Source organism: Nothobranchius furzeri, chromosome 8 (assembly GCF_043380555.1).
Source record: "Nothobranchius furzeri strain GRZ-AD chromosome 8, NfurGRZ-RIMD1, whole genome shotgun sequence".
Classification (NCBI taxonomy): Eukaryota; Metazoa; Chordata; class Actinopteri; order Cyprinodontiformes; family Nothobranchiidae; genus Nothobranchius; species Nothobranchius furzeri.
Window position 1 is genome coordinate 65,107,213 of NC_091748.1, and position 71,462 is coordinate 65,178,674.

General features: G+C 41.0%; 3 protein-coding genes across 5 annotated transcripts; 2 read left to right on the forward strand and 1 right to left on the reverse strand.

The window, feature by feature from the left end:
- The first annotated feature begins 3,802 nt into the window (after positions 1–3,802).
- LOC139071566 (N-acetyllactosaminide beta-1,3-N-acetylglucosaminyltransferase 3-like) lies at positions 3,803–9,919 on the forward strand. The gene is made up of 2 exons (XM_070554213.1): positions 3,803–3,942; positions 7,978–9,919. Exons 1-2 carry the CDS (start codon positions 3,935–3,937, stop codon positions 9,122–9,124), a joined length of 1,155 nt encoding a protein of 384 aa, XP_070410314.1. The 5' UTR covers positions 3,803–3,934; the 3' UTR covers positions 9,125–9,919.
- Positions 9,920–23,175: 13,256 nt separating this feature from the next.
- jak3 (Janus kinase 3 (a protein tyrosine kinase, leukocyte)) lies at positions 23,176–53,843 on the reverse strand. Its single transcript, XM_015970819.3, has 25 exons — positions 53,721–53,843; positions 49,929–50,132; positions 49,735–49,852; positions 46,626–46,743; positions 43,694–43,839; positions 43,280–43,583; positions 41,241–41,330; positions 41,087–41,152; positions 40,837–40,994; positions 40,645–40,756; positions 39,831–40,011; positions 35,433–35,557; positions 35,111–35,242; positions 34,939–35,026; positions 33,294–33,418; positions 33,078–33,216; positions 32,746–32,897; positions 25,990–26,140; positions 25,785–25,912; positions 25,409–25,598; positions 25,157–25,281; positions 24,787–24,959; positions 24,273–24,390; positions 24,089–24,202; positions 23,176–23,973 (listed from the first exon to the last, which is right to left on the reverse strand). The coding sequence occupies exons 2-25, from the start codon at positions 50,122–50,124 to the stop codon at positions 23,854–23,856; spliced, it is 3,369 nt and encodes a 1,122-aa protein (XP_015826305.3). The 5' UTR covers positions 50,125–50,132; positions 53,721–53,843; the 3' UTR covers positions 23,176–23,853.
- Positions 53,844–56,148: 2,305 nt separating this feature from the next.
- Positions 56,149–68,104, forward strand: slc5a5 (solute carrier family 5 member 5). Of its 3 annotated transcripts, XM_015970821.3 has the most exons (16): positions 56,149–56,254; positions 57,093–57,493; positions 57,727–57,792; positions 57,919–57,970; positions 58,952–59,019; positions 59,376–59,530; positions 59,866–60,006; positions 60,462–60,591; positions 60,887–60,975; positions 61,398–61,510; positions 61,954–62,024; positions 63,142–63,228; positions 63,388–63,590; positions 64,429–64,526; positions 64,601–64,686; positions 66,786–66,998. In XM_015970821.3, exons 2-16 carry the CDS (start codon positions 57,128–57,130, stop codon positions 66,849–66,851), a joined length of 1,791 nt encoding a protein of 596 aa, XP_015826307.3. In that variant the 5' UTR covers positions 56,149–56,254; positions 57,093–57,127; the 3' UTR covers positions 66,852–66,998. The 3 variants fall into 3 exon arrangements, with proteins under 3 accessions (XP_015826307.3, XP_015826306.3, XP_054608203.2); XM_015970820.3 differs by lacking the exon at positions 64,601–64,686 and having other exon boundaries at positions 66,786–68,104; XM_054752228.2 differs by lacking the exon at positions 64,601–64,686 and having other exon boundaries at positions 59,415–59,530; positions 66,786–68,104.
- The last annotated feature ends 3,358 nt before the right edge of the window (positions 68,105–71,462 follow it).

The window sequence follows — 71,462 nt, forward strand, 5'->3', positions numbered from 1 at the left end:
TCTATGTAGCTGGTTTTGCCAGATCCTTTGTGCTGAAAACAATTGCTTATTTCTGCACACAGCCTTCGACAGTACCTGTGTGTTTCAGGTACAATCTTCCCTCAAGCCGTGAAATGTTCAACTTAAAAACACTTAAGATAAAAAGGCTAACTTTTCTGTTATTAGATCTATGTTTTAGAACATATTGACTGAGGAATAAGCCATTGCTGAAGCTAAAATGATGCAAATACTTTTCGACCAAAGAATTAATAGTTGGTAATGTTTGCTGCATAACTCGCCTTGTTTCAGTGCTCGTTAGGTAGCTTGGTAACACAAACTAGGTTCTACTAATGTAGGATTATCTCCAACATTCTGTTTTTTTTCCTGTAATACATTTCTAGTAGGATTTATTAATTACATTTTGTGTCTAAAAGGCAAAGGCTTGTAAGGAATTTGATGATTGTGTTTCAGGAATTTATATAATTTACTTCTTTACGTGGCTTTAGACTAACTGGCAGCTTCGAGTCTACGTTTCTAAAAAGAAAATGTAATATTTAAGTAATCTACAAACATTTCATTCAAACAGAGAAGCAGATAGACCTTTTTTTATTTATTTATTTTTTTTTGCAGCTGCAGTTAGAAGCATCACCCAGAGCTCTATAGTGAAAAATTGAGCAAAGGTTGGTAAGATTATAAAGACTAAGCAGCTGTTGTAAATTTTTATGATGTCAAGTGTGGGCAAATTTCCAAGCAGGTGAAAGGTGTGCACGTAGGATCAATGCATAAATGCAACTCAGTAATTTTAAAGAGACAGTAACACCTATGAAATCCTTATCAACAGGAAGTGTTATAAAGTCAGTGCTAAGAGACTTGACCCACCCTGATGCAGGAGAGACTTAATGTTCTAAAACAGTAAGACCTCTTAGCAGATGCACAACGATCAATGGCACACAGATGCCTGTGACTGAAGGAAATGGCTGATTGTGCCATCATGTGGTTGAATGTAAAATGTGTGAATTTAAACATGTTTAATAGTTTCATATCTGGGCTGTTACAGCTGAATTTACAAAGTGTTAACCGCTGCACCACAAAATGTTCACACATCTGAGTTTAGAAGAAAAAAAAATGTTGCATTCGTCTTGCTGCTGTGAACTTCAAAATGATCACAGATTTATGGGACCGGGGGTGATATGAACCTCCGCACCAAAGTGTCACCCAAACTTTTTCTCAGGACTTTTTAAGACTCCACACAAATATTTTATGTTTTTGCGGAGGGGGTCAAAAGTTTTAGTGAAAGTGTTCAATTTGTTTCTATGATGAAAACATTTGTGATGTCATGATACTTTCAAGGTTTTTAAGTAAAAATAATGTGTATGCTGTGTTTAGGATGAATGGTTTTCAAATCAAACAATGTTCTGTGTGTGCCAGATAAAATATATTTGAAACATCACACACAGAGACGTGCCTTATGTTCTTTTATCTTTCCTAAGAAATTTTTTTTGAAGCCTTCTACAAAAACAGTCAAAAAATAAAGTGGAACAGATCAAACATTTGTGTGTTTGTTCTTTATTTTGCCTTGAAATGACTCGTCATGATTTGGTGCTATATAAATAAACTCAACTGAGTTGAGATTTGTTCCTCAGAACAACTTGAACTGCACAGGGTCAAAAAGAACATATGCAGCAAGAAAGAAAATACTTGTGCTTAAATAAAAGTTTTTACAACATCTTAAATTATCTTAAAGTCCATATGAGGCTACAGTTTTTTTTATTTTATGCAGCTCTTATTTTGGGGGGAGCAGCTCAGCAGGTAGAGTGAGATGAGTTGTGCAGCAATCAGAAGGCTGTGGAGTTGATCCCAACAGAGAAGGCTGCTGTTGGCTGTTGTGTCCTTGGGCAAGACACTTAACCCACCTTGTCTGCTAGTGGTGGTCGGAAGGACTGGTGACACCTGTGCCCGGCAGCCTCGCCTCTGTTAGTGTGCCACAGGGCAGCTATGGCTACTTTGTAAATCATCACCACCGTGTGTGCATGGGTGGATCACTGATTGTGTTGTAAAGTGCCTTGGGGGGTTCTAGGACTCTAGATTGCACTGTTTCAAATACAGGCCATTTACCATTCATCCAGTTATACAGTTAGTTAACCATTTACAATAATGAAAGTTAGCTCAGTCTCAATTAGAAAAGTTGTAAATTTGAATGTTTACACACTGCCACACAGCAGCTTGCTCTGCAAATATAGGTTAAATTAGATTAAAGCAGATTTTTAAATAAATGTATTTTCATGAACATATTGTGAACCAAATGAAATTCAAAGGAGACATTGAGACATTTTAATGGATCTACCCCCATCTGGTGGCAATTAATTTGAAGTGGCACACATTAGTCTAAAACAAGCTAAGCTGAAGAAACATCCAGAGTTCTTTGTCCTGAGGCATGCACTTAGAATTCTTAGTTTACACCACTGCCTCCTGGATAACTCCATATCTGTGAGTGTTGCTATCAGCTCATCATTCTAGGATGTAGGACCGCCCCCACCGGCAACATGTGTTGAACAAATAAACGTGCACCCATTGATCTGATCCACACTATGAAAACTCAGTCTTCCACATTGATATTAGCACTGCTTTGCTTTGTTTGTCTTTAGCTTGGCGGTTTCCTTTCCAGCTGTGTCATACTATCATGGATGTTACCCGGCTTTGGAAAGGGATTAAAAACATATGTCCCCTCCAACATCCGATCTGGGTAATCTTGGGTTCAGTATATACAACCCTCAACTGTGGTGCTAGTTCTTTCTGTTTTGAACGTTCTTAGCAAACAAAAATACATTTTGAGATGAGCCAATTGAGAACAATAGACAACAATGTAAAATGCTTGTTTGTCTAGGGCTACATCCCAGAATGCATTGAGTTACTATTGTTTTTTAGCTACTGTAAAGTACGCTGTTGAGACATATTGAGACATTGCAATCAACACAGATTGTGTAAATGCACTATAAACAGATGAAACTCTAAACATTTTAACCCTCTCAGACTCAAAATAAGTTTTGATAAAAGGACGAACAACTAAGTCCTTCAGGGATATTTCTGAGTTAAAAAATGCTCATGAAATACGTATGTGGAGTGACCAGGTAGGTAGGTTTTAACTGTTGCAGATCTGCAACGCCTGCCTCCAGAGGGTTAATATCATCCACATTTTTGTTTATTTTAACCTATAATATTGAATCTTTTCACAATTTTTTTATTTTCTGATATTTTGAATTTGAGGTTTTCATAAGCTGTATGCCATAATAGTCACATATATTACAAATAAAACTCAAAATAGCTTACTTTGCATGTAATGAGTTTATCTCTTATTTTAGTTTTACATTTAAGTTGAACTGGGGTGTTGAAATAAGCTTTTCCACAATATTCCAATGTTATGAGTTTAGGTAGACCTACTCAAAATTCCCTAAGGATATTATTTCTGACTCTGTCCTCTCAGCTGCTGCACATTTTACTAATTTCTTCATACATATGTTTAGTCTTATTTTGACCTTCATGGGCTGATCCACTCAAATTTACTTCCAGAGCCAGATTACTCTAGCAAATGATGTTTGATTTCCCAACGAGTTTTAATGTTTAGGCAAACTGTTGCTACGACTCCCCAGATGGATCGAGGTTTTTATCTTCTCTGTCTTCTTAGGCAGCTTTGGCGTCTGAATCTGAGTATAACGCATAATAACTATAACGTGTCAGAACCATCGACATATACATATGTATGCTACTAAAAGTGTAGTTTGAGCATCACTCCAAACGTGTGTTGACAGCGCGCATGCTCCGTGTGGGCGTGTTGACATAAACTGAACTCAGGGCTAGCATGGGGGAACGCACCCTTTCCCAACCGTAACGACGGCTTCCGCGTACACGACCACTGGTCTCTTCATCAGCCGTATCGTGTCATAAAACAACCACCAAAATGTTGAGGTAAGTGTTGTTTATTTTTTAACTTATTGTTGCCGATTTAATTTTATGCTCACTAAATTAAAATTGTCGTCGAGCGTCTTTTTTATAGTTAAAAGCGGAATAATAGGCTCACAATTTCCGCGTGTATATAAATCTACGTTGAATCCTCACAATTTCCACCTTTGTTAAATTCTTTGTCATGTTCGTTTCGTCTCATTGACTAATGTATGAATTGTATGCTTTTTCATTTCTAATTTTGGAGATAAAGATGGACTTTTATTGTACCCCGGTGGAAAATTCAGAACAAATAAATACAAATGCACAAACATGCATTCATGATGGTAAAATCCCTCCCAAACATTTGATCACCTCACACGTTTAGGCTTACTTTTTTTATAATGATTATCTGTAATAATTGAAAATGTAGCTAATATATATATATATATATTAGTTGGAACAAGTATCACTTCCATTTAAATGGGGTGTGAAACCAGAAAAGCAAGTTATTGTGTGAAACAAGATCCCACTGTCTATCTTCTGTCTATCTTCATCCCCAAATCAATTTAATTTACTTTGCAAAACAATTGTGTAACCTGTCTAACCACAACTAAGCTTTAGATATGAGCCAGGTTGTTTAGGCTTCTTGTTGACTTAATGATTTAATATGTTTTAAGTGTATTTGTAGATGGTAAAAAAAACATAGGTTAACCATTTAATTCTGAAACAAAAATAACAAATTGGGAGCAACTTGGAAAAGCTAAACATTAGTTGAACAAAGAAATTTAGACTGAAAACTGTATACTGGAAGCCATTTTTCAGTGAAATCGAGATTTATTATAATTTAAAGGTGTAGTTCACGAGTGCAGTGTGTAAGGGTAACATTAGATTTCTACAGTGGAATAGTCCCAAAACAGTCTGTCTAGAATATTGTTGGAAGGGAAGTTATACTGAAACAGATTTCATTCTCAGTCGGCTGGAGGGGTTGTCAGTTTTTCTTTTCTAAATAAAGGAAGATGGGACGTAGTAACTATTTACGATTTGTGCTTGCCGTGTCTACTGCAAGCTAACGCTGTAGAGCAGACATTTGTAATTTAACTACGGCCGGCAAAAAGCTCCAGAGTTCTCTAATCAACCAAAGCCAATCACAAGAGCGAACCAAAAGTTATTTCAGAGGCATGTTACCATAATAAGTGTAGTAAGTGCCGGGTTTCCCCCAGAAAACTTGCTAGGCCTGGCAGACCATGAGAGCGGAGGGGTGCATGGATCGTTCCGCTACCGTCCATTGAACATGACAGCAGAAGGGTGCGTGGCTTGTTTTGCTACCATGTGTTTGCCACTGTGGGGGAGGGTGGTGATGGGGTGGACGCTTGGCCTGGTGGGGGACCAAGCAAGGCCTGGTGGCCCACCAGGCTTATAAAGCACTGGGGCAAACCCTGAAGTGCTCCCTACCATAAAACACCAAAGAGTGCTAGCACAAGATATGAGAATGTATGGATCGACTTATCAACTTACTGTTTATGATTTGTCTTTGCTTGTTATCTAGACTCTTCTGGTGCTGAAACGAAACTGGCAACAGCCATGAATAAAGGAGTGAGAAAGTCATTGCAGAAGCCAAATTTTACCACAAGATGTCATCATACTCTAGTCTTACGCACTTCACCTTTATTTAAATTTTTTATTTTTATTTTAATCCGTCACTCTGAGTTTTTCATGCAGGCTACACATGAAAATTATCTTCTGTTGGTTTAGCGCCCAGCAGAGAACGTTTCGACTATTAGAAGCTATCCTTTAGCGTTAGCAGCTCCACCACATGGCAGAACTCATTGAGGCCCTGTCCACACGTAGCCGGGTTTTTTTTTAAACGAATATCCGCCCCTCCAAAAACTTGCATCCACACCACCTCGTTTAAAAAAAAACTCTGTCCACACGTACCCGGATAAATACGTTGTTAAGGACATGCCAGACCTGTAGGCGGCAGTACTTCCCCCGTTCTTAACCTCGTCCTTCGTCTGTGGTCTTCCGCAAGGAGCAGTAATTCCGCTTGCAAAAACAAACAAGCAAAATCGCTTGGACAATTGATAAAGCGAGCACAGCTCTGAGGGCATCCATGCTGTCGGCTAGTGTAAACACAGGTCGCACACGTGATGTCAGCGTTTTTTTGTCGCGGAAAGTGACGTTGCGGACCTTAAAACTCCGGTTTTGTCTGTCCACACGCAGACACCCAAATCGGAGAAAACGCAGATCTTCCCTTTGGCCGGAGTTTTTAAAAAGATCCGTTTTCGTGTGGATGACAGGCCAAAACGTATAAAAATATCTACGTTTTGGCAGATCCCGGGCTACGTGTGGACAGGGCCTCAGACTTGCTTTATTTGTGGAGATAAGACATCCACATTGCAAAGCAAACTGAATTGGTGGCAGAGTTGCGCCGCTGTTATCCAATCTGAGGTGAGATGTTGAGAGACTAATCTGGGAATAAGAGTCCAGATCCTGTTTTCCTCTTATGTGACTCATTTCTAGTTCCTGAAACGGATGCATCTGAGGTGTCGTAATTTAGACAGGAAAAAAAAAGTTAAAGCTCCAGTGACATTAAAAAGAGCATTCGAGCAAAACAGAACATTTTTAAAAGGATTCTTATGAAATGTTACGAGACAAGTTTTGGAGCAACAAATGTTTATCAAACCCAATGGCTCAAAAAAAAATGGCCCGACTACATTCTGAACTGAAACAATGCTTTGGTATGGAAAACGCATTCTTTTGTAACCTTAGACTTGACAAGTTAAACTACTGAGCTAAATGTTGGTTTCCTGTTTTAGTATTCAGATGGTTGCCGTAAATGAAATGATTAAAAGTGTTGCAGCTTCTCTGAAGCACGAAGTCAGACCTGTGATATGTGGTCAGGTCAGGTTTGGTACTCAGAAATATACAAGGAAGTGTTGTGTGGAAGTTTTCACACACACAAAAAATCAGAGTTTTAAGTTTTACCAGAATAATTTGAGTAACATTATAATTTCATCTTGTAAAGATCAATAGTTTTACCTTTTAGCTAGAATGGTGGGATCGATTGTACAAAAGCCAACAAGCTTCAGAGGTTAGGAAGAAAAAATGTCACAACTAACATCAACTAAACAGTCAGGTAAATCCAAAGAGAACCTAAATATGATGAAAAACCACAGTAGGATAAAGACCTGACAGGACAGAGACCATTGAAATGTTTTAGGAAAGTACTTCACGTGGGGGAAAGCCCCAAGCAGTCAAAAGATTAGTGTGCTGAGCTCAGAGCAGGAAACAAAAGCTATGGAGATTAACCGACTCCGACAGCTAGACTCACTTTGTTAAACTATATCTACTGCACATAAGATGAATTAATGCTCTGCTTGTACAGTTTTGAGTCTTTTGTACAATTACAGCTTAGAATAGGTCGTGTAATTGAAATTGAAATGCGTTGAAGCAGAAGCTTGTCCATCCCAAGTTGCTAGATATAAACTGGAAATAGAGTTGGTTGTAGAAGAAAACTTTTGGTTTACACATTCACATATTTACATGTTATCCTATCAAATAGAAATATTTGCAAATATTCAGGGCTGTCTAAACTGTAGTTTTAACCCCCAGAGACCCACGGTTGCAATATTACAACATCAGATTTAAGTCTACAAAAATAAACCTTCCCCATTTTTTTTTCTTTTTAAAACCACATTTACATTGCTAATAGGTCCTATTGGTCAGTTCTGCAACACTATTGGCTGTTAAAATGTGTAAATGGGCCCGTTTATCTGGCCTCCCAGAACAACATGGTGATAAGTTAAAAAAAATATTTTGCAATTGTTTTCTAAATTTGGGTCTCTGGGGGTTAAAGGTGCAGTATGTAAGAATTTTACAGTGGGGAAATCCCAAAAGAGTCTGTTTCAGTCATTTTGGAAGGAAGGTTATATCCATTCATCTGCTGCAGCCCTACTTTGGTCTTCCTTCTCCAAGCCCCATAAACCCCTGCATGTCTTCCTTATATATCATTGAGAGACGTGTATGCAACCAAGTAAAATCTGTATTTTGTGATTGCAGGGATATAAAGAAAAAAAGAATTTTGAAACAACTATTCCTCATTCTGGGAGCGGTCCTGATGATTGTTTTCATCAGCAAGTACAACATTGAGCCCAGCATCTCCAGAAGTCCTCATCGGCGTGGTCAAAACTACACTAAAGTGAAAACACACATCGGAATCGCTCCTAATGTTTTGCCGATGCCAAAGTGTGAGCAGAACATGTCTGTTACCAACATGACAGACTTCAAGTCTCTTCCCAGTGTTATAAAAACCTTTCTCTATTATCGTCACTGCCGCCACTTTCCCATGTTGCTGGATGCCCCTGACAAATGCGGAGGAGCGAACGGATCCGGAGAGGTTTTCCTTTTGCTGGTTATCAAAAGCTCACCGAAGAATTACGACCGCCGAGAAGTGCTGCGCAAAACCTGGGCCAAAGAAAGGCTGTACAAAGGAGCGTGGATCCGCAGGCTCTTCATCGTGGGAACTTCGGGGGTTGATCAAGAGAAAGCAAAGCTGAACACACTCCTTCAGATGGAGCAAGATGAGTTCGGTGACATTCTTCAGTGGGATTTCATCGACTCATTTCACAACCTCACCTTGAAGCAGACGCTCTTCCTGCAGTGGGTGCAAACAAGATGTTCAGCTGTTCCTTTTCTGTTTAACGGGGACGATGATGTGTTTGCTAACACAGACAACATAATCGATTACCTCCAAAGCCTCGAGGACAATGATGGGAGCAAACACCTCTTCACTGGATACTTGTTCATCGAGGAAAAGGTTGTCAGGTGGACGGGAAGCAAGTATTTCATTCCAGTTCAGATACAGGAGACAAACACGTACCCTCCATACTGTGGAGGCGGGGGCTATTTGTTATCTGGATTCACGGCATCAGTGATACACCAGATGTCTCAGAACATTACCATCCACCCGATCGATGATGCCTACATGGGCATGTGTCTGGCCAAAGCAGGACTTGAACCTACATCTCACAGTGGGGTGAAGACGCTAGGTCTGAACGTGCCTTCCAAACAACAGAACGATCTGGAGCCCTGCTTTTTGAGACAGCTTCTCCTTGTGCACAGATTCCTTCCACCTGAAATGTATGTAATGTGGAAACAAGTGAATGACCCGCATTTGAAATGCAGTCCATCCACAAAACTCAGGTAGAAACAACAATCTGTCATGTTTATTTAACTAAAAAACAAAGCTTATGAGCCAACAGTTGGGGCGGACTGTTTTGTTACTGGAGATATTTTTTGAAGATGGGTTTTGTGCAATACTGCCCTTTTATTTAAAAATGATGAGAGATTGCGAGCCCTGATCAAGATCCTAACTAAGGACAACTGCAATGAGCACTCTGCCCTTGTGGACTGGGTGGTTGCTAAACCAGTTAAGCCGGATAGTTCGCTGGGGCCAGTTGAAACACCAGTTAATCTGGTGTCAGGGTTTTAAGTTTTCCAAAGCTTTGAATTCCTCACCAGAACAAGAATAAAAGCTGTAATTTCCTATTTTTGCATAATGATTGTAACTAAACATACCCCATTACTCTTGTGCTGCTCTGCCTTGAAAAACACACGATATCACATCAAAACAAAGGGCAATTTATTTGTTTTATTTATTTAAATACAATTATACTGAATGTGGAGTAATGACTACAGCTTAGCAGAGCTAGATAGGTAGTGAAGTGGTTTGTCAGCTTGTGGTTGGAGCTTTGCTGATGGACCAGCTGAACCTTAGCTGAAGAGATTAGTTTCTGCCAGAAAATGTTTTATAATCCCATGAATGTTTGTGTCTGGTCTGAAGCCAGATAAAGTGAACAGGCTGGTTTGCGTGTTGCAAGATATGTGACACAAGCTTGAAGTGATTTTTTGATGATTTGGGTTGTACTGTTCTTAACCATTCCTGCATACATTTGAAGGTGTTGTGGTGAAAGGATATTAAAACATACACTTAAATCTCAAATTGTTTGTTTTACTTAAATGATAAACAAAAACAACTTGACTATATGATATATCATTTTGAAATACTTTGACTTACAGAATTGACTAAGTTTCTTTGGAAATAGTGAGAAGTTGCTAAGCTTCAAATACAAAACCACCCGAATGTCCAAATCCTCTAAAATACAAAACTTTATTCTTTAGTGTTTTTTCTGAGTACAGAAAAATGAAAGAATGCTGCTGAGCTACAGTGGTTACACCTACATGGCTTTCTCAAGTCCTTAACTGGATGTAAAGATTGTCTTTTATTAATAGGGTGTGTGTGTTAATTCAATATATTGACCTCAAATAATTTTGAAATGGATAATTCAGTGTTCTATTACAGTAAATACACTGGTCTCTTTGACCTATTTTGGCATTATAGGAGCTATTTATGCACCACAATTCAGGAAAATCAGCAGTGAAATTATTGCAAAAGTAAATCAGGACTTCTACTGGATTTCCTTTTAGTAAATATAAGGTAACCGTAGTTGTGTTTGTCACAGGCCCCTTTGTTTTTGGTTGTTTGACAGAGGCCCGTTTGTGAGAAGACCACACCCTACTTATAGATGCAACACAATTCAGGTGACGGGGGAGTGGGTATTTTCCCTTAATGAATGTGCACAATTTGTACCGTGAATGTTTCTAAGAAATGTTATTTGAAGATGATCACTTTACAAACTTGGCCCTCGGTTTCCATTTTAGCTAAACAATTAAGCAATTCTAAAAACCGAGACAACAGATAATGTCAACAATGCAGTTTGACATTAGTATCTGGATTAAAACATTTGAGGAGTACACACGAGACAGCCACTCCCTTTGCAAGCTAGTATCAGAGCTTTTCTTTCAACCATTTCCACTTTGATATAACAGGCTTGACTTGTTAAGCACGTTATCAGAGGGGAAATGCATGGTGTCACCTCAAGCAGCTAAGTCAGTGACAACTGTAAATCAGGGCATGTGCCCCTGTGTGTTTTGTACACTTAGTTTCTGGTGCAACAGAATTAATTTAAAGTGTGTTTGAAGCTTAATGATATTTAGTGTTTACATATATCGTTGTTTTTTTCTTTCTGTATAGATAGATGTACTTTATTAATCCAGGCAGGAAAATTGCAGTGTAGCAGCAGCATTACACACAGTACTGTTAAAAACCAATAGCATTATAAAAGAAATATAAAACATGAAAAACACAGTGACTAACTGTGACTGTATATCATCTACCAGGTTTAGTTGTTGCTATTGTACAATGTGATGGTATATGGTAGGAAAGACTTCCTGTATCTTTCCCTTCGACAGTGGAGCTGTAGCAGCCTGTGTGAGAAGGTGCTCCTCTGTCTGTCTACTGTGTGATGGAGGGGGTGCTGGTCATTGTCCATGATGGATAAAAGTTTATTCAGCATCCTCCTCAGCATGGCCTCCAAGGAGTCCAGTCTGAAACCAAGTACAGAGCCAGCCTTCTTAATGATCTTATTAAGTATGTTAGTGTCGCTGGCTCTGATGCTACTGCCCCAACACACGACGGCAAAGAAGATGGTGCTGGCAACAACAGACTTGTAAAAGATCTCCAACATCTTGCTGCACACATTGTTTCAGTGTGCTGGTTGCATTTCTCATAAATTAGTCAGATGCGTCTTACATTTCTTCCTGAGTTTATATTGTTCATTTTTACATCCTTTCCTATATGAGAAAAAAAATATTTTATGTAGTGCCTCTCAAGATAACAATCATGTGGTGCTTCACATAAAAAATACATTTAAGTATAAAAAAGGATTTCAAAAAATGATTAAAATTGTTTAAAATGAGAAATATCAAAATTGTGATAAATAAATAATGTAAGAAAAGAGGGAGAAAATGAATAGTAGAGGGAAGTCAGTGATTCGCGGGAAAGGCGGAATAAGAACAGAATAAGGAGAGAATGGTGGTGAAGGTCACACCAAAGTCAGCCTGAACAGGTGAGTTTTCATCTGCTTTTTAAAGGAGACCACTGAGTCCGCTGATCTCAGGGTGAGCGAGTTCCAGAGTCTGGGGGCCACAGCAGCAAATTGTAATGTCCACAAATGGTTAGTTTTCACCTACAGATTGACCTATAGGTCATCGGTCATCTACAGACCCAATTCCATCGTATGAGGTGGACTTTATATTCTATCTGCCAACAAGCCGCAAGATCCTGCATTGCTTGTTGACATCTCCGAATCATAACATTAACATCATGTTCCTTCCAAGGTCCCTCACCGAGCACCCTTTTATCTAAGACTCCTTGCTTCACAGAAGAAAGAAGATTTAAAATTAAATATGAACTTCTAAAACTTACAAGCTAGATAATCATTAAATAAGCTTTTGTTTATTGCTACTTATGATAATTATAGTATAATGAAACGTTTTCATTAATCTGTGCTTAATAATTGAAGTTGAAATGAATATTATGATTATGGTTACATTGATTGTTTCAGCATGTTTATTTGACACGGTCATAACCATTTGCACTCACTCAAGGACAAAGTAAGGTAAAGTTAAACCAATCACACATAAATAGTCCTTTACCCAGATCAGAGCGTCCGGTATCAAGGAAGGTGTGTTGAGATTCTTGGTAATATTCCTCAAACTTGTCAACCTCTGGTTGGCTACACAAATCATAACATGAGAACATTAAAACCAGATCACGCTGGTTTTTCCTCAGTTCTTGAGAAAAGCTTCAGACCAGCCATCTGAAGCAAGACCTCTTTAACCCATCAAAGTTTTGACACGTTGTTGAAATCTTTTTGCACCTGCGAAGCTGATACCGCAACAGTTCCTGCAGAACAAGCTGATATTGTTTAGACTCCTTAAGAGTCCCAGACACACGGTTCCATCCGTCTGTTGTGACCTGGAGACAACTCTAAGACCGGTTTAGCGGGGCCGCAGTTTCTTCTACGGACGTCGGTGCCTAGAAGTCCGAGGACTTCAATATTCCGGATCTATCACGAGGGTCTTCGAGTGGGTATGTTGACACGACAGATAGTGTCTGATGTGCCACCTTTGGTCTTTAGCCTGGTGCGCTGCACAACCAGTAGGCTTTGGTCACTGGACCTCAGGGACCTGCTGGGGGTGTAGGGACTGAGAAGATCACCAATTTACGGTGGTGCTTGTCCATGTACGGCCCTATAGACCAGAACCAGGATCTTGAAATGAACCCTGAAGTTGACAGGCAGCCAGTGAAGCTGGAGGAGAAGCGGGGTGATGTGGGTGTGTTTGGAGGACTTGGTCGGAAGCCAAGCAAGGCATTCTGAACCACCTGTAGACAGTTCAGGGAGGTTCTGCTCAGACACGTGACAAGTGAGTCGAAGTAGTCTTAAGTGTGAGGAGATGAAGGAGTGGATAACTGTCTCAAGTTCAGAGTGAGACAGAATGGGACTCAGCAACGTTCCTGAGATGGAAGAAGGAAGAGCGAACAAGAGAACTGACATGAGAATCCAGGGTGAGAGCTGGGTCAAAGGTCACACCAAGATTCCTGACCGACGGTTTGGTGTGAGAAGCAAGATGACCGTGAGAGTCTCTGACTTTGGGAAGCAGCTTGTCTCGGGCACAGATGAGGATCTCAGTCTTATCTTCATTCAGCTGTAGAAAGTTCCCAGCCATCCAGGTTTTGATTGAGTCTAAGCAGATGTGTAACAGCTGCATCTTAGACATCTCATGGGGCTTAAAAAAGATGTACAGTTGGATGTCATCTACATAAAGATGGTAGGAGACTCCTTTAAAGAAGATCAGGATGTGCTGAAGAGGAAGCAGACAGAGGAGGAAAAGCAGAGGCCCCAGCACAGAATCTTGTGGGACACCATTGGTGACGGATGTGGTGGAGGACTGTAACTTGGAGACTTGGAAACTATCATAAATGTTATGTTCATCAATAGCAGCTATGAGTTGTTTAGCCACAACCTTTTCCAAGATCTTGGAGATGAAGTGAAGTTTCGAGATGGGTCTGAAGCTGCTATTGAGAGGGGTCAAGACTCAGCTTTTTAAGAAGCGGGTGGATTACAGCGTTCTTAAAGTAAGCAGGGACCTGACCAGAAACCAGAGAAGCAATAATTATAGAGAACATGCTGGGATCGATGGACTGAAAAGCACTTTTAAACAAAGATGAGATTAGATGAGATGAGATAATGAGATGATAAGATATCGAGGGGGCATGCAGAGGTCTTCATAGAGTTAACTAGTTTGGTTAACTCAGGCAAAGAAACTAGAGCAAAGCTATCTAGGATGATGGGCCGGGTTGGAGTCGGGAGAGGCAGAGATAAGGCTGAAGGAGAGATGCTAGATCTAACCTTATTGACTTTGTCCGCAAAGAAAGAGAAAGTTTTCAGTCTGCAACAGAGTGGATGGAGGCTGTAGGAGAGGCAGGAGAGCTGCTGCTGATGGTGTTAAACAGCACCTTGGGGTTCCCTTTGCTCTGGGACACCAGGTTGGAGAAATAGGCAACCCTTGCATCTCTGACTGCAGAGTTAAAGGATGTCAGAAGATCCTTAAGATGAAGCAGATGGACGTGGGGATGGGTTTTCTTCCACAAGCGCTCAGCTTTTTCTGCATTGGCACTTTAGGCTGCGAATGTTGTAGTTAAATCAGGGAGTTGGGTTCACTGCAGGAACTGATCTGGTTCTGACAGGACAGTTGTTGTCCAGAATGCAGAGGCAGTGCTCGTGAAACTGAGAACTTAAGGAATCTGGGTCATTATCAGGGAGAGAGAGAGCTGGTAAATAATTTAATTCCAGTTGTATTTGCATAATTTAATGGAAAGCTTTGAAGATTGTAATAGCTCTTTCTGTTGCAGACAGACAATAAAACCTGAAATTATTTTATTTTGATGATTAACACTTGATGATACATGAGCATGTAACTTTGTGATCAACTAAGTTTTAATTTTTTGCTAATATTGATTGTTGGCCCATTTCAATAACCAGTTTCAGGTATTAGATCTACAGATCAAGTTCACAAAAACACATGTTTGGAGACGAGTACAGTTCTGAAACTAGTGTGTTTAACAAAAACATAATTGTTATTTTAAAGCAGATCCTACAAAAAGAGTAATATTTTTAAAGGTGTGGACCACTCATTTAATCGCATGATTTAAAGACGCATTTATTTCTTCTAACTTTTTGCCGGTGAGCGTTCTCTTTATGCTGTGTCTGTTTTTAAAAGCTGTTTTAGATTTTCTGTTATCTTTGTGCTTTTATTCTTATATCTGCATGCGCTCTATGTGTATGAAGGTGAACTTCAATCATGTGGTTTTCATGTTTGCCACTTTTACTCTGCAGTTTGGTAAGCTGACATGCTGTTTTATAAATGTGCTATACTCCACATAAAGAGAAGCCAGTTGAAGTGGCTCTGATTAGGATATCTCCTGGACGCCTCCCTGGTGAAGTTTTCCGGGCACATCTAACCAGGAGGAGACCTAAAGGAAGACCCAGGACAAGCTGGAGGGACTATGTTTCTCGGTTGGCCAGGGGACGCCGTGAGATTCTCCCGGAGGAGCTGACCCAAGTGGCTGGGGAGAGGGACGTACTGTAATGAACTCAAGCTGGCGGACCCGTAAAAACACCCAACACAGAATGACACGTTTTAGAATGTTTATTAAAGAGGGAAAAGGGGCGACGACTGGAGAGGCAGAGGCTAGGTCGGAAGACAGGCGGTCGTTACCAGAAGATCCGAGAGGTTGAATATCCGACAGAGGAATCTGGAGACGTGGTCGAGCACTGAGCAGGGTCTTGGCCAGGAGGTCAGAGGGGCAGTAACTCCAATAGGGGAAATCCAAAGACGTGGTCGGGAGCAAAGCGGTAATCACAAGAGGGCACGAGGAGCAGGCAGGTCAGAGGACGAGGCAAGGTTCGGATCCGTGGAGTCAAGGTGGGTGAAAGGCTGGAGAATTTACTAACAGAAACGTGTTCAATAATCTGGCACCGGTTGGAGAGCAGGCTGGGAGTTATATAGCAGGAGGAGCAGGTGTGTGTGATGAGCTGATGAGGAGCTAATAAGAGACAGGTGGTAGGATGATGTGGATGGTGAGTTGACTGTGGTTGCTGGGGAAACAGCTTGGCTGGAGCTTGATGAGGTGCGGGCTGTGGCTGCTGTGGCAACAGGTCTTAGGCAGGAACAGGATCATGACACGTACGGGCCTCTCTGCTTAGGATACTGCCCCTGCGACCCGACATCGGATAAGCAGATGAAAATGAATGAATGAATGAATGAATGGATAATGATTAAGAAAATGTTGTTCAGTTATCCACCCCTCTAACCATAATGTTAGAATAGCAGACTTGTATGTGTTTTGATATTATGTTTTTATCTGTTAGTTTTATGTTAAATTGATATTCAAGGGTTTTGTTTAATGTTAACATTTAACTCTTCATGTCCTTTACATCATTTCATTTGTATTTCAAACTTTCAGTAGGTTTTTGTGTGAAGAAATTGGAGAATGTGTGCTCCAGGATCACCAGAGGTCAAATGAGAGATTTTTTTATTTACAAGAGAATTTAAGATGTTTTAAACTAGCCACCTCTTAACCTCCCCACTCCCTAGCGCATTTTTTTGTGCAAGCAGGTGTGTTTTTGTAAATAACTTTGGCAGTGAAAATGCAATTAGTGTGATTTTTCCGGAGGGTGTGTATTTTATGGGGCATTGCTGAAAAAAAATTAGTTTTTTCCCTTACCTTTAACATAATGCTTATGTAATTTAATAACACCTTTTGCTGTCAGCATTTTCTTGTGCCATTGACTTTCATGTAAACTATATTTTTCCAGTAAGCCTAAATATTAGCATAGAATGATTTAATTTTTCTATTTTTGGGGAGTTTTCCAACAGGAAGAGACTAAAATTATAGTTTTTACTGCTTTCCATCATATGAATCCATTTATGGACAGAATTTCTAGGTGCAGCCGTGGTGTGGAGTGTGTCGAGTTTGGTGGCAGGAGAATCTCGTCTCTGCTTTTTGCGGATGATGTGGTCCTCCTAGCTTCATCCAGCTCTGACCTTCAGCTCTTGCTGGGTAGGTTCGCGGCCGAGTGTGAAGCGGCTGGGATGAGGATCAGCACCTCCAAATCTGAGAGCATGGTTCTCGACCGGAAAAGGGTGGCTGGCCAACTCTGGGTCGGGAGAGAGGTCCTGCCTCAAGTGGAGGAGTTTAAGTATCTCGGGGTCTTGTTCACGAGTGAGGGTAGGAGGGATCGAGAGATCGACAGGTGGATTGGTTAAGCATCTGCAGTGATGCGGACGCTGAGCCGATCTGTCGTGGTGAAGAGGGAGCTGAGCCAGAAAGCCAGGCTCTCGATTTACTGGTCGATCTACGTCCCAATCCTCACCTATGGTCATGAGCTTTGGGTAATGACCGAAAGAATGAGATTGCGGATACAAGCGGCCGAAATGAGTTTCCTCCGTAGGGTGGCCGGGCTCAGCCTTAGAGATAGGGTGAGGAGCTCGGACATTCGGGAGGGACTCGGAGTAGAACCGCTGCTCCTCTGGATCGAAAGGAGTCAGTTGAGGTGGTTTGGGCATCTGGTCAGGATGCCTCCTGGACGCCTCCCTGGGGAGATGTTTCGGGCATGTCCTGTCGGCAGGAGGCCCCCGGGTCGACCCAGGACACGTTGGAGAGGTTACATCTCCAATCTGGTCCGGGAATGCCTTGGGGTCCTGCCGGAGGAGCTGGTGGAGGTGCTCAGGGAGAGGACGGTCTGGAACTCCCTAGTTGGGATGCTGCCCCCACGACCCAGACGCTGATAAGTGGAGGAAGACGACGACGACTGCTTTCCATCAGATGGGTGCATTTTGTCCATGTACAGTGGAGCAATCAATGAACCCCTCACTGAGACTGTAGGATTTGGGGGTGAGTTTGTACTCTGACTGCACAGTGAAAAACATATTTCGAACTAAAATGGTTTGTGTGTGTTTTAGAGATGTCACACAATAATGTGCATGTGTGTTTTCAGAGGGCAAGTGTGTGTATCCAGTCCATCTCAAGATTTTACTTCTTGCCTAAACTAAAAAATCTACTGAAAATCTGTAAACAGCAGCCTGATAATTGTTTTGTGTGTGTGTGTGTGTGTGTGTGTGTGTGTGTGTGTGTGTGTGTGTGTGTGTGTGTGTGTGTGTGTGTGTGTGTGTGTGTGTGTGTGTGTGTGTGTGTGTGTGTGTGCACGCGTCAGAGCATGTAGGGATCAAATCGCTTTACAGGAGTTCACACGAAAGGCCATTGCTTATATTTTCGAGGTGGGAGCCGAGTTGGGGCATCATATTGAGGACCCTCCATTGACTTCCATTCATTTTTGTGACTCCACTATGCCTAAGCCATACCCTAACCCTAACTTTAACTAAACATTAATTCACACTATACCTCTAGCTGGTATAGTAAGCTTCTGGTAAGCTTCTAAATAAATGTCCTCACTTAGAAAAATGTCCTCACATTGTTGGTAAAATGGTCAAAATGGTCCTCAGTATGTACACACACACACACACACACACACACACACACACACACACACACACACACACACACACACACACACACACACACACACACACACACACACTTGTTCTTTATTGTTACGTAATAAACTGTTCAACTGGCTTTTTGTGTGATTTTTTTTAGGTGAAAAAGGAAAAAGGTGTGCATTTTTCAGAAAATCGGCCAAAACATCAACAACAAAAAGAGTAAACATAAATGATCTTATACACATTTGTGACCCTCCGGCTCTCACAATTCAACCCTAAAATAAGTCCTCTGGACAAATCACACAGAAAAGGATTACGTTTTTTCAGTTTCTGCTGTCCAGGTTTTAACAATAAACCTGGGATCTAAGGGGTTAAATTTAAAAGTATACACATATTTTATTATGTTTTGTGAGCACTTAAGCCAAGGATGAAAATCGTGAAAAAAGCTGGAATTCATGAATTATTATATAATTTGTTACGACCAAGGGTCATAAGTTGTTTTATTCAGGGAGATGCTGCTTTGTGTGTTCATGATGTTTCTTAGTGCAGGTGCCCACATCTGATTGGTGAACCAGTGGCCTGGGGAGTGTCCTGATTGGATAATTGATGGGAGCAGACCTTTAAGAGGGATGTCAACACCACCTGCAGCTGATCCTCATTCTCTGCTCATCCCAACCTGCCACCACCCACTTAGTGTGTCCTGTGTAGAGTGCTGTGTAAAGACCTGATGGTAAACTTCAGGAAAGTAGGGGTGAACCTGCCATTTTATTTGTCCATTCAGTTTTTGCCTGTGTTTGTAATCAGGGAGGTAAGTTTTGCTGTATTTCTTTTTATTTAATTTATAGGTAAGATGATTATTTAAGTTGGGGGTATTTTTGTTTGTTGTTTTGGCCTTTGGTTCACCCTGAGTTGTATTTATCCTCCCTCGCCTTCAGTTAATACTATAAAACTTGTAAATAAAGTCTTTGTAGATAAGTCTAACTGTGGTGTGGTACTTGAGATCTGTGGCAAATGGGAATCCACCTTCATGTTATGGCCTGGCCCCTCCTAGACGGGTTGTAACAAATTGTAATATGACTTTAATCTGTAGTGCACGTTTTTGTACATAAGACAATAGGTGACTGTTTGTCTTCTTTTCTGACACTACAAAAAAGAAGAAAAGAGTAAACACTAATAATTTTATGCACATTTGTGACCCTCCAAGGCTCTCACAATTCAGCCCCAAAATATGTTCTTTGAATATTTCACACACAAAAAATATTCTATGTTTTCATCTTTTTACATTTTTTTACAGTCTAAGTTTGAACAAATAGCTGGGTTTTAAAGGGGTTAAATCTCAGAAATGCACACATCTATTATGTTTTGTGAGGACTGAAGCCAAGGATGAAATTCATGCAAAAAATGTTGGGATTTATGATATATAATTTTAATACAGCTTTATTCTGTAGTGCACATTTTTGTGCAAAAGATAACGGGTGTTGCAAAAGTTAAAGGGTGTGGCGAGGGTTAATAAAACCTTTTAACACCCCTGGGCTAATGTTGAATTATTTTTGTCCTTGCAATGAATATGTCGATGAAGGCACCTGAGACGGAGTGTAGACCCCTGTCCAAGTCTGGAGTTTGGCTGCTTCCTATTCAGACAACCTGATGGTTACCATCAGTGGCTGGATGCTTCATCTGCTGAGCTAGGATGAGATTTAAACCAACAGAGACCAGGTCTATGGTCCTTGTGGACAGTGTGATTCCAACACTCACTGAGAAACCAGTCACTATAGCCTATAAGCAAGGTTTTTGACTTCAATCCTAGAGACGGCATCAGTCTGACAAGAAGCTTGAAGCCTGGTTGCCCACAGTAGACAAGGCAGGCCTTCCTGGCATGTTTAAGGTGTGGTTGTACCAACACAGCATTCGTTCCCACATTATCTGGCCACTGTGTATGAAGTGACTATGTCAACGGCAGAGACTTTGGAGCGAAAGATCAGAATTTTTCTCCAAAGATGGTACACCTTGCCACAAAGTTTTACCCGTGGCAAGAGTAACAAACTCCAGCTTCATTTCAGCAACTTGTAGGAGGAAGTAAAAATTCTCTTACAAGAGATCCACTTGCCTATCAAGAATCCAGTTATTCCAGAATCACATTAGCAGGTGCACTGATGAGGACTGGCAGAAAGTTCGGCGTTTAGGAGGGGCTGGAGCTGGCAGACTCTTGACTGTCACACAGGGCTTTGTTGGGCATGGTGGACATCGACCTCTGTGTGACCTGGCCCAGGGAAGGTACAGGTGTCACCTTGTCTTGGAAGAGGTGTGGGCAGATGATGAGGAAGTGGATCAGGAGGATGGCAAGCATGCGGCAGCAGGGAGTATCAATAAGGTGAGAAGGAGCTCTGGAGAAGAAGCTGGCTTGAATTACATCTGGAAGGCAGTCAAGGATGCTACCTTTAGTGGCATGAGCAGGTGCTAAAACAGACTACATCCATTGCAGTAGGCAACATTAAACACACCTGCAGCGAGAAGGATATTGAATGAACAAAATAGCATGGAGGCATACACAGGAAAATGTGGGTAGAGGGAGTTTTACATATAGCATGTGGCCTGAGGTATGTAAGGGAGTGGTGTGTGAATGCATACAAACTTACTCAACCTAGACATTACCCTGTACACATGTAAAGCAGAGGAAAGGCAGGACGGCAGACGAAAAAGAAGGAGCACCAATGTTATTTTACAGAAGTGGTATATCTTTTGTTCCATTTGTTTCTTTTTTCTTGTGGTTAACCAACGGATGTTTTAAACATCTGTTTTAGTTCCCATTTTTCTGTGCATGTGACAATTGGCTTCTGTTCTCTTATTTGTTGGAATAACTGAGATACTTTTTCCAGAGTGAACAGACCAGAGACCTATACACACATAAACTCGATTAAGGCTCTACATTTGCATTGATTTGCATAAAAAGGTTTGACTTGAACAGAGAAAAAAAAATCAGACACTTAAAACCTATTTGAATAGATTGTTGGATTTTTTTTTTTTTTTTTTTTGCATTTCTTTCTTTGTGTATTTTTTTCCACTCACAATGTTTTGTTTGGATTTGGTCTCAACACTTACTTTGCTATCTTGTATGATTTAAAAATAGCTTTCAAAATACTAAAGAGATGTGTGTTAGCTTTTGGTGGTTTGAACAGGAAACCGGCGCCCTTCTCTTCTAGATCACATGCGTGGGCACATGTGATCTGTGTAGCATCCTGTCAATACCAAAGAACCCAGAAACCCGCATCGGCTCTGATGCTGTAACGTTTTCTTGTTAGAAAGGAAAGTTGCAGCTGTAACATTTATTTTCTTGTATAGATTTCAAAACATTCACAACAGACAAAAGAATGTTGTAACCTAACAGCGGAGGTGCCAGAGCTCTGGGCACGTGAAATCCTCCGGCATTCAACCTTCTGTTCTGGGAATTTTTTAAAACTAAGTTGCACCATATTCTAGGAATTCATCTAGGAGATTAGAGTCTTGTTAACTTCAGCAAACTAAGTGATAACAGGAATCTTCACAACAGTTATTTATAATCTCGTGGCACTTATGTAAGTTTCAACATGAAATGAATTGTGACTTTTAACTGTATGCGAATTTGCTTGTTGTTTGTCACAGATACGTTTTTGGTTACTTTTTTTTCACCCTCAAAACTTTAGACTTTCTGTCTTCAATCACAACTCAAGCCTGAATCTCTCTGGGCTGTGGTCACTGGCAGATATTGGACACAATAAATAAATAAAATTTACAAGTTATTTTTATGCAGCTAGTCATGTGGAATTTGTCATGATTGAACAAAATAATGAAAGTTGTGCCACTGTCAGGATAATTTTCATGGTGTCACAATTTGCCCAAATTTTTTTTGCATTTTGGTCTCTAGCCCTTTGAAATTTCTCACGCTTTACTCACAAACTGAAGTGAGAAGGGTTCAAAGTACCCGACTTCTGCACAACTCTGTGACTCTTTCAAGAAAAAACTTGTGCTGCCAATTTTTCAAACGTTCGTAGCATTTCAAACAATCTCATTTTCTTTTTTGGGAAACTTACTCAGCAATGCTCTTGCAGTTTGGGCCCAGACGCGCTTATATCAGCATGAGCAAGTCTGCTGCAGCAGAGAGTGGCATATGGAGGTATATTCCCTGATATTTGGACATCTGATAGGCTAACAACGATGCAACTATACACTAACTACATTTGCTCTATGACATGGATGATTTGTCTGCACAAAAAACACAAGCCTGGAGGATCTTCTGCCGTGTGTTTGAGTTGCTATTGCTAACTGTTAGCTTCTGCTAGCCAAGATGTTCTCTGCTATTTCATGGATGCTAAAACAACAGCCTTGACTGTCATGAGTCAAGATGGGTGAGTCCAAGTGACAGCTTGATGTAGATCTGTTAGATTTTTCAAATCATGGTTGTTCACCATATATTTTCTATCAGACGCTAATGAAGGAGCTAGGTGTTGGAGACTATTTTCATGTTCAGCCTGCATGAAAAACTCAGAGTAACTTATTATCATAAATTTTTTTTTAGATGTTTTTCAGTGTTTCACACCGTTAAGTAACTTGGAAGGAAGAATTTCATATTTTCACAGAAGTGGTTTTTTTAATTAAAATTTTCATTAAAAAGCTTTGATTCCAGGTTTTATATGGGCTCTAAGTTTTTAACACAGCTAAGATAATCAAAAACAGGACTAGCAGCTGTTTTATGATGTCTGTAGCTTCACAGTTAAAGTGTTTATGTCCAAAAATGGGAATTTTTAGGGCTCATGATTATAAGAAAAAAGTCTGCAAACGTTTATTTAGCAAGTCAGAACAAACAGAAAAAAATAAACAACTGTCAAACATTTAACAGAAAAATACTAAGCACCTCTTCATATTTGCAGAGGCAGAAAAAATGATTCAAAGCAAATTTTACAAACCACATAATAGTTATTACCTAAAAGAGTTATTCAGTCAATTATTTTAATGAAAACATGAGAAAGCATTGCACAAAAAATAAAAAACAAAATATTTTACTTGCAATTTCAGAAACATAACCAAACTGATAATATTTTATTTACAGAACTATCATAGTATATCCTTAAAATAAAGGTGTGATGTTGAAGTCAGCAATTTCATCCTTTCAAAAAACAGACACATTGCATATTTTACCTGTACTTGTTTCAGTCAACTTTTGATTCTCCAGCAGTCAGCATGCTACTAAAACCTTTTGAAGCAACAATTTTAACACTAGTTTTGTATTTGCAATGGAACGCTAAACAAGTTTTCATTAAACCTCAGACAAAGTTTATAATTCACAAAACAGCTCAAGTTTTATTAGATCCAGGATCTGCTTGTCAATGTGGCTGTTTCAGTTCAGGACTGAGATGGAGAGATAAAGCTAAATATAATCCTGGTAATCAAAAGAGGCATCTATACACTACATAGTTCTGGTAATGGGGCTGGTTTTCAGCCTTTTGGGTTCTCTCTTTCTTCCTGCATGATGTTTTCTATCTGATCTGTCAGGTTGGGAAAATCTGGACGCTCAGCAGAATGGTACTCCCAGCATTTCCTCATCAGGCTGTATACCTGGGGTCATCACAGGAATAACATGCATGTAAAAGCAGATTATGGAATAAAGACAAGGAAAAAAATACATTTTTTATACTTTACTAAAATTCTAGTAATGTTAGAGTGAATGTACCTTGAGTGGGCAGGTAGGAGGAGCCGGCAGCCTCCAGTTCTCATACAGGATGTTGTGCAGAAACATGGGAATGGACAAGCCGTCCATGTTGTGTTCAAACTTCTGCAGGTACAACTAAACAAAACAACCATGCTCAGTATTTTACAACACAACTTAAGCATCCTGCTTTAATTCATGTCCTTACTTTCTTTGGACTATAGTTCTTATCACAGAAGGAGAAGAGCTCATGGAGAAGGATCCCAAAACTCCAAACGTCTGATTTGTGGGAAAATTTGTATTCACTGAGGGATTCTGGAGCCAGCCTGCAATACAATAAAGATGAATGTTTTTATGGAGAGATAACAATGAGGTCTTCCTTAAAAACAACATCTACAGCATGACAGTGACCGCTATTTTTCACGCTCTGACTTTCTGCATGTTTATTTGGTCAGGCCTTACTGGCTTGTTTAAGGTGTGGTTATTCATGTTTATTTGGTTTTCTGTCTTTTTGGCCAGACAGTGCATTTGCTCTCAGAACTTTTAATAAGCAGTGATTTCCAATCTTTCTAGGAAAGTCCTTTCTGTTCTCATTGAACCCGATTTGACAGTTTTCCAGGAATCAGTCTTGTTGCAGGCAACTTAAGAGCTGTAAAGACAAGTCCAGTGGTTCAAATACTTGAAAGTGTACATTCCTTGTTTGTACGTTGAATAGAACATACCAGTAGAGAGGGTTCCCTTTAAGGTTTGCGATGCAGTAGTACTCCATGTTCATTGTAAGCAGCTTGGTCAGGCCAAAATCAGCTATTTTTACCAGCGACTCGTTGGCAACAAGAATATTTCTGGCTGCAAGGTCTCGATGGACGTAACACAGACTCTGAAGGTACTCCATCCCCTGAGGAAATTAAAAGAGAAAAATAACATTATTGTTTTTACCTTGCACAGTTAAAACAAATCTGAGTTGGTCAAAAGAATGTAGCAACTGAGACTTATACTATCTTAAAAACATTTGTCTGCTTTTTGATTTCTTTGAAGAAAGGCATGGTATTTTATGAGAGGAAGTATTTATTTGAAGCCTGTGGTGATCGTCACCTTGCAGATCTGAGAAGCAAAGAGCAGCATCCGCCTGGTGCTGATGTTTTGCCTGTTGCTCTCCATGTAGGCAATGAGGCTACCGTAGGGCAAGTACTCCATCACTAAGCTCATGCTGGGGTGGCCTGCAAACAAGCAAACTTTTACCATTTCGTACCACTAGTAAAATAGTTCCAGTTAATATTTCTGTGCAAAAACATTGAACTGTTTTAATGAAAAGGGTGATTTGGGAATAAAGTGTGTGTGCTTTACCCATGCTGTAGCAGACCCCTCTGTAGGTGACAATGTAGTCAGAATGTAAAACACTAAGGGTTTCGATCTCTCTGAGGAATTTTTCCAGACTCGACTGCTGGTTGGGCTGCAGCTTCTTCACGGCCACAAGCTCACCGGTGTTGTCACCCAGCGGATCATAGCGACACAGTTCAACTCTGCCAAAGTTTCCCTGAAATGAGGTTTGAATGAAAGATGTTATCATGCACCTGCTGCAGAAAGAACCCAATCAGAGGAACGTTTGAATAACTGACTATTCAAGGCGACAGAGATGACACCCTAAACAAGAGTATACAGTAATACTGTACATGAATGTCTCTAAAATATGTCATTTCATTATCTGTAGATCCACACTTACTTTTCCCAGTGGGAAGATGTAACGTAAATACCTCTCATCAAACACAGTGTGGTCATCCTGAGCGAGACGGAAAACTTTGCCCACATGATTCTGTGTGACCGACTCTGTAGCGTGCAGTATCTCATAATCTAATGAAACAGTGAAAAGTGATTTAGCATCAATAATTGTGATATAGTAACTCTATTCACCAGGCTCACATTGTTACCTGATGTGACAAGGCTGTTGAGCTGACGGATGATGCTGCGACAGGAGGGTCTGAAAGCTAGATCGTAGCTCATACACTGACCAATCAGATCGGCCAGCTCTGTCCACTGGGAGGGAGGCAGCTGTTGCTTGTTCTCATAAAACTTCTCCTTCTACAAAAGATGTATCAGTACCACCAACAAGCTGAATAGAGATCTAATTCCATTTATGGTTCTTTTTTAAAACACAGGAAAGGTTTCTCTTTACCTTGCTAACGTTTCGTTTGCCGACTGCAAAACATCCTCAGAGCTGACGCTGATGGTGGCGTCATTTCCTACTCCGTTTATCCGGGGGCAGCAGAGGACGTTGTCACCCTCTGCTGCCCGCTCTCCCCTCTCTGATGATGCAGTCTCATGCGCGATCCAGTTTGTAGACCCCATCGTCCCTGTTCATGGTCCCACATCCACGTCTCCTTATCTCGATTGCTTCTTTTATCCATCTTTTGTATTTCTGTTGTTCGGTGTTTATGATCCTTGTGTCCCAGTCCATTATATGGTTTTCTCTTGTGCAGTGATCTGTTACGGCTGACTTCTTTATTGTGCTTTCTGCTTCTTGTTTTGCTGCTCTTGTGTGTTTTCAACTTGTTTCTCTCTCGCACTCCTTTCTATGTTCTATTGTTCGTGTGTTGAGTTGGCGTTCGGTTTCTCCTATGTATGTTTTACTGCAGAGTTTGCATGGGATTTCGTAAACGACTCCACATTTATGTCCAGCTGATATTTTGTCTTTTGGGTGTACTAGTCTGTTTCTAACTGTTGTGTATGGTTTTGTTGGTGTGTTTATGTTGTGTTTTTTCATTGTTGCTCTTATTTTTGTTATGCCTTTGATGTTTGGTAGGGTTATCACTGGGTTTGGTTCTTGTCTTTCTGGGTTTCTGGTTGTTTGTTTACATTGTTGTTTTTTTTTGGTTGTTGTTTGTTGTTTTCCTTAGTTTATTGCCCATGTCGAGTATCCGCAGGTCTTTAAAGCGTGTTGTATGTGTGTCATGTGAGATGAGAATGTTGTTATCTTCTTTTTTAGTTCTTTTGCCAAAAGGGTTAGAAGATAGAAGACAACGACATACTCATATCAAATGACGTCACATCCCTGTTCACAAAAACACCAACCCAAAAAACCATAGACATAATAGTTAACAGAATCAGACAGGACAAAGCTTTACACAAAAGAACAAACCCTCACAGCAGATGACATAGCACAACTGATAGGACTGGTAGCTAACTCACTTCACATATGACAACACAATATACACACAACTGGAAGGCTTCGCCATGGGTAACCTGTTATCAGCCACCTTGTGCGAGTTTTTCGTGGAAGACCTGGAGCAAAAAGCCATAGCCACTTCCCCCCCAAACTGCTAAACAAAATTATGGAAATGCTACGTAGACGACATACTGGAAATCATACCAAAAGGACTAACAGAAGCACTAACACAACACTTGAATAACATTGATGACACAGGCAGCATAAAGTTCACATATGAGTCAGAAACAGAAGGCAGTATAGCATTTATGGATATGAAAATCACCAGACAGACCAACGGGACCCTAAACATAAACACATACAGGAAACCAACACACACAGACCAATATCTATTATGGACATCAGAACACCCCACCATACACAAAATGTCAGTAATCAGAACATTATATCACCGAGCAAACATGATAACAGAAGAAAGAGACCTTAAACAAGAGGACAAACACATACAACACGCTTTAAAGACCTGCGGATACCCGACATGGGCAATAAACAAAGGAAAACAACAAACAACAACAGAAAGAAAGAAAAGAACAACCAAAGCAAAGAACCAGAAACCCAGAAAGACAAGAACCAAAACCAGTGATAACCCTACCATACATCAAAGGCATAACAGAAAAAATAAGAGCAACAATGAAAAAACACAACATAAACACACCAACAAAACCACACACAACAGTTAGAAACAGATTAGTACACCCAAAAGACAAGATACCAGCTGGACATAAATGTGAAGTTGTTTACAAAATCCCATGCAAACTCTGCAATAAAACATACATAGGAGAAACCGGGCGCCAACTCAACACACGAACAATAGAACATAGAAAGGAGTGCGAGAAAGTGGCAAGTCGAAAACACACAAGAGCAGCAAAACAAGAAGCAGAAAGCACAATAAAGAAGTCAGCCGTAACAGATCACTGCACAAGAGAAAACCAATGGACTGGGACAACGCAAGGATCATAAACACCAAACAACAGAAATACAAAAGATGAATAAAAGAAGCTATCGAGATAAGGAGACGTGGATGCGGGACCATGAACAGAAATGATGGGGTCTACACATTGGATTGCGTATGGGACTGCATCATCGGAGAGGGGAGAGCGGGCAGCAGAGGGCAACAACTTCCTCTGCTGCCCCCAGATAAACGGAGTAGGAAGTGACGCCACCATCAGCGTCAGCTCTGAGGATGTTTTGCAGTAGACACAGTAAGAACATACCAAAGATGAATAGAGATCTTTCAGATTATGACATATTGATATCTAATAGTGATTAAAAGCTTTAGTCATAATTTTCTGATCAGAGGATAAAATTAGCATTTTTTTCTGAAGCAGTCACAAACTCCAGTTTGACTTTTTAGCTAAGCAGTGAGTTTCCTAGCCTGGCCTGCTAGACTCCTCTTTTTAATTCTGCACAGAGAAAAGTCTGGCAACTCACAGGCAGAGAGGCACTTGAGGGCGGGACTAGGCAGCTCAAAAGTAACCAGTCAGAAAAAAGTACCGCACAACGTTGTAGTTTTCTAGCGGTTGGAAAAAAAAGGCATCTGGCAACGGCGCATACATCTTTTATTTTTTCAGAAGAAAGGCTTTTAGCTCTTCTACTCGTGGTTTTAAAGACATTTGACTAATTTAGAACAGAGGAAAGAGCCGTAGAGAACTCCGCCGCTGTCTTCGTTGTTTATGAGAAACTGACTGTCGCTGTGTGTGACGTCCGCGACACTGTAGTTTTTTAGCTGTAGTCAAAAATGGGTTCGGACGTTGGCGCAAACATCTTTCTTTAGAAACGAGGCTTTTAGTGCTTCTACTTGTTGTTTTAAAGACATGTCCAAGTCATTTAGACCAGAGGAAAGAGACGCGGCGAACTTCGCTTCAGTCGCCATGTTCGACAAACTCGGCGTTATGGTGTGTGACGTACGCTATTCAGCGCTGATTGGCCCAGTTAGAATTCTTACGGGGTGGGGTTATTTGAATAGGAGAGTTCCCAGACTCTTTCTCTGTGCAGACTTAAGCAGAGGATGAGTCTGGCAGGCCAGGCTATGAGTTTCCTATGAAACATGCACTGAAACCTGAAATTAGTGTAGTTTGCAACTACTCACTCTGGAATAGGCTGTTTAGTTTTGACCCAAATGAAAAAAGCCTTATAAACTAAAATCGCAGCGAAGCTACAACCCTCAAGTTCCTACCAGGCCAGCTTTCCCATTGACCCATCAAAACAAAACAAGGTGAACTTGCTTGTGTCACTGGTGCAATAATGAAAGGCAAGGATGTTCAGAATTACTGTCCCATGTTGATGTTTTTTTTTTTTTTTTGTTAAACTTGCTTGCCATGGTAAAGAATGCAAGAATTTTCTTGGTTGTGTTACCAATCCAAAGAAGGTGAACTAACACAAATTACAAGGTATAGTAGCATTTCAAAGAAAGCATTCATATATACGCACATATACCTTATTACACAACAGTGGTAAAATAGGTCAAAGTTATTGCCGATAAGGCTTCAACCCTCGGGCCATGTCCACACAGAAACACAAGTGCATCAAAAGTTCACCAAAAACAGGAAGGAAGGTGTGGCGCCTGTGCAAACAGCTTGCACACTGAATTTGAACAGTAAACACAGGAAATAGTGATAATGATGGGTTGCAGGTTAGGCTGAAACTGGGACTATGACATCATTTTCTAAAGGTTGTCATTGAAATGTATCAAGCAACTACACTGCTCAAAAAGTAAAGGGAATACAAAAATAAGACATCATATGTAGATCTGAATGCATGAAATATTCTTATTAAATGCTTTGTTCTTTACATAGTTGAATGTGCAAAAAAAAAACAACAACTTGTCCAACAAGTCTAAAAAAGGTTCAGGTGTGTGTGTGTGTGTGTGTGTGTGTGTGTGTGTGTGTGTGTGTGTGTGTGTGTGTGTGTGTGTGTGTGTGTGTGTGTGTGTGTGTGTGTGTGTGTGTGTGTGTGTGTGTGTGTGTGTGTGTGTGTGTGTGAGAGGCCTCCACAAGTCTGTATGACACGCCTGGGCATGCTCCTGATAAGGTTGTAGATGGTCTGCTGAGGGATCTTTTCCCAGATCTGGGCTAAAGTATCCGCCAACTCCTGGACAGTCTGTGATCCACTTTCTCTCTTTACTATTCATTGTCTCTTTCCCTTTCCTTACATTTTTTAATAACATTTTTTTAATAGTATTTTTTCCTCATTTTAACCATGTTTTTGAATCATTTAAAATAATTTTTATATTTAAAAATGTATTTGTTCTTGTGGATCACCTCGTGACTTTTATCTTGAGAGGCGCTATATAAAAGATTTTTTTTCTTTCTTTCTTTTGGTGCACCATGGTGTTGGTGAATGGGTGAAATATGATAGCTGTTTTTACAGGACCATAGCATTTCCAAAACGGGATTTGCCGCAGCTCCCTGGGGAGGATAAAGGCCGTTTATAAGATCAGACCGTGGCGGTAATGTGGCGCAATCGTGGCAATTTCATAAAAGATCAGGTGATGGCGGCATAAAGGGGGTATGGGGACGGTCTCTGCGCTGCCGCAGACTTTCGTTTATCTTGGACATAACTTGCTTTTTATTGCAATTGAAGCCATGATCGTTACGTTTTTTAACAAGCAGCTCCTAAAGGTGTCTGTCCCCATCAGTCCCTGTGCAGTCTCTGGTGATCTGAGCTTCAGCTCTAACAGAGAGGCTCGTGGGGCGCTGCGGCGCTCCAGTTTGCCATCTCAGCTGATTTTGTTCAAAAAGCAAACCTTATTTCCTGTGTTTACTTTCATTTTCAATAAATTTGCCAGCCGGGGCTCAGCAGTAACTCCCCACGTCATCATGACATCTGCCTCTGTTGCGCCAGGGCGGATATGGCAGACCATTACCGCAATATTACAAGCAAGCAAGGCGGAATGAATGCCGCAAAATTCCCGCAACGCCATGCCGGCATGGCATTTATAGACATACCATTGCGGTAATATTACGCCGATTTGCCAGCATGGTGTGTCTTGTAAAAAGGCTGATGTCTCTGATGTACTCAGTTGGATTCAGATCTGAGAATGGGTGGGCTAGTCCATAGCATCCATCTTCATCTTGCAGGAGCTGCTGACACACTCCAGCCACATGAGGTTTAGTATTGTCTTGCATTAGAAGGAACCCAGGGCCAACTGCACCAGCATATGGTCTAGAAGAAGAAATCTGAAGATCTCATCTCGGTACCTAATGGCTGTCAGGCTACCTCTGTCGAGCACATGGAGGGCTGTGCAGCCCCCCAAAGAAATGCCACCCCACACGATTACTGACCCACTGCCAAACCGGTCATGCTGGAGGATGTTGCAGGCAGCAGAACGTTCTCCACGGCATCTCCAGACTTTGTCATGACTGTCACATGTGCTCAGTGTGAACCTACTTTCATCTGTGAAGAGCACAGGGCAGTGGTGAATTAGCCAATCTTGGTGTTCTCTGGCAAATGCCAAACATTCTGTGTGGTGTTGGTTTGTAAGCACAGCCCCACCTGTGGACGTTGGGCCCTCATACCACCCTCATGGAGTCAGTTTCTGACCGTTTGAGCAGACACATGCACATCTGTGGCCTGCTGGAGGTCATCCTGCAGGGCTCAGGCAGTGCTCCTCCTGTTCCTCCTTGCATAAATGTGGAGGTTGCAGTTCTGCTACTGGGTTTTTTGCCCTTCTACAGCCTTCTCCATGTTTCCTGATGTACTGACCTGTCTCCAGATAGCACCTCCATGCTCTGGGCACTATGCTGACAAACACAGCAAACCTTCTTGCCATAGCATGCATTGATGCACCATCCTGGAAGAGCTGCACTGCCTGAGCCACTTGTGTGGGTTGTAGACTCTATCTCATGCCACCACTAGAGTGAACGCACCACCAGCATTCAAAAGTGACCAAACCATCAGGCAGAAAGCAGAGGAACTGAGAAGTGGTCTGTGGTCACCACCTGCAGAACCACTCCTTTATTAGAGATGTCTTGCTAATTGCCTATAATTTCCACCTGTTGTCTTTTCCAATTGCACAACAGCAGTGAAACTGTTTGGTTATCAGTGTAGTTTCCTAAGTGGACAGTTTGATTTCACAGAAGTGCGATTAACTTAAAGTTACATTGTGTCGTTTAAGTGTTCCCTTTATTTTTGAGCAGTGTGATTAAAAAACATTAATTATTTCAGACACCCTAAAATGCCATATGTAGAAAAATGTTGTACCATTAAAAAGTATTGCAAATGAATGAGTTAATGATCTCCAACAAAAGACAAACTACTGTAATTTTTACCTGTCCACAAAGACAACTTTACCTCAGAGCCATTGAATCCTGTCTTCTCTCTCTTTTAAAGCTTTATGATGTGAAATGCGATACAAATTGATGTAATATCAGGAAATCCCGAAACGAGCCTATGGTGACTTATGAAACTTAGAGTATATTCCACATAAATGCACTATCCTGCACCGCTACACTAGCTTTACCTCTTCTAGGCTCCAGCCTTGCAATGGAGGGTTTCCATTGTTGAAGATTTCCCACACTGTGGCACCAAAGCTCCACTTGTCGCACTCGTGGGTCAGGTTGTCTGGAGCAGCCAGTGACTCAGGGGCTATCCAAGGGATCCTGTGCATGATAACTGACAAGGCCACTTTTTTGTTCATTACTCAAATATAATAATCTTGTGTGTAAAAGTAGTTGTAAGAAAGAAGTTAAAGTTTTTTTATTTAAAGCTAAATGGGCAATTCAAAAAACACAATTAGTTAGTATGCATGCACAAAAGACAAAAATATGTGTGAATTAACTATTTTTATGTTACCATCTTTTCCCAGCATGGCCACATTGATGCCAGGGTCACTCAGCTTGATAAATGGAGAGATGCCCTGAGATGGGTCTTCTTCCCTTACAAGCAGCAGGTTTTTAGCACAGATGTTTCCATGTATGATGCTTTGCTCTTCCTGCAAGGCAATTATCACCTTGAAGAACCATCTAATTTAAAATGACTTAACTTGTTTTATGTTCAAGTTTTTTTTACCAGAAAATTCAGGACACATGCCAGCTGTTTTGCTACATTGAGTTTCCAGCTGACTGATAATGATTTCTCTCGTTTCAAGTAAAGGTCAAGGGCCCCATGCTTAACGAACTCCTGTACCATGATGTCTGAAAGACACAAGAGCAAACATTTACAGCTGACACACATCCTCAAATGTTCACCCACATGACTAAAGGCTGAGCTCAGTCATTTGTGATTTGTGCTCAAATTACTTAGTGTACAATGAAGAATAGTGAATTTTATTCATTAAAGGGACTTTACGGACTTTTGAAATTTTATGCTCGTGATTGCCCCCTCAGGCCAAAAGTGTACCGGCAGCTTCAATAGTAGGCTCGTGCACGAGGCACGCATGCTGTACGTGCACACTCCTTAACAAAAATAACAGCTGAGACAGTCCCGTGCGTGTGTGTGTGGCCCGGAGGACAGAGGACAGGAGAACGTGCTGCTAATTAATTAAATAATTTGGTTCTTGTCATGAACTCCTCCTCTTAACCTCCTCTGCGGGCCTGGCTGGCACTGCACTCCAATTCCCAGCATCCCTGTCACCGACGCTTCCCGGTGACGTCATCCCGCTGAGCCTATTTAAGGACCTGTCACAGCTGAGCCGGCACTCAGTCATCATCTCATGATAGACGCCAACCCATTCTAAGACAAAGCCTAATCTGCCAACTCTGAGAACCATCCGGGAAGAGAACTTCCCACACTGTAAACAGTTTCGACACCAAACACCAGTCTCTCCGCGCCTGGGTCTCAAAGCCTCACTCCAGCTCAGCCGATCGCTCCTGACAGTTCTGTACCTTTCTCTTCAGCACAGCCGACAAAGGTTTAAGATGGGTCAGTCCTCCTGCATGCTCAGATCATGCCCCTCCCTTGCTTGAAAAATTGTTCAAAAATGAAAGTTGAAACCACATCTTTTTAATCTGTGAATTCAATGCCGTTCGGCGAGTCTCAAATAAAAATTTGGGCATCTTACTGTAAAAAAATGTACCATTAATGTAAAAAAAAAACCTCTAAATGAACTATGTTCACACCCAGAATCAAACCCACATTTTCTGCATGGGAGTCAGACATCTTACAATGTGAGCTACACTCTAATAACATTTACAGTATCTGTATCATTTATATCCTTGATGACACCTGAAACAACGTCAAACCAAAGAATGGTTCAGAGTGAAAATGGCTATTTTGTTGCTAATTTGCAGGAAATATCTAGAAGAAAGTTCTACAGAAAGTTGCTAAGGTCCTCAGAAATGTAGCTAGGTTCATCACTAGGCGTTAGGAACAGCGACAAAGTCGTTGAGTTGGCACTGCCTCTCTAAATCTACAGGTAGCAAATGCTATGGGCTATGCCTGAGCGTGAACGCGCATGAAGCAGCCTGCTCGACCCGAGCAGCTCTCTTTTTCTGTGATTTTACAGAAAAACGGGCAATGACAGTAAAAATGCCAGGGCTCATTCTACAGGACCAGGGCATTGCAGGACAATGTATGAAGAAGAAATTTATTATTTCTATACGTTTTGGCTGTCAAACTTCCATAATGTCCCTTTAAAAGTGATAAACATAAAAATTTGCTTCTTTTTTTGTTTTTCCTAAATATAAAGTATCATGCAGCTTAAGCTTCAACTTACTTTTGTCCCCATGAACACTGACTCCGTATACATGCAGGAGGTGTTTGTGTGAAATCTGGCTCATAAAGCTGGCAGCTTCAAAGAATGACTGAAAAAAATAAAACATCCAAACACATTTAGCTTTAGCCTGTTTTCTAATCTGTTTTCTAACCAGCTAGAAAACAACACACACCTCCCAGCAGTTCTTGTGATCTGGATCAAGCTCCTTTAGAAGAACTTCCGTTGTGTGTTTCTCTCCATCACGATAGTCAGTTTTTTCACCTTTAAAGATTCGTGTGAAGGAGCCCTGTCCAAGACTCTCATCCTGACAGGTTGAATGAAGCATTTATTAACACTCCTAAAAACTACATTTAAAATTAAAATACCTCTCTGATTTATCTGCCTAATGCTCACTTTTTAGCCATTTTAGCAGCTGGAGTAAAATCAGAGTTGAATGCGTACGAGTAAAGAATGATAATTTAGTGGCAGGTGTGGTGTGCAGTTTAATTACTCACCCATTTCAGGTCTTCATATTTGATGGTGTGAAACTGGATATGACTGAATTTGTTCCTTTCAGGTGGTGGGGAGCCCTGGACTTCAACCGAGCTGCTGTTTCTTATGATTATAAGATTCGAGAGCTCTTTGGGAAAAGAAAAAAAGGTTTATTATGTGCAGTACAACCCATGCATTGAAGCCAGAAATCAAGGTACCAAAATGAGATAATTTCCAGACTGAGTGCTATGTCCTGAGGCTTACATTACATTAACTAAAAAAAAATTGACTCCTGATGGAACCCAAGTATTTAAAGTGTTTTCAAAATTAGATAAATGCTGAGTGGCCTGTATTTGATTAGCACCTTCTAGGGTTCTACAACCCCCCAAGGTGCTCCACAACAGAATCAGTCATTCACCAACACACACACATTCACACACCTGTGATGATGAGCCACAATGTAACCACAGCTGCCCTGGGATGCACTGACAGAGGCTGCTGAATGCGCCAGTCCCTCTGACCACCACCAGGCAAGGCGAGTTAATTGTGTTGCCCAAGGACAGCGAAAGACTGAGCGGGACTCGAGTCCACAATGCTCAAGTTTTGAGATGGGCCCGCAGGGTTGCACACGCAGCATGCACATACACGGACACACAAACAGGACAGACACACAAACGCACCACTCGGATGGCAAAAAGGCACCTGGGATGAATCCGTTTCACTCTGTCTCTGACACTCACTCACATACCAGCTCAGTGGCCTAGTGGTATGAGTGTCCATCCTGGGGCTGGAAGGTTGGGGTTAAAGTCTCGGTTACATCATACCAAAGACTTTAAAATGGGACCCGATGCCTCCCTGCTTGATGCTCAGCTTCAAAGGGGTTGGATTGGGGGGCAAACCTAGCCTGGCCAGCCAGACTCTCTCTGTTTAATATCTGTGCAGAATTAAACAGAGAAAGTCTGGCTGGCCAGGCTAGGGCAAACCACCAAATAGTTCCTGAGCACAGTGGTGTCTGCAGCTCACTGCTTCCCACAGGGATCGGTCAAATGCGGTTGTACACATTTCACCACACATCAGTGAGTCTGAAAACTGATGGGACTTTTTAATAGAAACTTTATAGCCCTTCAGCTAGCAGTTAGCATGTATGTTTTCCTCTGCCCGGCTTCTCCATTGGCTGGTTTCAACAATGGCATCAGTTTGAAGAAGTAATCTGCCCCAAGACCCACTCCAGTATTGGTGGAAGTTTAACAAGCAGTCTGTGAAACCGTTGTAACATTCTGGCTTGGTTTTTGAGAGCTCTTGAAGATAAAAAAAGGAATCATTTGTGCAGATTAAACTCTTCTTCAGGAAGACTGGACACAGATCCTGTTCTCTCACAGACAAAAATCTGTTTTTGGGTTCTAAGCATTATTTAAAGTGCAGACTAATTAAGAAAATAAATCCCTTCTTCACAACTGTGGAGATTAGCCACAGAGACTGGGCATTAGTGTTTACAGTCCACTGGAGGAGAGATCTGGACTGGTGAGACTACCTGGATGAGAAAGAGCAGCCTGTGATGACACAGAAACAACCCATCCAGGTTGGATGATCCAGCTGTATGCATCCACTGGTTTAGCAAAAATATGCAGAGCTGAAGGGAATTAGCAGCTGAGATGGGAAAATGCCTGTGTGAAGCCAAAAAAAACCATTGTGGGGAAATAACAATAAACATGGTCAAAAGCTCCAAAAATTGATTTTTCATGAATTAGGACTTTTAAGGAAAACCCAGTTAGTAAATTAGGTGTTGAACACTTAACCGAAAATATTAACCCTTTGATGCATAATGGGCACTACAGTGGACAGGTACTCAAAATTGTTATTTATTTATTTTTGCTATTAAGCACAGCTGTTGAAGACTTTATTGCATGTGAGCCCCTCCATTTGGACTTCAGTAAGCCAAGCCAACATATTTCATGTTCAGAATGCACGCTGTCCACTGAGGTGGACATGTAATAAATTATTTGTAAATTAACAAAATGTTACAAAAATATTTGTTGAAATTTGTTTCATTCACACCTAAAGACGAATGAAAAAAATTGTTAAAAAAATCATGGTTGAAGATTTCATAATTCATGCATCAAAGGGTTAAAAGATCCAACAGTAATGGAGTTGGAGCAGTTTTCTTAGATCTGGAAAAAAGTTTTTAAACACAGTGAATCACGAGATGCTCCTACATAAACTCAGCAAATTAAAATTTTCACAGACAGCTATTAAATGGTTTAGACCATATCCAAAACACAGAAAACAGTGTGTTAAAGTTAATGGAATTAAACCAGGCAGAAAAAACTGTACAATGGGAGTTCCACAAGGTTCCATCCTAGGTCTATTAATATTTATTATTATTATTTATTATTATTATTATTATTATTATTATTATTATTATTATTATTATTATACTTGTCTATACACCCAGTAGTTGTAAAGGTGTCCAGTGCCAAATGTATGCCGATTATTCTGTCATCTATGTGACCGCAAAGACTCCCCAACAGGCTGTGAAGTTACTGAATCAACAGATGGTGGGAGTGTCTTGCTGGTTCAGGAATAACCTTTTGACCCTAAACTACAGCAAAACCATCTCCGTGTGTTTTACGATCAAACACAAGATTTTTGACAACTTTACTGTCTTCATTAACCAGAAAGAAATCCAACAACTGGATGAGTTTAAATATCTGGGTGTACACCCAGAGACATCTTAAATTTGAGTCCCACATCAGAAAAGTGTCCAGAACCGTTGGGACCAACCTCAGCTGCTTCTGTCTGATAAGGCCATATTTACCTGTAAAAGCTGCCCAGCTGTACCTGCATCCCATGATTCTGTCTCACCTCTCTTACTGTGTAACTGTTTGGAGCAAAGCAACCCAGTCTGCTTTAAAACCTGTCAAGTGTACAAACAAGCCCTAAAAGACCCTGGACCACAAACCAATGAAGCGGCACCACTGCAAAATACAGGAGAAGTACATTCTCCTAAGTTTCGATAACTTTATAAACTTCTCTGTCATAAACTGACATTCAAATGTCTAAATGGGATTGTCCCAGAGCTGGTGAGCAGACCGACCGTAAAAGTCAGTAGCACAGGAGCTACAACCAGAGGATTAGTCAATGGAGACCGCAAACCACCAAAATGCAAACCATCATTTGGTCAATCCTCTTTCTCTTTTAGAGGACCTCAGATTTAGAACAATCTACTATCAATAATAAAACAAAGTTAAGAAATTTTACAACTTTTAAGTCCCGGGTGAAAAAATGGCTGAAACAAAAACAAACATGGACACTGACGTTTCTTATCGGCTAAACACTTATTTACATAGATTGTGTGTGTGTGTGTGTGTGTGTGTGTGTGTGTGTGTGTGTGTGTGTGTGTGTGTGTGTGTGTGTGTGTGTGTGTGTGGTGATGATGATGAATGCTTTACCTGTTATTTTATTGTTTCCAAAAGTCCTACCAAGGACTAGGTTTGCAAATTAGCCTGTAGCTTGAGAACCTCTGTACAGAGCAATGGTTGCATTGCCCTTACATGTAACATTGTCTTTAGTGTTGTCCTTAAAATAAAATCAAACTAAACAAAATAAATACATTTCCAGTGGTCTCTAGTAGGAATGAATGCCTTGTAAGTTGTACTTTGGGGAAGAAAAACACTGGTGCACTATTTTCAAGAAATAGAATTGAGCCACATCACAACTGAGCTTCTGGCAACAGGATTTGGAGTCTTATTTCCTGAAAATATTGTCTTGGATTGGATAACAGCAACGCAACTCTACCGCTGACTTACAATGTTGATGTTTTTCTCCACAAATAACGCAAGCCTGAAGGAGTTTTGTTGTGTGGGAGAGTTGCTAATGCTAACGGTTAGCTTCTTCTAGTCGAGATGTTCTCTGCTGTTTCCTGGATGTTAAACTAACAGCCTTTCTCGTCGTGAGTCAAGATGGGTGAGTCCATGAATGTTAAGTGACAGTGTCAGGCTTTTCAAATCCTAGAGCAGGGGTCACCAACTCTGGTCTTCGAGGGCTACCATCCTGTACGTTAGCTGTTTCTTTGCTCCTACAAACCTGATTGAAACGAATGCGTAATGTACAGTTAAGGAGAGGATTAAATAACTCCATTCATGTGTGGTAGAGCAGGAAACACAGAAACTAGCAGGATGGTAGCCCTCGAGGACCAGAATTGGTGACACCTGTCCTAAAGTTTCACCGTCTATCAGAAGCTAACTCAGGAAATAAGTGTAGGAGACTTTTTGATGTTCAGCCTTCACGTTAAACTCAGAGTGACCGATTATAATCAGAGATAATATTTTTAAAATGTTTTTTTAATGTTCCACACCTTTAATATAGTTCCACATAATGTTACAGCTAGTATATGAGAAAAAAACAAGGCTAGAAAAAGATACCTTTAGGTCGTGGAGGACAGCAGCGAGTTAATGTGACAGGTATTTCAGCCAGAAGCAGCTTGTTGTGCTGAAAGTAGTTGGTGAGTTCTCTCAAGCTGGAAAAAGTTTTCTGGACTCCAGAAAGGCTGTAGTTCTCATTTTTAATGATAAGGCAGTCTTTGTAATCCAGTCCAAGTGAAGTCTGCAGAAAAAGAATCAACACACTTTAGTCAAGATGTGGACAACATATTATTGGAAAATGTGTTCATCTGCAGTTAATAAACTATAGTTTCTCTGCTTGGGATCAGGAGATATTTGATTTAGTTTGAATGGATTTTATAGCCATTTTTAAAGTGTGCTTCTGTGCATACATTTCCTTAATGGCTCTGTGTGTTGTAATAGTTTTCAAAATTTTTTAGTATTGATGAGCTAACAGCTAGTTTGGGAACAGCCAAAGCTTACTGCTGGCGTCTTGAGACCTTCACTGTAATTTTATGAAACTTTCTTCCGTAACCCGTTAAATGAAAGCTTGAAATTGTGAATACTTAGGGGCGTGTCCATTTGACTGTCAGGTAGCAAGTGAGCCATCAGTTCCAGCAGCTTGCCCTTCTCCTTGCTCCAGGGGAGGTGTGCAGTGTTTGTCCATCTTATTCAGTCATTGTTCCAGACTAATGATTGTGATTCTAATCATGAAGTATTTAAATATATAAAATCTTAATTAAAAATCTTCATATTTTAGCACTGTTGTCAGGTCAGTGAATATATTATAATAATCAAAGACAAATAGAAAATTCTATAAAACATTTTTAAATTATTATTTTGTGTCATGCTTTACCTGAACACAAACAGTGAGGAAAAAATTATTATAGTTCTTGGGACTTTGCCGCAGAAGGAAGGTACCGCCTTTACATCCTGATTTTTTCAGCTTGTTCACTGCAAACTCTGATCTGAAACAATCAAATTTGACAGAAATAGTTAAGACAAATCTGCTGGATTCTCAAACATTTTTTTCATAAATATGACTCACGTGATTGGGCCATGACAGTGATTATAAAGTCCCTCCAAAATACTCGGTGGAGCAACGTCCTCACAGAAGAAATGATTGGAGTCTGTGGTCAGTCGGAAGTAGCCATCAACAAGAGACACAAATGAAAGAGCCTCTTTCAGATTCTGGAAATTGGCTTCCTGATTTAAAAAAAAAATCAAACAGCGATTTTAAAAACAAATTTTAGTTTTTGAATAAAATTACATTGATAAGAAGTAAAACACATTTTTACCAAGCATCTGTCATCCTTACGAGTTACAGTGACCATTCTGCTGTCTTGTGAAGCTGGATCTGCATTCTTTTTTGGAAAAAATATTATGCAGGACAAATTAATGAGGCCAGAATTAATTGTAGTGTTATCGTACCAAAAGGAGTTTGACAGTTACCGTGATGATCCTGCTATCCTGTAAAACCTGATCTTTGCTTTTTATGTTGATGTCCACAATTTCTTGAAAATCACAGAAGGTCTTCCACTCCTGAAAAATGATGCAATTGACATTTTATGGACAAATATTTCAACAAAATCTCAATAACAAGTTAAATATTAATCCTGTTGGCACGTAAATGGTGAAATAGGCTTTGCCTTTAATCTTTTATGCCAGCATGGTGCCGCTTTTCATAGTGCACACAAGAATTTAAAGTTGGGATTTGTTGCTTAACATTTAGAAATTAAACTTTAACTTCCCCCAAGTCTCCCCTTGCTTCTACAGCATAATGAATAATATATACAAACCTAGAGCGCTGACCACAAGAGGAAGCTGTCAGTGAATGAGAATGCACCTCAGTGCCCAGCACCAACTTACCCCTGTTTCATACTGGAAGCATCAAGCAGCGTGGAACGGCAGCTGCGTGGCGTGCTGCTTCTAGCACACGCCTGAAAATTGCCTCGTAGTGGCTGGTTTGAATCTATATATACATAGACTATAATGGATTCTATTAGAAGCAGCAATGTTTCGCTGCTGTTCCATGCAGATGATGCTTTCAGTGTGAAATGGGTGAGATGAGATGCCGGAGGTTCACAACCAAAACAAGTAACAAAATGAACAATTACTCGACTGCCTTCTGCTTCTTGAAGAAAATTTACTATTTAAAAATCTTTCTGCCAAACAAGCTGTGATGTTTATGACAGTCGAGTACAAATTACATTACTGTTGCTTTGAAAAGATGGAGGGTTGACAGACTCAGTTTAAAAAATGTCCTTCTTCCCCCTTTTTTTGTGATCGCAGTGGATCCGTCTGCTGTGTGTGTGTCTGCATGCGCTTGTTAACGACTCGCTTTTCCAAATGAGAAACTCCAAGAGCCGGGGGGGGGGGGGGGGGGGGTGTCTGTTGAGGGGGGGTGCTGTCAATCACTGCCTCAGTGCCGTGCTCAGTCCACCAGGCGTCGCCTCTTTTAGGCGCATTTTTTTCACAGGAAGTGCGAGTGAAGTAAGACCAGAATGAAAAGGGATTTAGAGTATTGGAGCTAAGTGATTAGCCTAACGTTCAGCCCTGCACCATACTGGACTGGTTTAAGCTCCCTCTGTTGTCTTTGCTTTCCACATGCACATATGAAGCTCAGCTCCTTGATGGTGGTGGTGGTGGTGGGGTGGGGGGGTGGGGGTTGTTCATAGTTTGAAATGTCCTATTTTTCATGATAATGTCACGCTACGGACCACAGTTTTTTACGTTTTCAGTTGCTGAGAGACCATCCTGGTTCAGGCAAAAAAAATTTCTAGCATCTTAGTAGGGCTGGGCAATAAATCGAAAATTTATCGTTATCAAAATTTCTGACTCTTATCGAGATAATTTTTCCCATGTCAATAAATTTGACAATAAAAAAAATGAAAAGATGTGTGTAGATTGGCAACGTTCATGTCCCATTAGTAAGCTGTACCACCTTGAGTCACGGAAAATGTGACTCAAAGTAAAACATGCGACAACCCCATCTAGTGGACAACTTTTGTTTCTGCACATGCCTGTAGTTATCGTCTATTTATCGTTATCGAGGTGAAATCCTCAATATATCATGATACTGATTTTAGGCCATATCGCCCAGCCCTACATCCTAGTGAAGACATCATCCTGTGTGAAAGGAACTATCAAACAGCTGATGCATGTAGGTGCCTGCTGCCTTTTCAGCTGCTTTTTAAAATGTCTTTGCTGCACAGTATAGCAGCTCTTGCAGCGCCTCCTATTGATAGATTCCCTCTGCTATAAGAATAATTTCTATTGAATTTCTCAGTTGGGTTGAGTGCAATAATAAGTGTTTTAATCTGGCTTTGCAGCCAGTAACATGTTAAAATAAAATAAAATAAAATTCATCCAATAATGTAAAGATTTCTTACTGAAAACTGCATTTATATTTGCCTGTTAGAAACCTTTATTTTACTCCTAAAGATTGCATCAAATTTGACCCAACATCTAAAATCTTAACTTGTTCTTACCACAATGCCATCAGGACGACAGCCTCCACTGGTTTGAATCCCAGTTTCTCCAGTGACACGCACAAGAGAGATTGTTGCATTTAAGTAGGAGGAAGAACGATTCACATGGAAGGTCTCACTATCCAGAGAAGGCTCGATGCCTGACAGTTCAATCAGGTATTTGAGTTTCAGGTTGTATTCATCCACCGGGCAGTTTCCAAGCTTCTTTAAAAAACACTTCAGGGATTTTCGAATTCGAAAACGATCCAGGAAGTTTCTTTTCTGGATTTCGAAGCGATGGGACTCAGGAAGGCAGGATTTATAGCTGGGAGAAAAAAGAATGTGTTGTAAAGACGGACATAAAAACATGTTTTACAGTACACATTTCCACTGCTGTTAATGAGTTAAAAAGTATTTTTATCCAGCTGTGAATACCTGACAGTCTTGAAGAGCTCTCTTACACTTTGATGACGTTCTTTAGTCATTCTCCACAAGTCCAGCACAGCAAGGCCGAGGCATTCTTCTTGGGCACTCAGAGGTGGAGCGATTCCTGCTTCGCTGGCAACAAAGTCACTTCTCAACTAAGATCCAAAAGAAGCCAGGCACTGTTAGTAGTAAATCATTAAAAATGCATTTTCATTTTACGTCATTCTTTATAAAAATGTATTAGTTTCAAATCCACTGAAGTTTTTATCACATGGTTTATGTGTTTATTTTTAGTTCTAATCAATAAAGCCAGGCTCAATGGTCACAGAGTTGTCACACATCTGGAACTCGTCTCTGTTTAGTTTCCTTGACTCGAAATACAAGAAAAGTTACAGAAGTAAAACTTTAAGATGTGTAGGTAAAGAATTTGCCAAAACGTAGGGGAATTGTGACATGGACATTTGCAAGAAATTTGCACAAATAATGCAAGAATGCCACAATTGATATTTGCTAAATACATTGAATGCCCCAAGTGAGCTGGCCATAAATAAAACCTCTCACAAACACAACACAAACCAAGTATAAAACAACCACTTCCATAACTGGTGTTTAGAGGAGAATGAGCTCAATTTTTAAAATTACTGTAATGCAAATTTATTTAGGGTTTATATAGGTTGCCCCAGTCAGGACTGAGTCATAGTTGCTAAAAATTTTACAAGACCGACCGACTTTAGTGATGTAGTTGGTGTGAAATACTGAATAAAATGTTGTACTGCATGACAGGCTTCATTTTTACTCTCACAAGTGGCTTTATGACCTGCAAAATTACAAGTGGCTCTCTGAAATTGTCTCCAAGTGCATTGTGGGTAAAACTCATCAACAGCCGTCCACCAACATCATCATCAATTGTCAACAGATAGCAAACTAGGTGGCTAATGAAGAAGAAGAAATTGATTTGGATTATTTCAGTTCCATTTTCAAGACGGACTTTTTCAGAGAAGCTGGACATCGTTATGAGTGTCCGCCCAAGCCCGTTGCTAGCTTGTTTGTCTCAGCCAGAGGCGACTCTCAGCATTGGCCTCCGTGGCCATAGAAAAGCACTTACTGATGGAAATCAACAGCTTTATGACAAAGTTATTGAAGTCTTCCTGCGCAGAGAGGAGGACGGTTTTTGTCTAAAAATAACTTGTCTCTTTTTTCCTGTCCTGGGCATTGATTGAAGGCGCTGTACGCACAGTGCACCGCATGGCAGTGATGCACCTTGTGCGCAAAACGTAGCCCCTCATGGCCCTGCATATCGGGAGGGGCGGTGATGGGTGGACTATGGATGCCTGATGTTTTATGAAAAATCTCGGAGATTTTGACTAATAAATGCAAAACACCCAAAATTACAAGTGGCCATAGCGGTCCACTTAAAGCACTGGGTGGGAAGCTAGATGTTCCCACAGCCTGGGGGAGCTTCAGTGGGAGGGGTGGGGCCAAGGCCAACACCGGCTGTTCTTCTCCAGAAGTGACAGCTGGCCAGTCTGCCACTGTTGTAATATCATAATAGGTCAGTAAACTGGCACTGAAGGCCCAGCTACCAAATAAATGGCCACCACTGCTAAAATCATGTTATCATGACCTTTAATATTTGGGTTTCAAGCCCTAGTCATTTGCTCTGGCCCGGCTCTGATATTTCCACAAGTGGTGCTGCGTCTGCAGTGATGCGGGCGTTGTACCGATCTGCTGTGGTGAAGAGAGAGCTGAGCCGGAAGGCAAAGCTCTCGATTTACTGGTTGATCTATGTTTCAACCCTCTATGGTCACGAGCTTTGGTTGGTGACAGAAAGAATGAGATCAAGTATACAAGCGGCCAAAATGAGTTTTCTCAGCTGGGTGGCTGGGCTCTCCCTTAGAGATAGGGTGGCAACCTCGGTCATCCGCGAGGGGCTCAGAGTAGACCTGCTACTCCTCCACATCATGAGGAGCCAGTTGAGGTGGCTTGGGAATCAGGTTAGGATGCCTCCTGGACGCCTCCCTGGTGAGGTTTTCCGAGCATGTCCAGCTGGGAGGAGACCTAAAGGAAGACCCAGGACACTGGAGGGACTATGTCTCTCGGCTGGCCAGGGAACGCCCTAGTATTCCTCCAGAGAGGCTGCCCCATGTGGCTGGGGAGAGGGAAGTCTGGGCCTCCCTCCTAAAGCCCCCGTCAGACAGGCCATGAAAAACGGAAATGTTCCAGACTCTGTCCGTAAGACCTTTGTGTCTGAATACAAACATCCGGACAACGTTTTCCGTAATTTAACCGGACGAAGCCCCTAGTAACAGGTCCGGACTTGTTACGGACAAGGTGGCTGCTTCATACTGGTGAGGTTGAGTTCTGGACAGGGAGGAGGGGGAGGAGGTGGGGACCGGGGGACGCTGTGCGCACCTAGATAGCCCGCTGCTGTAGCATGCGGCGAACCATGGCAGCTCACCTCCTACGGTACCATCTCCTAGACGCGCGACGGAGCGCATCACACCGCTTCCGTGATTCCTTTTAACCAATGAGCTTCATCATCCTGATCTCTTATGTGTCTTGGTGTGCGCAGAATTATGCTTAATATAAGTCCGACCAGTGAGAGGAATTCTATCTCCGTCTGCCATGTTTGACTGAATGGCTTTGTTTGGGTAAATGACGCATGTATGCCCGCCGCACTATGTCTCCCCCCACCCCCACCAGACATCTGGAACCTTTCCCTGCTGTGTGAAGGCACCCGGAAGGACAAGTTTCGGTACAAAAGTGGTGTGTCTGAAAACACAGTCCCGGTTAAAACCCGGATTGAATTGTCCACACATATTCCAGAATGTCTATCTGAAAAGGGTTTTAGACTACTGTGACCTGATCCTGGATAAGCGGCCAAAATTGGATGGATGGATGGATGGATGGAACAATTGATACTGACTCTTTTGGACTTTACCTGAGCAAAAAGATAATCTATAACGCTGTAGTCCAGCACTGGACTGATTCGGTCTCTGGTCAAACTGTAGCGATATGATGCTCTTGATCCTTGGCCAAACCAGTGTCCGAAGAAAAACCTTAAGACAAAAAACATAACATTTGTTATGACCCTAGAAAAATAAAATAAAGCTGGGAAAAGGATTATTTAACACATCAGCATTTTTATCAGTAAGGATATTTCTAAGTGGGCTACTGACATAAAATTCCCACCAGTTGTTGCCATCAAGCCAAATATTGAAGTCATACAAAGAAATATAAATATATTTAGGTATTCAAGTTGTCATATTAAATAAAGTGAAATGACACAGGCAGTAAGTATTGAACACACTTCGTCGTTGTCGGCTTGTCCGGGTCCGGGTCGCGGGGGCAGCATCCCAACCAGTGTTGCCAACTGTTTTTGACTGAAAGTAGCTGAAGTTCCCCCCAAAAGTCACTAGATGTCACCATTTGACATCACGTACTAATTTACGTATTGATGAAGTCATCATGTCACATTTTATCTGTTAAAGTTATTAATTAGTATGATTAAAATGGCCCTAATTGCTTTGATATGTACAATAAATTCCAAAATTATCAATAAAGTGACATTAAGACAGATATGGTGTGGTGATCCAAACAGATCTGTTGTAGGATATAACTCAGACCTCCTGCTCTCCTCATTCTCACAGCCATTTTCCTAAATAGCTGGGGGTTTTGTTTTACATCTCCTAGTTTCTCAACTTCTCTGTTGTGTTTTCTCTCCATCGTGATAATAAAGGTGCACCGAGCAAAAGGGAGCGGGTGTCTCATAGTATAACCATCCCTGTGTCACTGAAGGAAATTCAGATGAGCCACAGAGCTGTGTGTGTAAACGGGACGGTAGTTGAATCTCCCGTTGACTTTATTTGCCAAATGCAGGAAAAACCAAAGTGTCTGATGGCTGCAGAACCAGAGATTGCAGGTTGACGCCTGCGCCGTCTCTAGTAGAAGCGTGAGCCTGCAGCAGCAGCAGACGTAAATCAGCGGTCTCCAGCTCTGCAACTGTACCTTTGTCTTTGGCGAATCAGCCCGGCCGAAAACGGTTTATGATTGGTCAGTCCTCGTGCACATGTGCAGATTATCGTTCTCTTTCCTTACTCCCGGAAGAACGGTTCAGAGTGCAAATGGTTTCTTTGTTGCTAATCTGTAGGGAATATCTACAAGAAAGTTCTACAGAAAGTAGCAACGGGTCCTGAGAAATGTCGCTAGGAGCTTTTTGGAAAAAAAGAAATTGAGGGGGGTCAAAAAGTCGTTAGGAACAGCGACAAAGTCGCTGAGTTGGCAACACTGATCCCAACTAGGGAGCTCCAGACCATCCTTTTCCTGGCCACCTCCACCAGCTCCTCCGGCAGGACCCCAAGGCGTTCCCGGACCAGATTGGAGATGTAACCTCTCCAACGTGTCCTGGGTCGACCCAGGGGCCTCCTGCCGGCCGGACATGCCCGAAACACCTCCCCAGGGAGGCGCCCAGGAGGCATCCTGACCAGATGCCCAAACCACCTCAACTGACTCCTTTCAATCCAGAGGAGCAGCGGTTCTACTCCGAGTCCCTCCCGAATGTCCAAGCTCCTCACCCTATCTCTAAGGCTGAGCCCGGCCACCCTACGGAGGAAACTCCTTTTGGCCGCTTGTGTCCGCAATCTCGTTCTTTCGGTCATTACCCAAATCTCACGACCATAGGTGAGGATTGGGACGTAGATCGACCGGTAAATCGAGAGCCTGGCTTTCTGGCTCAGCTCCCTCTTCACCACGACAGATTGGCTCGAGGCCTTTGTTGGTGATTACAGATTCTAGATGCCTCTTGTATGGAGAGATCAGTCATCTGTATTGCTCAGGAATGATTCTGGCCCATTCTTCCACACAAATGGTCTTTAAATCTAGAAAGTTCCTTGGGCCTCTTTTTTTAACTTTGACCTTCAGTTCTCTCCGTAGATTTTCTATGGCATTTATGTCAGGTGACTGACTGGGCCATTCAAGCAACTTGATTTTTTTTCTTTGAAACCAATTCACTATTTTCTTGGCCTTGTGTTTTGGATCATCGTCTTGCTGAAATGTCCACCCTCTTTTCATTTTCAGCTTTCTGGTAGATGGCAGCAGATTTTTATCTAGAACGTCCTGGTACATTTCTCCATTCATCCTGCCAATAACAATGAATTCTGTCAGTACCCCTCACTGACAAGCAGCCCCGCACCATGATGCGTCCACCCTAAAACTTGTATGCTGTTCTTGAGGTCATTGGCAGTTCCATTTCCTCTCTAAACATGGTGTGTAGAATGACACCCAAGAAGTTCAGTTTGGTTTCATCTGACCATACTATAGTCTCCCAGTAATCCACAGGCTTCTCCAAATGCTGCTTCGTGAACTTTAACTGAGCCTCAACGTACATTTTGTTCAGCAATGGAGTCTTGTGTGGTGAGCGTGCATGGATGCCATGGCAGTTCAGTGCATTGCTCCTGGTTTATTTTAAACAACATTACCTTATGTTGCAAGGTCTTCTGCCCAAGTGGTTCTTGGCTCTTGGAGAGCTCCCCTGATTATTCTTTGGACTTCTCGGAGAGCAAATCTTACGTGAAGCACCTGACTGTGGCTGGTTTAAAGTGAATGTTCTTTCCATTTCCAGATAACGGCCCCCACGGTGCTCAAATGAACATTCAGCATTCTGGAAATGTGCCCATAACCATTCCCATCAAAATGCCGATAAGCATTTATAGGCCATCAATCAGGACTAAAGCAGCTAATATATATTATTAGAACTGGTAGTGGGCAGGGTTTCTCTCTCAATACTGACAGATTTCAGTAGATCTCCTGGTTTTCAATGACATTTTGCTCCTTGTTATCTTTGTGTGTTTAATATGTTTTCCCTCTGTCTTTTCATTTAGTTAGACTTCAATGTTTAGATGTCTTTGCATAAATTAAATACTTGAGTTGATATTGACATGTGATGGAAATGTCATATAAATAGCCCACTTAGAAAAACCCTTCCTGATAAAAATGCTGATGTGTCAAATGCTTATTTTCCCTACTGTAAATACTAATAAAAACCACCTTACCGAACTCTAAAGTGAACTTTTACGTTTTCATCAGAGTCAAATATGTGTGATGGAGGATACCAGAATGAATGGTCAGCAGATGCCAAACCAAACAGACTGAGGTACACTGGTAAGATTCCTGAATAACAAATTAAAAACATGGTTTTATTATAACGTAGGTGTTTAACCAGCCCTTCATAACTAAAGACTCTTACCACATTCTTCTCCCGCTTTGATGCAAACATTTTCTGCAGATGTTTGTCCAGATGAAATGTGGATTGTTACTGAGTTCTTTGTTCTGGGGACAAAGTAGAGGTGCACCTGTAAACCAGGCGTGAGACTTGAGCTTGACTTCTGGCTGCCACCCCTTTCACTGTTTACAAGGGGAGTTGACTCCTCCTTGAGATCCATGGAAAGACCTGAGAATAAAACCAACAGCTGCATTCAGATTTTTTTCCTAATCACTTTCTTTACTGTACTTAACCCTTTTACAAAAGTTTGGAAAACCTGATTGTTATCCAAAAGTTGTCTGTTATTTTATACGAACACAAACTGAGCCTAATAAACACTGTCTGTGCTTGTTTAGGTTAATAGGTCACAGAGTCATTTCATCTACTGAGAACTATCGAGAGACCATGAAAAGTCCCATTTACTCTGAACAACCAAGAATCAAACTGCTAGTTGCACGATGTGCGACTGTAATCTCTATAGCAATCATTTGCTGACTATTAGTGTTGTAAGTTGTGAGGGTTTTGAAAGAACTTTTTTTTCTGCATACATCTTCAATTTGTGTGTTTAAACCATCACAACAAAGAAGTATGTTTATGTTTATGTTTATGTATTTAGCAGATGCTTTTGTCCAAAGCGACTTACAAGCGATAATCGGCATGTTGCCCTTGAGGCTAACAACAACAATAACAACAACTTGACATCAATCATGGAGAGGAGGGAAAAAAGGAGTGGACGGTAGAGAGGGGGGACGGATGCAGGGAAGGTGCTAGTGCTAGTTAAGAAGATGCTTTCTGAAGAGCAGGGTCTTCAGGAGTTTCTTGAAAATTGAAAAGGAAGCCGAAGTTCTGGTAGTGCTTGGAAGGTCATTCCACATTTGTGGGATGATGCAAGAGAAGATTCTGGATTGTCCTGAGCGTGGTGTAGGCACTGCTAGCCGACGATCCTGTGATGACCGGAGCGGCCGGGCCAAGACGTAAGCCTTTGCAAGAGGATTCAGGTAGATGGGAGCCATACCATCTCGGACTTTGTATGCTAGTGTTAGCAATTTGAATTTGATGCGTGCTGCTAGCGGTAGCCAGTGGAGCTCAATGAACAGAGGGGTGACGAGTGCTCTTTTTGGCTGATTGAAGACCACACGCGCCACTACGTTCTGGACCATATGAAGAGGTCTCACAGTACAGGCCGGAAGACCAGTTAGAAGGGCATTGCAGTAATCAAGGCGGGAGATGACAGTAGATTGCACCAGGAGCTGGGTGGCATGTTGTGTTAGGTATGGTCTGATCTTTCATATGTTATACAGAGCAAAGCGGCATGAACGAGCAACAGAGGCAACATGATATTTAAAGGTCAGGTGTTCATCAATCACAAGACCCAGATTTCGAACTGCCTTTGAAGGAGCCAGAGATAGGAAGTCATTTCGAATTGAGATATTGTGTTGTATAGATAGTTTTGCTGGGATGACAAGTAGATCAGTTTTAGAAAGGTTGAGTTGGAGATGGTGGGATTTCATCCATTTTGATATGTCAGAGAGACAGTTTGATATTCGTGCAGAGACAGTGTGGTCGTCCAGTGGAAATGACAGATTGAGCTGGGTGTCGTCTGCATAGCAGTGGTAGGAGAAACCATGTGATCGAATGATCTCACCCAGTGAGGTGGTGTATATGGCAAAGAGAAGAGGTCCTAGTACAGAGCCCTGGGGAACTTCTGTGGCAAAATGTTGCACGGTAGAGGATTGTCCAAGCCAAGATACACTGAATGATCGTCCTGTGAGGTACGATTCAAACCAGGCATGTGCTTTCTAGTAGAAGTACTCGAATACTTAAAATGTGCAGGTGAGGTGTGTCCACTAACTGTGGAGTCATAATTTCATCCAATAAACATGTAAATAAACATCATGGACAACAAATGTGTTTCAGCTGTTTCAGTTAAACATAGGCTGGAGATGGTGTATGTGTGTGTGTGTGTGTGTGTGTGTGTGTGTGTGTGTGTGCGTGCGTGCGTGCGTGCGTGCGTGTGTGTGTGTGTGTGTGTGTGCCTTCGTGCGTGCATGCGTGCGTGCGTGTAGGGCTCAGTGTCAGTTATTATGGGTCAAGTTAGGCATGCGTGGTACGATAGTGTTGACGAGTAATGGACGAAGTGATGAAGCCCACAAGCTATGGATTTATCTGGAATTTGTTGATAATCTGAACATTCCCAGTACATCCTGGAAGGTGAGCATGCACCTCTTGTCCAACACAGAGTGTTTAGCCTAGTTTATGCTTCTGCGTCGGTGTGGACACACGCAACATTGTTATCCTTCCTTGTGAGGGCTCTCTAGTAGGCTCGTAAGGACAACTTTTCTAAACATCCATCGAAAGAGACAGAGAATGCAGGCTTGTGATTGGTCAGGACGCCGCTTTCATCAACAGCACTGCCATTGTGCCCTCAAAAACATAAAGAGAGCTGAAGATATCTAGCGGCAGACACGAAGCAGCTTGAAGAAGTCCTCGTGGAAAAACTAAAAAATTTGCACGTTTTATTCACCCGTGACTGGATCATTAAAAAGATATGCAGCAAGTGTTTTATTCTTGGATGGAAATAACGGGAATCATGTGTTTAGTGGTGGCGAGTGCATGAAGCAATGGAGGAGAATGAGCGACAAATTTGCTGTGTTAAAAAGTCTCAGAAAAACACAATACAAACGCAATAGCAAATGCACTATCTTGGACTGGATACATCATAGGATACCCCAGAAAAGCGCTAGGTCCTCCTGGTGGGGAATTACTTTGCAACACTCCCCAGGAGACAGAGAAGTCCGAGAGCAAAACATCTCTGTGAATGTGTGTGGGCTTTAGCAGCTCAGGCCAGTGTTAGCAGTAACTTGGCCTTGTGTTAGCAGCACAGGTTAGCGTTAGAAGTATCTCGGTTAGCGTTACTGCGGCCAGCATTTATATGGTGACGTTGAAGTTGGTTCGAGTATGCAGATGTAAGCAGGTGTGACTGTAGCTTAGCTTATTTCGTGTTATCAGAAGCTTTTCTAGAGTCATCTTTCTCTCCGTTTGCCTTTCCAAGATGATTTGTTTACGTAGAAAACAGGTCGACACAGCTATTTTGCTACATTTGACCGCCCAAGCTGCTTTTATTCAACAACACTGAAAATGTGGCTTTACGTTCTACTGCCCTTTTAAGAGAATCGCCTGAATAAACCAAGTACTAAGTTATAATTTTTCCTTTAAGGGTGAAGTCAGGATTTCTGACAAATTTTTGCATTTAAAGGTCAGAAGGTCTAGAATGAGGTGAATGCAATATCACAGTGTTGTTAACAAACCTGAACTTTCTAGCGCCTCATAAAATTAATAATGAATGTAAAGGTTATAAATAAATTTGTGGGGATTCCCAAAGCACCTCTCAACACTGCTCGCCATGTTGTTCTATCACTAATCAGGAACCATATGTAACGAAATGTAAAATATAGAAAAAAAAACATTGTAATCTTGTCTTATTATGTTTCATATTTCCATAGCAGCATTTCCATGGTTATAGAATCAATCATTATGCATATAACAATATAGTTAAGTACTTTCACATCAAAGCATTAGTGTTTATGAGGACATCAGGATGAAGTTTAAATTCAAACTTGAGTAGAGCAAAATTATAAACAATAAAAAACTGAAATTATTCTATCTTTACAAAAACAAACTCTTACATTTCTCAGCATGGCAAGTAAAAACAGTTTTCTACACAGTTTTAGGTCGAAAGTAATGTCTGATATTAAAGTCCCTTGTTTGAACTGTTACCTTCAAATACAGACGACTACGGTCCGGACTTTGTTAAATTGTTCCCTCTTTTTGTAACTTCTGCGTTTTCATTCTCAGAGTGTGTTTCTGTGTGTCTGGGTGTGTTGACAGGAAGTTCTATGTGATTTCCTGATTTTAACAAGCTGACGTAACAAGTTGAGAAACGGTTTTTATTCTCACGGACAGAAAGACAGTAAAAAAAAATCCTGTCTGATATGTCTCCTGTACAGGTTACACACTATTGTTTTCTGTTTATTTAAGGTCTTCATGAAATCTTTCTCACAGTATTTTTGAAACGATTAATTTTACCTATAAAATTTTACTTTAGCAAACTTGTCATTGCAAACCTTTTAAGCTGTTATTTGCATTAAAAGGATTTGAGTGGAGCTGAGAACATTTGTCCTATTTATTAAAGAATGTGAAGATCAACACATGCCCAGGTTTCCTCACAGAACAACTTGAACTTTGCAGAACCTACAAGTTAGTTTTAAAAAAAACTCTGAGTTAAGTAAACCTGCTTCATCCGGATCTGATTTTAAGAAGATTCTTTAAACTGATTAATGTAGAATCAGACAGATGATGCAATTTAGTAAAAACAAAAGCACTATTTTGAAAAAATGGATGGGTGTGAAATTATAGGAAAAGAAACCTAGCTGACAGCTGTGGCTTCCTCTATTTAGAAAGGCAGTTTCCTGTTCTAGTTTAGACTAAAATCACATGTTGTGAACAAGACATGTATAAATGCTCGTCATTGTATCGCCGATGATTCTGATCCAGTTTTATGCCAACAGCATCTAAACCTGTCAAGTCAGCCAAGGAATCTGATGCAGATAGACCAGCAAAGTAGGGAAAGGAGATTGCTCTAGAGAAAAGCATGGCAGACGACCATTATAAGTCCCCCCACATGTTTTTGTGGTGGATTTGATGTACGATGTAACAATGCGAGGGATCAATTACGAACCTCCTCCTTATCTAGAGGGAGAACATTATTTAACAGCCAGGATTTTATACTCAGTTAGGTTGCTCATGTTTTAAATGAGGTGAATATATTCACGAGTGAAATGGCCATCATTGGCAATTAGAAGACAAAATCATTGGTATGTTTTTATTTACAAGGCAGTGTTTGGATTGTTACCTCCTTAAATTTGCTCATTAATCACACGAAAAAATGTTGATTCCCATTCTTTAAGGTGTAACGATCAGTTGCTACTTTCTGTTCCTTTTGCTCGCACACAGTTAGGAAAGAAAGCCTTCGCCTGCTCTGCTCCTTCTGCTTGGAACCAGCTGCAGAAAACCTGGAAAATGACTGAGCAGGTTTCGCTAAATGCCTTCAAAACCAAACTGAAAGTCAGAGACTGCATTAGTAACTTGTAACTGCTTTTAATGATTGAGTGTTTTATCATTGCCATTATGTTGTAACTGTATTTTTGCTGCCTCTTGGCCAGGACACCCTTGTAAAAGAGGTTCTTAACCTCAATGGGTCTCTATCCTGGTTAAATAAAGGTTAAATAAAAAACAACAGAAGGCTGATAAGACTGATGGGATGTCCTATTTCTATTGCTGGGTCATCAGGAAGCTGGGATCTTCATTTCAATTCAGTTTATTAATCATAATGCAATTTACGTAGTTTCAAAGTTTCCTATTTAAGGACCAGCTCAGTGGCCTAGTGGTATGAGTGTCCACCCTGGGACTTAGACATTAGGGTCCAAATCCTGGTTGGATCACACCAAAGACTTAAAAAATGGGACCCAATGCCTCCTCGCTTTACACTCGGCTTTAAGGGGCTAGATTGGGGGGTTGAACCACCTTATGGTTCCTGAACGCAGCTGCTTCTGCAGCTCACCGTTCCCCCAGGAACAAATTTCTCGCACCAGTGTGACAACTGTTGGGACTTTAATCTTTAAACTCAGCAGATTGCACCGAGTCACTGACTTGAGTCATAGACTTTACAGCAATCCCCATACTAAGCAAGTATGTAGTGATGGTGGAGAGGAAAACTCCCCTTTAACAGGAAGAAAACTCCAACACAACCTGGCTCGGTATGAGCACCCATCTGCTGCGACCCACTGGGTTTTTGAGTTAACTTTTTTGTACCACATTTATGATTTTTTTTATTTTTTGTTGAGAAGACGTATTCAGTAACAAACACAAAACTCTTTTTGTCCCATTTTTTGACATGTGTCATGAAATTAAATCTCTCAGACTTTAATTATTTCTGCAACTTGGGTCTGATTCATGTTCTTGTGTGTTAAATAAATATTATAAATATATTAATCAACCCAACAGAAGCTGAGATAGAGAAAAGTTCATTTCTGATTGGGTCTGTAAACCCTTCAAACCAACTCACCCTCTCATCTTAAGCACCTGAGTGCTTACCTGGAAACACACACACACGCACACACACACAAACACATGCACATGCGCAGGCACACACACACAAACATGATGCAGAGGAGGTGTGGATGTGAGATTGGAGAGGACTGTCAGCACATTCCTGTTTCACTGACCGGATTTAGCTGAATGTTGGAGCTGAGGTGAGTCTGAAATAGTTATTTAAATTTCTGATTTTAAATGACTTTGTTGTTCAGGAATAGAGATAACTTTTACCTAAACTAACTCGAAGAAAATGTAAATTAGATGTTCATGTATCATAAATCTTTAAATAAATGATAATCTAATGAAGGAAAAAAAACACAATATTATTCATAAAGAGTTGTTGTCATGAATTTTGTTACTGAAGTGAATGCAATAGGTAACAGGAGCAGTTTTAAACAGATATTTTAAAATTCATATTCAACCTTCTAAAAATGTACATGTTGAGATCAAGTGATTAATATCTTCTCTGATTGTTTGAGGGACAATTATTACACATCCTGAGTTTAAACAATGCAAAACTTCAGTCATACACTGAAAAAAAAACTCTTTGGGGTTACATGATTTTATTCTGTATCAGTTCCATAGCCTTTCAAGTCTTCTTATTTTACTAAAAAATAATAATAAATGTTTAGTTCTGAAGATGAGGAAACAGACATTTAAAGCATAGCTAAAGCAGATTTTTCAAAGAGGTTAAAGAAGAAAATTTGTTCAAATTGTTCTCATAATAAAACATCCAGTCAAACAATGTTTTCCATTTTTCTAAAATTCAAGATTTATCTTTCTGTCATTCATATTTTGTTTGATATTTTGCTTTTTTCTGTTATTTGGGTTAATTTTTGACCATGTTGACAACAAAAGAATTTCACAGATTTGTTCCCTCTTTTTTACTTTGAACATGTAAAAAAATCTTCTTTGTGGATTTTTAAATCCAATTAAAATATCACTTAAATAAACTGACTTAATCAGTCCCTAATGAACTCTAAATCACCTTGACAGATCTTTTAAACATCTGGATCCAGCAGAAGCAGAAAATGGAGGAGCATTCGTCCACTGAGTTATTCAGACCTGTTTTTGTACTGGCCGACTACACTGTCTTTGCTGCCATGTTGTTAGTTTCCATGGCGATAGGACTTTTCCAAGCCCTGAAGAATAAGCGAAGTGACACCCCAGCAGAAGCCTTCTTCACTGGTGGTCGGAGCATGCCAGCTGTGCCTGTTGGGCTGTCGCTCTGTGCCAGTTTCATGTCAGCAGTCCAGGTTCTGGGTGTTCCCTCTGAAAGTTATCGCTTCGGCTTCAAATTCCTCTACATGTGTCTTGGACAAAGCATCAACTCCTTGCTGACTGCTTACCTGTTTTTGCCTGTTTTCTTTCGACTGGGCATCACCAGCACCAATCAGGTTCCATGTGTCTTTTGTTAAATTAACCATTACTATTTGCTTCTAATGCACTAATATAGCAAAAATGTTTAAATTCTAACTCATTCCAGTGTAGAGTTAGGTTCAGAATTGTTCTGAACCAGATTAAATTCCTCAGTGGTTCAAACACAGCAAATTAAGAGGGTGTAGAAAGATGAGTGATGTTTGCAGAGAAGCTTTATGATGTTGTGACTCCAACCATCTGCCTGTCACAGTATCTGAAGATGAGATTTGGCAAAGGGATGCAGCTGTTGGGAAGCCTCCAGTTTCTCCTTGCAACGGTACAATCAGCATTTGTTCATCAAAGTTCAAAGACTTTATTGTTTCTGAAGAAAATATTAAACTTTGCTAGTTGTAATGTTATTTTCTGGATGGCTATTGGTTTGCTTGTGTTCTTATTTTCTCAGCTGCTTTACACGGGGATTGTCCTTTATGCACCAGCCTTGATCCTAAACCAAGGTATGAGAATGGAACATAGCTGTGCAAGAAGATTATTGATGACATGAGTTAGAGGTATTGGGACACTGGACCAGCTCTATACTCTTGGCAGGGTCCTGGAGGTTGAGAGGGAGTTAGCCCAACTGATCCACTTGTGTTTTGTGGACTTAAAGACCTTGTAATTGGAAAGTTGCAGGTTCGATCCCGACTCTGACCAGAGAATAATGCTGCTGTGTCCTTGGGCAAGACACATAACCCACCTTGCCTGCTGCTGGTGGTTGGAGGGACCGGTGTCGCCAGTGCTTGGCAGCCTCGCCTCTGTCAGTGCACCCCAGGGCAAATGTGGCTACTTCGTAGCTCATCCCCACCAGCGTGACTGTGTGTGTGAATGACTTATTGTGTTGTTAAGCGCCTTGGGGGGTTGTAGAACCTAAAGTATGCGCTATACAAATACAAGCCATTTACCATGTCTCTAGTGGAGTCCTGTGAGAGAGTGTGGGTTACCTGGCCCCTTGATACAGGAACTTGGGGCCCTGTACAATTGGTGTCAAAGCTTGGTCCGCATTCCCGGCAGTAAGTCTTGCTCATTTCCAGTGAGAGCAGAACTCCACCAAGGCGCCACCGGTCCCTCCGACCACCACCAGCAGGCAAGGTGGGTTAAGTGTCTTGCCCAAGGACACAATGACTTTCGACAGACTGAGCGGGGCTCAAACCTGCAACCTTCTGATTACGAGGTGAGCACTTAACTCCTGTCCCACCGTCGCCCCTGGGACTGGCAGATAAATGGATGGAGAGTTTAACAATTATCAAGCACATTAGCTAAAGGAATTTTAGTTAACAGTTTAAACTGCTTTCACCATGTTTTAAGAATGATGGATAGAACTTTACTAACTTACTTGAAACCTTTAAAAGCCGCTATTCAGATAGTTCTGGATTTTGTTAAAATATGTTTTATGAAATAAGAATTCTGTTAAGATAAAATAAATCTTTTTACTTCTGCAGCCACTGGACTGAATATGTGGATGTCTTTGTTTTCAACTGGGATCATTTGCACAGTGTACACCACACTGGTGAGAACATGGTCACAATCATCTGATAAAACCAGAATGGGATGTTGGAACAGTACTTTGTTTGAAAATAGAACTAGATTTTTCTTTATATACATATATTCCCCTGTCTTTTGACAAAATGTTTACTCTCAACAAAAGCACAAACCTTTCTTCACTAAAAACTCATTAAAAAGGCACAAAAACCAAGACCCACAACTCATGAAAACTTTTACAAAAGGCATTTGATTAATGTTGAATATTTTTGATCACAACAAAATTAAGACATCATTTTTAACACTTTAACTCAAGATAAAAGGGGGAATTATGTTCACAATGTTGTTCTGATTATCTTACTCTGTGTTTTTGTTTTTCAACAGGGAGGCATTAAAGGTGTAATCTGGACTGATGTGTTTCAGATTGTCATCATGTTGGCAGGCTTCATGGCTATTTATGTCCATGGCACAATTCTGGTTGGCGGTCCTGCACAAGTGCTGAAGATCGCTTACAATGGATCACGCATAAATTTTCATGAGTAAATTAATTTTCCACACATTAATGAGGTTTACATTGATCTGAATTATTCATTTCCAATAAACACTAAAGACTTTCTGCAGATTTTATTGAAGAGTTTGCATTTTTTCCACATGCATGTGTGGGTTTTCTCTGGGTGCTCCCGGGTTTCCTCCTGCACACCAAAATAATTCATATTAGGATAACTGAGCTCACTGTAAATTGCATTGTGTTCTCCATTTTAAGTTGCATTGCATTATAGTCAATAAACAATCATTTTATACTCATAAAATCTGTTATTCTTGATTTAATTTGTGTTGTGCTACATTAACAGATGTATTTGATGTTTCCCCACAGTTTTGACATTGATCCACAGAAACGTTACACTTTCTGGAGCCTTTCTGTTGGTGGTTCATTGGTTTGGTTGTCCATGTACGGTGTGAACCAAGCACAGGTTCAGCGCTACATCTCCTGTCGAACAGAGCGAGAGGCCCAGTTGTGAGTGTTGACTTGTATACAGAGTGTGTTTAGAATGGGGCCAAGGACACATACTTGAGGTACACCACAACTCACCAAAGTCAGAGCCGACCATAAGTCGGTAATGCTAAAACGAGTGACTCTACGTTCACTTTTTAAAATATGTAACACTCTACTACATTTATGACTCAAAAAATGTTTTACAAAACATGACTGGATTTTGTATGACTGGCTCTAATACCATGCATCACAGTAACAATATGTTGAAAAACTTAATGGAGTCATGGATACTACTTTTGTTTTGGCCAAAAACGGTTAAATTCAAAAGTATGAAAATAAACAACTACTTCCATGTTTGGTTTGTTAACTAATGGCCCATTCACAATGTCTTGCAAACCAATATATCATCAGCAAATTGGTTTATTTTGAGTGAAGTCTATAAATAAATCTCATTTACTTTACTTTTTCCTTTCCAGGGCTCTATTTGTGAATCAAGTGGGTTTGTGCCTCATTGTGAGCAGTGCAGCAACCTGCGGCATTGTTATGTTTGCATATTACAACTACTGTGATCCGCTGAACTCTGGGAAGATTTCTGCACCCGATATGGTACACAAAGTTCTCTGGACAAGGACACTGATTTTTATGGATTTACCCTGACTCTTGTAGGTTTTGAGTAATCTTTGAGTGCCAGATCCATTGATGCATTATTTATTGGTGTTCCAGCTCTTGTTTTTAGATTATCTTAATGTTACAGTCCGACTGAGGAAATTTCTCAGTAGGTTTCTTTTCCAAGTTTATCCATATTTTTAAGTTAACAGATGAGCTATGATGTGGCAAAACTAAAATGTTTTTGTAATTTTAAATATCCACATTTCTTTTCTTACATTTATTTCTGATGAAGTACATGCCATTCTTTGTGATGGACATATTCCGAAGCCATCCAGGTTTTCCAGGTCTTTTCATCGCCTGTGCATTTAGTGGAACTTTGAGGTATTTTCACTTCATTTTAGTTTCTATTCATCTAACATTAGTCAAACGTTTCCTCAATACAGGAAGCCAGTAGTGGACATTATTTCAGACATGGACCATAAAGTCACTCTTATTTTTCCCCAAGTGTTTACATGTTTTGCATCTTAGTGTGTGAGTGAAGATGTAGTTAGTAGGTGAGGTCTTAATCTAACAGCAAACAGGAACATTTTCTATGGTTTCCTGTCACTTATCAGATTTCTGACTTCCTTTATGTTGAGGCCTGCAGAAATCTTTGCTTATAGTTGCATTGCTCCGTATTTCACGTTTTCATCTATGCAAAAGAGATTAGAATTTGGTTCATAGTTTTATGTAACACTGAAATATGTTTGTGCAGCTGAGCTCAAGATGTGAGATTACTGGTGGTTATTTGTTATTTTTAACAGCACGGTTTCCACGAGTATCAATGCCATGGCTGCAGTGACCTTGGAGGATGTGCTGCGACCCCATCTGCTCCACATGACGCAGAAGAAACTGATCCTTGTTTCCAAAGGACTCTGTAGGTTTTTCATTCTGTGATTCCACCCAACCTCGTCAAGTGTCTTTTTATTTACCAGTTTTTGTTTTAGGCTATCAGTTGTTTTCCATACAACTTTGCGTCATAAACAATTTAGAGTAACTACATTTAAACTCCATTTTTCAATAAAGCCGGAGTCTTTGACCTTTAAATGACACCTCACTCAAATCTGTAGCTTTCATGTCTTCACTGGCTGCAAATGTCAAAATCCATAAGACTGTTTGAATTCTGACTGGATTAATAAATGGGCTTGAGTTTCATTACTATTCCAGAATGCTTTCAGCTTTTCTCTCAGGTTAGCATGTAGTATTTTTATCTATCCCATGTTGTTTTTTTTGTAAAATGGCCCATGCTTTTGACAGCATCATTGAGATATTTTCAAATGGAATGATTTATATAATATGTGCTCTCTTGCTTTCTCTAAGCAATCCTTTATGGAATCGGGTGTATCACTGTGGCTGTTTTGTCTTCCTTCCTGAGCTGGGGAGTTCTTCAGGTAAACAGACTTTAAACCTTTAAGAGATCAAAAACAAATACTTTCAAGTATTTTTACTGTAGATTAGCCTGCCATCCCATATATGTGAATATATAGTCTAGACACGACCCATTGAGGGATCTCATTCGTGGGGCGGACTCTTCGGTTGTCTTTCAAACTGTCAGCATGCTACTGGACAACAAACAAGGTGACATACTCACTGCTACAGATGTCAGTCAACGGGGAAGTCCGCCATACACTGTCGAAGAAGATACAAATACATCCTGTTTATAAATAAAGGACTTAAGTACCTTTATTTGCTCAACTGAAAGAAACGTCCACGTCTAAAATAATCCAAAGTTGATGCCAAAGCCGTTTCCAACGAGCTGTCCCCATCTTAGTTTTGCCCAATCGCAGTAACATCCTGCCCACCAAGGAAGCGATTGGCCCACCAAATCAACAGAGCGCTGTGATTGAACCTCCACCAGACTGGTCAGGGCTGCAAAGGTTCCAATGGAGCATGGCTAGACCATACAGAGCAAAATCTTTTTGCTTCTGCTACTGTCCTTCTAGATTTCTTGGCTAACTGTAGATTTGATTTCATGGAAAAATTGATGCAACAGAGAAGCTTGACTTAAGATTTTCTGTTTCACTTCTGATTCTGGACTCCTGGACATCAAGGTCTTGTTTGTGTTTAAAGCTCTTCACAGTCAGGCTTAGCTCCACTCTTCTGCTTGAACCCGTTCCCAGGATGCCATTCTCAGATCCAGATAAAAAAGCATAGGTGACCGTGCCTTTGCGGTTGTTTCCCTTAACTTCTGGAACAATCTACCTCTCCACAGTTGATCATCTCAGGACCTCAAATATTTTAAAAGACCTCTTAAAGACCCACTTGAACGCTGGCTTTTGACCCCAGTTAGATGGATTACCCTAAGCCCCAGTACCTCCCTCATGTCCTTGTGTATTGTTTTATATGCAATGTATAATAAGTTGTTGTAGTGCTGCTGTAAAGCACTTTGGAGCAACCTTGATTGTAATAAAAATGCTATATAAATGAAACTGACAGTGAAAAGGGTCTTCTTGCATTGTAGAAGAACATTTAGTGATTCTCTGATTTTGTTTTGTCATCTTTGTTCAGGGTTCTTTCACTGTCATGGGTGTTGTCAGTGGGCCATTACTGGGTGTTTTCATTCTGGGAATGTTTATCCCTGCTACAAATAGGCTGGTGAGTCACTGGTAACTCAATTATCTCCAAGAATTAAGAACCTTTATTTTCCTCTGACTTTCATCTTGAAGTGATTATTTCAGAGTCTGTTCCTTTTGTTTACAGAAGAAAAAAAAAGATTAACAGATTATTGCAATTTAAATATTTGTTTTATTCTAGGGGGCATTCTCGGGGATATTGGTGGGCTTCTGTGTGTCTCTGTGGCTGGCTGTAGGTTCAACTCTTCACCCACCCAGTGAGGAAACAATGGGTGTTTTGCCGAGCTTCACCGGAAGCTGCAGCCTCGCTAACATTACGATGAGCCACAACTCTAACCAAAAACAAAAATCCATTTCAACCGTTCTACATCCCAATGATAAGCGGTTAGTCAGATCAATTGTTTACAACTACACACATTTTAATTTTTAAGCTCAATTATCTTAGACTGGCTCTTTTTTCCATTTTCAAGTACAAAAGACCAAGTTCACTTATTTTCCCAACATATTTGCAGTGGTCTCTAGTATAATCGAATGCCTTGTGAGTTGATCTCTTTGGGAATTAACCTCTGGTGCTCCTGTTTCAGGAACTAGAAGTGAACCAGAGGAGAGGTGAGCAGATTAGGCAGGTTTTGAAGTCTTATTTCCTGATATTCGGTCATCTCACCTCTGATTGGCTAACAGCAAAGTGACTTTACCACAGATCCTATTTGCTTTGCAACATTGATGTTTTATCTCCACACAATAACAAGCCTGAGGGAGTTCTGCTATGTTGTGGAATAGAAAATGCTACTTATTAGCTTCTACTAGCCGACGCCATGGCCAAGTCATGCTCTGCTTTCTCCGTGAGCCTAAATCAATAACAGCCTTCCCCGTCGCGTTGCGAGCAATGATGGGTGAGTTTGTGAATGCTAAGTTCACAATGTGACGTTCAGTTGTCACTGGCTTTTCTAATTCGAGAGTTTCCCTGTCTATTTTCCATCAGCGGCTAATGCAGGAATTAGGTACAGAAGTCTATTTTCATGTTTAGCCTGCATGTGAAACTCAGAGTTACTCATCTTATTTCAAGACTAACAAGTAAAAAATGGTTTGTCAGTGAACTTGGTCTTTAAATAATGATAAATGCACAATAATGCACAAATGGTTCAAATAATACTTCTATTAATTTTCTTTTGATACTCTTTTCTCTCTCTCTTTCACCATCTCCCAAACAAAAACAAACTAGTGGGATCTTTAACTTCTACTCCACATCCTACCTCTACTTTGGAGCCATGGCCACCAGTACAGTTGTGCTGGTTGGACTGGTAGTGAGCTATGCAACAGGTAAAAACACTGTGTCAAAATACTTGTCACTACAATGCTGCAAAAGCAAATGGAGTTGTTTCTTCATAACACAGGACCGACAAAAAGGAGTCAGATTAAAGAGGGTTTACTGTGGTGGGACCTGAATAAAAAGAAAGAGGAGATCCCATCACAACACAGAGTAGGTGGTGGCACTCTGTTTTTCTTCAAATTTTGGACTTATAAGATTTATGTTGTTCAGAATTATAATAACTGTAAAACCGATGAACTTGAACACAAGTTAAAGGACTCCTCTTGCTCTTCGAGTTTTAGTGTATTTTCATTTTATACAAGGCTTCTGGTAGCATTTTTATAAGTGTTCTACTGGTCTGTTGGTGAAGAAAGAGCTGAGCTGGAAGGCAGAGCTCTCGATTTACTGGTCAATCTACGGTCCTACCCTCACGAGCTTTGGGTAGTGACCCAAAGAATGAGATGGCAGATACAAGCGGCAAAAATTAGTTTTTTCTGCAGGGTATCTGGGCTCTCCTCTTGAGATAGGGTGAGAATCTCAGTCCTCAGGGAGGGGCTCGGTGTAGACCCGCTGCTCCTGCACATCAAAAGGAGCCAGCTGAGGTAGCTTGAGCATCTGGTTAGGATGCCTCCCTGGTGAGGAAGTCCCAGAACATGCTGGATGAACGATGTTTCTCATTTGGCAAGGGAACTTCTTGGGATTCCTCCAGAGGAGTTGGCCCTAGTGGCTGGGGAGAGGAAAGTCTGGGCCTCTGGTTATGGAGAGAGAGGTCCAAACTGCCCTCTGCCCAACAACCTCCTCCAGTTGCAACAGTGAGACCTCAAAGCATTCTCTGCCAGTCTGGAAATACAATCCCTCCAGCGTGTCCTGGATTGACTCGGGAGCCTCCAACCAACAGGATATGACTAAAACAACTCCCCATAGAGGCGTCCAGGAGGTATTCTGACCATCTCAGCTGGCTCTTCAACATGTGGAGCAGTGGCTCTACTCCAAGTCTCCCCCGTTATTCAGTCTCCTCACTCGTATCACCAAGTATTTTTTCTATCATTACTCAAAGCTCATAACCTGATGTAAGGGCTGGAATGATGATCAACAGGTAAATCTGGAGCTTTGCTTTCTGGCTGAGCTCCTTCTTTCCCTCAACAGACCTGAGGCTTCATTTATAAAACTTTACTTATGGACAATGCATACTAGGCTATGGGGCATGGGGAAAAAACTTTTAACTATGGAAGAAATATGGGTTCACCAGAATATGATGATCTTGTGGCCTTTGAATTTCTGTGACTGAATTCTTATTCTGTTAAATTATGCATTTGATTTTTTTCACTTAAAATACACCAACGAAATATCATCCATAAAAATTCTACTGCAGAATTACATCTTCAAGAATTAAACAACAGATTTCAATGTAAAAAAATTCAACAGTAAAAATTCAACAACAACTCAGGGAAGCTCCTGGTGACCACAGCCAAACCAATCGTCACTAGAGTCAACGCTTCACTGGTGTCACGTGATCAGCAAAAAATGGTAAAAATGGTAAATGGTCTGTATTTGATATAGTGCCTTCTAGGGCTCTACAACCCCCCAAGGTGCTTTATAACACATTCAGTCATTCACTCACGCACACACATTCACACACTGGTGATGATGAGCTACATTGTAGCCACAGCTTTCCACAGCTCAAACCTGCAACCTTCCGATTACGGGGCAGGCATTTAACACCTCTGCCACCATCGCCCACGCATATATGAATGTAATATCTTAAAAACAGTAGATTTTAATTACAGATACAAATTTTATTTTCAGTTCAGAGATGGGGGTTGATTGTTGGTTGTGTGTGTGTGAGAGTCTTCAAGTCTAAAAATGTGCATATCTGCATAATATTACCGCAACGGTGTGTCTTATGAACGCAAATTGTGCGGCATTCGTTCCGCCTCGCTTGGTGGTAATATTGCGGTACTGGTCTGTTTTATAAACAACTATTGCGCCATGATGCAGCAGGGAGGAGGTGTCATGATCATGTGGGGAGTTACTGTCGAGCTCTGGCCATCAACTATATTGAAAATGAAAGTAAATACAGGCACTAAGTTTTGTTTTTGTAAACAAAATCAGCTGAGACAACAAACTGGAGCAATGCAGCGCTCCTGGAGCTTCTCTCCGTTAGAACTGGAGGTCAGGTTGACATTGTTTTGTAAAAACGGCCATTTACGAGGCTAGGGATTTACATCAGTTGTGTTATTTTCTAACCAAATTTCTTGCCTTCCTTTCAGGACAGAATGCCCGAAAAACCTCGGGTGATTCCTTTGATGAACATGAACAAAGAAGAGGTGCTCTAAAAAATGATGAAGAGTCTATTAACATTTCATGCCTTGTTCTCCTATTAAGTTTTTACCTTCCACATTCTGTCGCTTCAAAAACAATCTGCACCACATTTGAGTTAGATTGGTGGCTTTTTTACAGTTTCACATGCTGGCATCAGATATTTTTTGGAAAATGTTTTCATGTAATCCTTCTGTGTCCCATTTCTCTGGAACTAAGCACACCTGCATCATGCCAACAGTTGCATGAAAGGAACTGGTAAAATGAGTCAGTTGAAAAAGAGTCTGTCTTTTATTTCCTAGTCATGTGGCCAGGAGGAATTTAATAATTGTAGCAATAACCGTATAATGCAAAGTATTTTTAAGCATGGTGGGGTTTTTTTTGTTTGTTTGTTCATGTATTTTAAGGTTTTGCAATTGACCAACTTTTATATGAACAAAAACACAATTTAAAAAAAAATCCAAATTACGTTATTGCTCAGTAACAAAGATCTGAAGTTAATGGAATTATCAAATTTTTATGCTTTATGCATGTAACTGTAGACTAAGTTTGATGTTTGTTTATATTATGTTGTATTTCAGCATTTACCACCACTGCAGTTTTTTGTCATTGCCACCTTGTAGATATAACACTATTACACTTCCTTTTTAATAAGGACATTCTTGGTATTTAATAATTGCCAATTTGATATATATGGAGAAATGTCTCACTGAAAATAAAGCAATCTGTTAAAATGTATTGTGTGTAGTCATTTTAATCACATATATGAAGAATTGCTTGTTAACTGCTTAAATATTTGTGGAAGACAAACCAACAAATATCTGGCCTCCTACTGCCTGATTTAAGCAGGAGCGCCTCCAGAAATGTTTGATGGGGGTGGCCAGACGGGGCCAAAGACATTTTTGGGGTGGCACACCAAATTGGTCCTTGTGGTAACTCTGGGAGAGTTTACCCTTTGACAATGTATTGCGTTGCTCCTTTATTTGTTTTTATTATTAAAATAAAAAAAAAACAGTACGTATCCAAAACATTACTTAAATTTTACAAACATTTCAGTTATTTAAAATGTTATTTCAAAATGTATTTTTTGTTTAATTCACCTGTTGCTGTATTCACAAAAACTATGGAGATAAAAACTTTTTTAAATGGTGAGCAGCAGAAACATGTTTTTTTTTATTCAGATTATTTCTTTACTCATTAATTGTATTATTTATTTTGCTTTACAATTACATCTTGAATAGATAAGATCAATTTATGGTTTGAGTGAACATTAATGATTTATTAACACTGGCTTTTCCTGAGGGGGGGGGGGGGGCAGCAATTTCATGGCCACTCCTTGGGGGTGCCATTGGATTTAAGTACCTATGGTAATATTTTTAAGAAAAACTGGGATTTTTATTTCCTCCCTTCCAGTTCTAAAAATCCATAAAATAAAAATAAGCTTAAAAGTCCATCTCAGAAATACTTTGTAGTTCAAAAGTATTTTATTGTTAGGTTGATGCTGACACCTGGTGATGGAAACTCATGAATGCAGCTCCATTAAAGGCTGAAAAAGAGCAATTCGCATTTTAATCACTTTGTTTATGTTTAATGCATTTTTTCATCATTCAAGCATTCCAGGAAAACCCAACATTCCCAAGCACTCTCATCTCTGGTGAAATAATGACAGTTCTGTCTTGAATGTGGACAGATTGTGCTTCTGTGCACGTTGGTCCTGAATCGTGGCTCCAGCTCCCATCAGCCCGGACGCCTCACCACTCATCCGCGGCCCTGTTCGAGTCCTCGTCGGCTACGGCGCAGTCCAGCCGCTGAACCCCGGGCAGCGCCAGATCCCGCTCGTTTAGTTTTTCCAGAAACGACGAAAGCAGTCGTTTGTTTAAATGGTCCGTCAGCGTCCTTTCTTCTTCGACTTGCTGCTTGGCCGTGTTCGTCGCCGGCTCCATGCCCACTACGTCCGCCTCCATGTCAGCTGCGCTTAGCTGCCGCGGGGCCGAGCTGTGATTCAAGGACAAGCCGTTCAACTGCTCTCTTTGCCCGGACTGCTGTTCCGCCCAGCTCCCCGAATCTTCTCGGGATTCCCTCTCCATTTGTGATATTAATGTGGTCTGCAGGGCGGCATTTTCCAGCTCTTTCAGACGTTTGCCGTGCAGGCCGCAGGCAGAAGGTACATTGCTAGTGGAGCTGCTGTTGTTGTTAAGGGGCTCACCAGTTTGCTCCATCATGCTCTGCGTCAGTAGCGCAGCCCATAGTTCCAAAGTCTGGTGGTGGCGAAGCACATTTGCTGGTGTCGCTGCCCTGTGGACAATAATGCAACTGCATCACCACTAGTCAGAAACGTGAAAATTACTATATTTACTGTAAAAATGTAAGCTCATACGTCAGTTTGAACTTACTTAGAGTGTTGTATTTTATAAACCTGTATTTTACCATTTAAAACAGATTTATCCTTAAAAACACAAGCTAACTTTTACAAAATGGAACACACGATAGGAATGATACAAGATTTTTTTCAAACACGTTTCAGAATATTTAACCATTTTATGTATTTAGCAATTATCCTAAACCAGTCAGCACACGTATGTAACTGATTCATGTAAAAAGGGAGGTGTGTAAATACGACAGAAATTCATGATGTGTTGTTTCCATCTAGTTTAGGCTGTAGTAAATGCGTTCGGCCGCCAGAGGGCGGAAAATATATCCTTGTGTTTCCATTCAGTTGACCTAAATAATACATTTAAAATCCTTATATCATTTGACCAATTACAAGTAATTAAAACAAAATTTTATTTAGACAAAAACGAACAATAAACAAGAACTGGATTTCTGTTTTGTTACGAATTGTATTTGGTTTTTATTTTATTTATTTCAGTAGTTTGTACATTGATTGTGGAATCCCCCCAGAATTTTGTTTTTCTTATTAGAAACAATACTGTACCATTTTATAATCAACGTCTGTGTGGGCTTATTAAACGCAGCTGGGGATTTATTTTTCTTGAACTAATATCTGACATGTTTGATTAGAAATTACAAATTTATGCTGGTTCATTTCCTTTTAATAATGTAATTTTTTAATTATCATAAATATCCCTCTTAAAGCTGTTATAGCACATCTGTCAGAGTTTTCATCTTCTGTGACTATTTCCAAGTTTTGATCTTCTTCCACCTATCTTTCCCATGGTGTTCCACAAGGTTGTGTGTCGGGGTCCCTATTGCTCCTTCTTTGGTTTATGTGGCAATAAGTAACATCTGGAAAAAGGAACACAAACAACTAGAGAAATACCAGGGCCTCAGTGAAGAACTTGGGAAAGCCTGGAGAGTGAAGACATTGGTGGTGCCCGTGGTCATCGAGGCAGTAATCCCCAGGAGGAGTGGCTAAAGAAGATCCCAGGAAAAACATCAGACATCTCAGTCCAGAAAAGTGCAGTTCTAGGAACAGCTAATGGGCCATTCCCATCTGTACCGGGTCGGCCCGGGCCGGGTAGCGTAGGTTGTTTACCTATCTGGGTGGCCTGGTATTTTTCCGGGCCAACCAAGGCTCATTCTCAGCCCTCTTCTCGAGGGGGTCTGCTTCAGGCCGACCAGGGCCAACACACCCACTGCTGACAGCAAATTCACACCTTCCATTAGAGCAAGCCTCTGATTGGTGGGTAGAATCAGCCCACATGGGCTTAAGGCAAGGATGTGTGGAATCAACCAGGCCAGGCTGGGGCCGACTGGGGCTACCCGGCCCGGGCCGACCCGGTACAGATGGGAATGGCCCATAAGTTACTGAACCCTCAAGCTCCCAGGCCTCTGGTAGAGGACCCGAGCTTGGAAGGATGAGAGAAACATTTCTGCTGGAAATAGAATTTTTATAGTTTCATGCATAGACATTCTTTATTTCAGTCATTTATGTCTATGGTTTCATCACATTAGTTTAATGATGATGATAATAACTGACAGACAGGAAGCAACAAGCCAGTATGGGGAAGAATGCCTGACCTGTGAACCATCAGCACCGGTTTCCCTCAGGGAAGTGTTCTCTCCCCTCGGCTCTTCTCCCTGTACACCAATGGCTACCCCTCCAACTACGAGTGCTTATCAAGTTTGCAGACAACACCACTGTCATCGGACTCATCTCTGGCGGGGATGAGTCTGCCTACAGAATGGAGGTAAAACGGCTGGTGTCCTGATGCAGCCACAATAACCTGATGCTAAATGCCCAGAAGACAGCAGAGGTTGTTGTGGACTTAAGAAAGCAGTCTGGGGAGTCTGCCACTCCCATCACTATGGTGGACTCATGTTGCTTCCTGTGCACCACCATCACCAAAGACCTCAAGTGGGAGCCCACTATCACCTTCATCATTAAAAAGGCCCAGCAGAGGATGAACTTTCATTAAAAAGGCCCAGCAGAGGATGAACTTCCTGAGGCAGCTGAAGAAATTCAACCTGCCAGCACAGTCGATGAGGCAGTTCTACACTACAGTCATCAAGTCTATCCTCACCTATTCAGTTACCATGTGGAATGTTGGAGCTACCATCAGGGGAAAAAAGAGGTTGCAGTGGGTTGTACGCACTGCTGAGATGGTCATTGGCTGCAAAATCCCCTACATACAGGACCTGTACACATCCAGGACATTGAGGCCTGC

Coding starts and splice junctions, on each gene's coding strand:
- slc5a5 (XM_015970820.3), top strand. CDS start 57,128: ATGGAGGAGCATTCGTCCACTGAGTTATTCAGACCTGTTTTTGTACTG. Junction 60,976..61,397: donor GCATTTAGTGGAACTTTGAG/GTATTTTCACTT, acceptor TATTTTTAACAG/CACGGTTTCCACGAGTATCA. Junction 63,591..64,428: donor CTACATCCCAATGATAAGCG/GTTAGTCAGATC, acceptor AAAACAAACTAG/TGGGATCTTTAACTTCTACT.
- jak3 (XM_015970819.3), bottom strand. CDS start 50,124: ATGGATCTCAAGGAGGAGTCAACTCCCCTTGTAAACAGTGAAAGGGGT. Junction 33,419..34,938: donor CAGTGTTCATGGGGACAAAA/GTAAGTTGAAGC, acceptor TGTGTCTTTCAG/ACATCATGGTACAGGAGTTC. Junction 25,599..25,784: donor ACATCTTCCCACTGGGAAAA/GTAAGTGTGGAT, acceptor ACCTCATTTCAG/GGAAACTTTGGCAGAGTTGA.